General features: G+C 38.7%; 1 protein-coding gene and 1 pseudogene across 1 annotated transcript; both read left to right on the forward strand.

Annotated features, from left to right (window-relative positions):
* The first annotated feature begins 18,329 nt into the window (after positions 1-18,329).
* Positions 18,330-30,102, forward strand: LOC133853888 (uncharacterized). The gene is made up of 5 exons (XM_062289908.1): positions 18,330-18,503; positions 26,611-26,710; positions 27,913-28,414; positions 29,069-29,194; positions 29,937-30,102. The coding sequence occupies exons 1-5, from the start codon at positions 18,330-18,332 to the stop codon at positions 30,100-30,102; spliced, it is 1,068 nt and encodes a 355-aa protein (XP_062145892.1).
* Positions 30,103-46,481: 16,379 nt separating this feature from the next.
* Positions 46,482-50,157, forward strand: LOC133853889 (uncharacterized; annotated as a pseudogene).
* Positions 50,158-72,089: the final 21,932 nt, after the last annotated feature.

Raw genomic sequence — 72,089 nt, forward strand, 5'->3', positions numbered from 1 at the left:
AGCCTGATACCATGGAGTCTGATGCTGGGTCAGAGATCTAGTGCCATGATTAGCTTGTCTGGGCACTTCTTTCTTGACCTTTGCTTTCTGTGCTTTCAGAAGGGAGCACTGAGGTCGAACATGCCCACTTAGACCGCAGTGATGGCATATAGGAGATCTTCTTATGGAAGGGGGTTTCTGAGTTCCTGGAACACCTCCATTAATCTTGTCCTTCCCTTTATCTTCAACAGTGGGGGGAGGCTCTGGGATTGCAGGCTTAACAAAGACAGTCCTGGAAGTAGAGGGAGTGTCAGTGGGAGGAGCTACATACCCAAGACCAATCTTGTCTGTTGGACTCTTTTGAATTGATAGCATGTGAGTTAGCTTTTCATCAGAGACTCTTTCTAATTGGAGTTGTGTCTCTAGTAACTTCTCCTCTAGTTCTTGTATTTTCTGCAACAAGGAACTCTTCTAAGTCTGCAAACTGTTCAGATCATGAAGGTGCTTTTTACGTCCTTCCCTTAGTTTTTCATACTCTACATAGAGAGTTTTGTATGCCTCCTTGAGTTCATCCCCATTATTATTGTGCTCTAAGTAATAAGAATCCTCCTCTTCTACAGGTGGAGTCACAATTTTTCTGACTTAGGAGCTTCTTCTTCTTCTGACTCATCACTAAGAGTCACATTGTATGCCTTCCCTTTGCCTTTCTTGAGGTTCCCACAATCAGCTCGTATATGCCCAAATCCTGAGCACTCAAAACATTTAGGACCTCTAGGATCTTTCTTTTCTGCTTCCTCGGGTTTAGCTTCTCTGGGAGCATTCTTTATCTTTTCAGAAAACTTCTTCTTGAATCGGTCATCGCTCATTAGTTTTCTGAAATTTTTGGCCAACATAGCCACAGCTTTTTCTTTCTCCTCAGAGTCATCTTCAGATAGGCTTCTACCTTTTTCTTGGAAGCCTTCAAGGCAATGGTCTTCAGGTTTTTGACCGGGGGCAGGGACAGCTTATAAGTTTGAAGAGATCCCACCAACTCTTCAATCTTCATTTCTTCCAGATCTTTGCTCTCTTCAATTGTAGTCACCTTGATCCTGAAACGCTTAGGCAAAGATCTTAGAATTTTTCGGATGAGTTTTACATCCTAGACGGGCTTCCCAAGACTCACCATGGAGTTTCTTAGTTCACTCATTTTGGAGTAAAACTCTCCAAATGTCTCTTTTTCCAGCATCTTAATTTCTTCAAATCTGGAAATCAATATTTGAAGTTTGGTAGATTTTACAAGTTTGGTGCCTTCATATGTTGTTTCCAAGATTTGCCACGCTTCTTGAGCAGATTCACAGTTTGAAATTTTTGCAAATTCAGACGGTGAAAGTCCTTGACATAGAGCATGGAGGGCTTTATCATTAGAAAGTCGTGCATTTTTCTGAGGGACTAGTTCGAGTGCTGCATCCGCTGGTTTAGTCCAACCAGTTTCAACAATACTCCAACAGTCAATAGATTTTAAAAAGAACCGCATACAAGCCTTCCAATAGCCATAGTTCGTACCGTCAAAGGCAGGAACAATATTAAGAGTTTGAGACATTTTAATAGATAGAAGTCAAAAAAATAACACTCGAGAAATGAATCTCAATAGAGTGTACCAAGCTCTGATACCAAATGAAACATTGAAATGACTTCTAAAAACAAAGTAAGTGTGTGTGTGCACAAAGTGTTAACAAAAAAACAATGCGAAAATTAAAAGACACAAGATTTTTTGTTAACGAAGTGGAAACTCAATATGAGAAAAACCACTCCAGGGCAGCCAAACCCAGGATATCCACTATTCAGAAGACAAGACTAGTTACAAAGTAGTAGCACTCACATACCCCTGATGCAGTGGTCGTACCTTGAACTCTAACGTGTAACCCAACACGAACGCCTCCCAACCAGGTCTCCTACCTGAAGGGGTCTTCAATGGAATCCTTTACCTTAGGGCCAACCCCTAAGATAGACTTCAAGTAAGTGTAGCAACAACACACACAATAATGGCTTTAGAGAGACAACTCAGCTCAATAATCTCACAATATAACTCTCAAAGCACTAATGGAATTCAATTCCGAATTCTTGCAGTTCTCAAGCCTAGGGACCTCTATTTATAGGCTGAAGGTTCAAATGAGCGTCTGGCTTGATAAAACCTAGGCGTCGTCCAGACGGTAGTCAAGGGCCATTCGGACGGACAACTGTGCGATCAACTTCCCGAGAATTTCTCTGAAATTCTTTCCTGTTTTTGAGTCGCGTCCAAATGGTGGTGCCCTGTCGTCCGGACGGTCGCACTTCCGTTGCAAGCAATTTCCTTATAAATGCTTCGCGCATCCAGACCAGGGGAATGGTCGTCCGGACGGTTGATTTGATGCACGCAATTTCCATATCTGATGCACGCGCCTCCGGACCATGCTTACTGGCATCGGGACGTCTGGATTTTGAATGTGACACTTGCCTTATGGATAAGCGCGTCTGGACGGGAATCCACGTCATCTGGACGGTTGCAACAATACTCCTATAATTGTGTTTTGGAAAGAAATCCTAAAGCTTGTTGAACACTGAGAGTCATTCAGATGTGCTGCTAAAACGTCCGGACGGATGCAAGCTGGAGCAGTTCGAAACTTCTCGACACAGGGGAAGTTCCGGATGGGAAGTTCTTGTCATCCGGACAGATGGGCCTCCGTATGGTATGACACGTCGTTCGGATAGCTGGCAGGGAACCGAATTTTCTGCCTTGCAAACTGTGCAGAATCTTCTAGAAGCACTTATGAATAGTGGAATCCCTTTTAAAAAGCATCTTTACAAAGAAGTGATTTTGTCCAACAGAATGTGGTCAATTACAAACTAACATTTTTGTTTATCTAGAATGTAGCCAATATAAAATACTAACAATATATATATATCATTACAACTGAAATACATAGAATGATTTATGTGAAATTCCATACTAGACGTACCTATATGCCTATGAGTTTGAATGGAATAGAACATATGTATACCGTTACGGCTAGATTGCTTATGATGATTTATATGTGATGTTAAGCTTAGATGTACATATATGCATGTATTTCTCAAAGGTTTGGAAAGCTTGTATATGAGTATAGCTGAGTTATCATATCCTTTGTTTATTGCTTCGATGTATTCATATGCTTGTATTTCCTGAAGGTTTGGAAAGCTTGTATATGAGTATAGTTGAGCCACATGATATATATGTATACAAATGAATTTATTTGCTTATAAGGCACCAGAGTTTACCTTATCGGCTACGGAACGTTTTAAGAAGAGAAGTGTTTTACTAAAAGTTGCCGTTATTGTAAACATATGGTAGAAGAAATGTTGGCTCATTGCAAAACTTAGTGAGTTTTATACTACTAAGACCGTAGACTCATTAGTCCACCTATGCGAATGTGGTGACCACCATGATCGTGTAGATGTTGATGTTGTGGTTGCAAGTACCACAAAAGCCGATGAGGACCCTATGGCTTTATATTTGGGATTTGCAACTGAAGCTTATCGCAATGGTCATGTATGTTGGACTTGTGGATAGTCCATCTTTTTGTGTAGACATTTTGTATATGGTATGTGTCTTATGTGACACTTTTATATAGCCATTCTTTTGATATGTAAACAATATTTGATTAAACCTTAATTAGATAGACAGTTAAATGGCTATTATGTTATATTTATTTTGTTTATGTTAATGTTAGAAGTTTCCGCTACAATGAGTTTAGTCTCTAATATGTTATGCACATGTTATGAGATGTGTTGTGTTGTTGTTGGCTTATGACTAATTGTCATGCCACTATGACGATTTGTTTTGTATAACCAAAAAAAAAATGGTTGTCACATATCGGTATGCTTATGAGTTTGAATGGGACAGAGCATGTGTATACTGCTACGTCAAATTGGCATGAGGATTTATATGTTTTCTTGCTTAGATGTACATGTATGCTTGTATTCACCCGAAAGTCATGGAGTACTTATTTATGAGTATATAGATATGTATGATATAGATGAGTTTATATGTGTATTTCCAAGCGGGAGATTGGAACATATATATATATATATATTCACAGCTATGAATATATAGTATGTTATAGATGGGTTTATATGTGTGTGCTTCCAAGCGAGAGATTGAAAAATGTATATATATATTCAAAGCTACATAGTATGATTTCACATGTTTATTAAATGCCAGTGTTTACCTTATGAACTAGAAAATGCTTTCAAAGGAAGTGTTATACTAATTGGTAGCAGGCTAACCAGCTACGTGGATTTTAAAATTATAAGTTTACCACTCGCAATAGTACGTATCGATTGTACTATAGTAAGGGTGATCGAACCACAAAGATTATTGGTTGTTTTGCATAACGGGATATCTAAAGAGTGTATTTAACTTAACTTAAAAATAAAAACAAAGGCAAAGGTTGTAGAATTGAAGCTACAACGAGTAAAGTAAAGGAAAGCGGAAAATGAAAGCAAACTTAAAAGAAACTTAGGGTATTGATCTCATCTAATCCTTAACCAATGAAATGCTTAAAGTCTATATGGATCTTCCTAACATGCATGATATGAGCGCGTAATGGGTGTCAACCATTACGACGACCTCGACACGAAAACACTTTCGTTAAGACGTAATCATAGAGCACCTAGTTTCACATTAATCAACTCCACGTAAAGATTAAACTATAATTGAAAAAAATTTACTCTACCAATGGTGTGGAGTGACTAATGCTCCCTAGCTTACTACTTATAACACATCCTAATAAGCATACACAACACATGAATACCCTTTTTAGGCCACAATGATAAGGTATCTTAGTTTCAAACCGGTCTATTCCGCGTAAAGATTAAACTACAATGGAAAGACATTCTACACTACCAAAGGTATGAAATGACCGGTGCTCCCTAGCATACCCTATAAGGTAACTCTAATAAGTAAACATATATCATGTCAAATAGAACCATTGCAAAAGACATCGTTCTCTTTCAAGAACGTTGATTTTACTCATGAATCCAAGAAAACTCATAGACAAGCAAATCCCTTTTTCATGAATAAATGGATTGGAATCTTGAAGACAAAACCTTTTAGCATGGGTTTTGCAATCCTCTAGCCCTTAACAATCATCAAACACATCTAGAAAATCCTAAGAACATCAAGAACGCTTCATGGTTTTTGGAAAAGATTTTGATCAAACCCTAAGAACTAATTTAGTTAGACATGAAGTAAACTAATTTAACCATAAAAATAATAAAGAAACACGATCAAAATAAACTAAAAACAATATATTGAAAGTATGGAATTTGGATTACATAAAAGAAATGAAAAGCATTAAAGTTAACTAAGAAGATACACCTGAGAAAATCGAAGCTCCCAAAAAGGTGCATGATAAACTACTGATGCTCTGGAAAATAAAGTCAGGAAAGCATCCATCTCTCTCTCACCCATGCCTCATATATATAGAGGAAGAGATTTACAAATATCTAAGAAAGAGATAAGATAAGAGATATTTCTGAAATATCTAAGATATTTTGGAAATATCTGAAAATATCTAAAAGTATCTAAGAAAATTTCTAAAAATATCTAAGAAAATATCTAAAAATATCTAGGATATTTAAAATATCAAGAAAATATCTAAAAATATCTAAAAATATCTAAAAATATCTAGGAAGAGTGACATGTCATCATTGTTCCAGATTGTTCTGAAAATATCCAAATTCGATCGATCGATTATAAAGTCGATCAATCGCATTTCGCTCGATCGCATTCGTGGTTGCTTTGTCTCGATCGATCGCATCTCACACGATCAATTTTTCTTCGACTGATGATTCGATCAATCGATTATAAAGTCGATCGATCTATTTGCCTTAGCCGATTCTTCACTTGGCAGGAGCAACTTTAACTCTTGAAATGACCAAATCGCCCTTGATATATTTTCAGGTCTAATTCAAGTGTTTTGAACTAGATTTCAATTAAGACCTAAAAATAAGACAAAACACTAAAACACAACAAAATATTATATTTACAACACAAACTAAGTATAACAAATGTAAATTAAGGGGTCTTGAATCGAATAATTCAAGACTCATCACTAATGGTAGTTGTTATTGTAAACGTATGGTAGAAAGAAAAAATGTCAATTCATTGTGAAAACTTGGTGAGTTTTATACTGCTGAGACTATGGATTCATTATTCTGCCTATGTTATCGTGGGCTTTGACGACTGCATAGATGTTGCTTTGGTTGTAGGTTTGTGCGTCGTGGGTCATAGATTGATGTGAGCTTAGAGGTCATTAAAGGAATTCCTTCGAGTTGTTGTCTCGTGAGGCATTGACTAAATCTAAATCAGTCTCTCGTTATGTGGTAGTGACTTATTCGTTGTGATAGTAAGTTCAGATTTATTGATGTTGAGTAATTATATAGAAGCTATGGTTAGTTTATTTGATACGTTTATTATTTTAATTCTAAGACAAAATTATTATAGGTATTTCCGCTGCTATGTGTATTCTTGGATATGATATGCTTATGCTATGAGACGTCTTTAGTGTTGATATTTGGTTCATGGCATGTAGTGGTGACATTGCGATGATTTGTTTTAAAATATATATATATATATATTTCTTCAAAACTCCAAAGAATTTTTAAATCCAAACCTGTTAACCTTACTAAAAATTGGTATAATAAACCCACTCCTCCTGACTTACAGTTTGAAGAAAGGGTTTTCCAAAACCAATTTTTTGTTTCCAAAGCTAATAAATTATTTCAGTGGAATATTGATGGTTTGTCTGAACAAGAAATTCTTAATAAGATGAATCATATGTCTATGGTTGCTAATGCTTACATGACTAACCATGACATTTCTGATTATTATATTGTTGAATTATTAACCACTGGTTTTTCCGGTACCCTGAATGCTTGTGGGACAAGCATCTTACTCAAGATGCTAAAACCCGGATTAAAACCGCTGTTAAAACCAATGATGATGGGACTCCCGTCCTCACTGATGGCAAGTAATTGCCTGATGGTGTCAATACTTTGATATACACCATCGTTAAACATTTTCTTGGGACTCCGTCCAATATTACTTCTCGTATTTCTAATTATTTGAATAACCTTAGATGCCCTACTATGTCTGATTACAGATGGTATCAAGCTGTGTTTATTTCTTGTGTTATGCTTAGAACTGATAGTTTTAAGCCTATATATATATATATTGGGTCGTCACATAGTTTTCCAAGATAAAATGGAGTCCAGAAATCCTCTGTTATTTAGTTGCGTTTTATACAAAACAAATTATAACTGAATACTGTAAGATTTTCTATTCTAGCAAGAGACAGAGACACGAAATTTAAAATACATAAAGTGTACGTTTGAGAGAAATAGAAGACGAAAGAATTTTTTGTGTTTTTTTTTTTTAAAAAAATAAAAATTGATTGAGTAGATACTCTATAGTGTTAAAAATAGCAGTTATATATCTTTGTTTACTAATAGTCACTAACTGCTAATTTTATAATAATAAACTACTAATCTAACAGTAAGAAACTGTTATTTTAACAAACACTTTCAAAATTGAAATTGACTTCTAAAAATAAAGTGTGTGCACAAGTGTCAACAAAAATTTAAGCACAACGGAAAATAAAAGATACAGATTTTTGTTGACGAAGTGGAAACTCAATCAAGAGAAAAACCACTCCGGGGCAGCTAAACCCAGGAATTCCACTATTCAGAAGACAAAGCTAGATACAAGATAGTAACACTCACATTAACCCGATGCAGTGGTCGTACCTTGCTCTCTGACGTGTAACCCAACACGAACGCTTCCCAACCAGGTCTCCTACCTGAAGGAATCTTTAATGGAATCCTTTATCTTAGGGCCAACCCCTAAGATAGACTTCAGATGTAGCGCAACACACTTGTAACGGCTTCAGAGGGATCTTGAACTTCTCTGAGCTCTTGTGGAATTCAATACCAAATTCTTGCAGTTCTCAATGCCCAGGGGCCTTTATTTATAGGCTGAGGTGCAGAATGGGCGATTGCTGTAATATGTACTGACACCATCCGGACGGTGAACTTGAGTTGTCCGGACGGACAACTGTGTGACAGGATTTTCCAAAATTTTCGTCGAAAATCTTTCCTGTTTAAGAGCCGCGTCCGGAAGGTGAGACACTGACGTCCGGATGGTCGCACGTCCGCTGCAAGTAATTTCCATAAAAGGCTTCGCGCGTCCGGACCAAGGGGGATGAACGTCCGGACGGCAATTCTTCAACACACAATTTCCATACTACTATGCGTGCGTCTGGACCATGAGATGCAGACGTCAGGACGGTTGAAGTGGAATCGGCAATTTCCTTAACTGATGAGCGTGCGTCTGGACCAATGCTGAATGACGTCCGGATGGTGATATTTGAATTGAGATTCTTGCCTTCTGTATGAGTGCGTCCGGACGGGAAACCACATTGTCCGGACGGTGTATCAATCTTCCCATATTCTGAACTTGGAAAGAATCTGAAGCTGATCGATCACTAATGGCGTCTGGACGGGCTGCTGAGATGTCCGGACGGATGAAAGCTGGAATAGAAGCTTCTCGATACAGTGGAAGGTCCGGACGAAAAGATATGTCGTCCGGACGGATGATGCTGGTCTGTCTGGCGTCCGGACGGGATGACACGACATCTGGACGGATGGAATAGTGGACAGAGGAGCGTCCGGACGGGATAACTCGTCGTCCAGATGGCTGGCAGGGAATCTGAAATCTTCTATCTTTTTCGCAGTGCAGAGTCTTCTGAAAATACTCTGACAAGTGGAATCCCTGTTTACAACATCTTTACACATAGTGATTTTGTCCAAACACAGAATGAGGCCAAAATACTAACAAACTCCCCCTTTGGCCATTCTGGGACAAAAATCACTTGACCGGTTTGGAAATACATTCCCGATCCAAAAATAAAAATTACTCCCCCTTTTGTCACAAAGGGACAAAGGGTAAAACAAAGAAATAAAAAAACCAACTGTAATAGAAATTACTCCCCCTAACGGTCTCAGAAGGACCCGGGTAAACAGAGTAATATAAGTTTAAGTGTTTAACAAAATAACAAAAAATAACAAAAAGTCTCAAAATAACACAAAAAGAGACAATAAAACAGAGGGAAATAAGATCAAACATCCTCTGGCATGTGTATAGTCCGAGCTGCATCATCCTCATCATCACTGCTGCCAGGATGATGGACTCGAAGGCACTCCAGGAGGTCCAAATGGGTCTGCTCCACCCGCTTGTTGATAGACCGCACCTTTAGCTGCAAGGAGGAGATGGACTGCTACATGGTGGTCATTCCTCCCTAAATGGCGGCTAAGGCCTCCGTGATTTGAGAATAATTTACCTCTGGCTCAGATGGCTGGACGGTATGAGAAGATGAAGCCACTTCTGGAAAAGCAACATGCATAGCAGCAGGCATGTCATCATCAGAATCATCTCGCCGCAGCTGCGCATTTGACTTCATCAATGTCTGTTTGCTGAGGAGCTGTTGGATCTTCATCCTAGGCTCACCATTAACATTGATACCCGACTGAAGGATGATCTGAGTGATTAGGCAGCCAAAGGGGAGACCGGTATTGCTCTCATCACGAGCCTCGAGCATGACTCCCAGAATATGCTTGCAAAGACAGAAAGGCAAGCGAAGATGAATAGCATAAACAAACTGGGCCCTCTTCAGTATCAGATCACTGCACCTAGCAACTGGCCAAAGATTGTGCTGAACAATTTCGGCCAACATACGATGAGCCGGAGCAAGTGCACCAATCCTGATGTTAGTATGACGCCCCTCACCCTATGGAACGGCATGGAAGAACTCTCGGAGATCGTCCATAGAGGGAGGAAGCACCACCTCATTGTAAGGACAGGCAGGCAGATCAAGGACTGGTACCCCGATGAACTGACTGATGATCTGGGGATCTACAATGATGATGTGTCCGTCAACAGTGGACTGTAGTACCATCCCACGTTCATCATCCTGAGCCACCTCAAGGTTGGCATAGAAGAGCCTGACTAGCCTGGTGAGGACGATGTAGGTACACGTGTAGAGATACCCCCAATTGTAGGTCTGGATAGTCTCATAAATGCTATCCAATGGAGGCACCATGATGTTAGCACGGACCACGTTCAGCTCAGCGAGGACATTGCGGTCCATGATTTTGGCTTGGAATGCACTCTGCTCTTCCTCTGTCCTCTGGCAGACCCTGTGCTGGGAGCTGATAGCTGACATGATTCTAGAAAAGAACCAACAAGAATTTTTGCCAAAAAAAAAATAATCCACAAAAAAATATTCTTGTTAGGGTAACAAAAATTTGGCAGAATAACAGCAGTAAAAATGACTTTTGTAAAAATAAAGACAGAGAATATCACAATTAAGTCCAAAAAATTTCAGCATGGCAGATATATGCATCCTAAAAACATTCCAAAAAAAATTCTAACAGTTGCAAAATAAATTGAAAGAAATAAGACAAGAAAAAAAATACCTGGAATGTGAGGAATATGCAAAAAGACACCCAAAAGCTCACAAAAAAAACTTACTCACAATCAGCCAAAAGTAAGATATGTGTGGTATGGGGAGAGAACGGCAAGCAGGGGGGTTTTATAGCCTCTTTGGGGTCCCCGTCTGGATGGTGTTTTGATGACGTCCGGACGCGCGCTGCCTCGGAAAGGAGCAAAACGGTTACGCGCGTCCGGAGGAATTAAATTACCTGTCCGCTTGAAGGTGACAGCTCACGTCCGGACGTGTAACAGTTCCCGTATGGACTATAAAACGTCATCCGTTCAGACTCCAAAAAGGGAACCATCCGAACATCTGAACTCCACCCGTCCGGACACCAAGAGAGACTGTCCGAACGCTCCACACTGAAACACCAACGAAAAAAAAACTAAGGAAAATTTGACAGAGATCAAATTTTCTCAAGTCAGTGTCAGAACATGCATGTATAATCAACTGATAACACAATCAAAGAGCATCTCAAAACTAAACAGAGATATAAAAGAGAGTTGAGATTTCAATTAGCACAAATATTTTTCCTTGTCATATAAAATTCAAATAGACAACTCAACTCACTCAATGCATGTGTGTGTGTGAAGACTCTTTTCCCACGAGGTATGACTTTCGATGACATGACATAGAGCAACTAGATTTTCTAGACAGGAGAGAAAATCAATGACAAATTAGCCAAAAGTCAAACATTATAACTTGCTAGGGCCTAGACACCCTCATCTGATACACTCCCCCTGAGATGCAGCACCTAAGTGATTTACTTGTACCATGAAGGACAACGTAAATGTTTTACTTGCACGTAGAGGGCAAGGCATAAAGCAAATGTAGCACATAAGCAGTGAATATACTTTAAAGCATAGAATTCATATGATTAACTGCTTGTTTCTTATAATGCTGCAAACTGTAGGGAGTGCCAGATTTTTTAGGCTCTAGGTTCAACTAGCATGAGGTCAATTTGGTCATCTTATCAAGGACTTCTTCTCTTATCCAAAATTTCTAAAAGCAAAAGGTCAGAGAAGGAAAGATGTACCTTTAGGGGAGCCCGGGATAGTGCACTTTTTCATTGAGTGAGGAAAGAAGCTATCCTACTTTTGCAAAAACAGGAAAAAACACTTGGCCAATATAGTCATAAACTTTCAATTATATCTAAGCATAGTATATTAGTGCTTACAGAATTGAGATATCAGGTGAAAATACATACACTATCTGATAAGCCAAGAGAAAAAAATATCCTACAAATTCTCCCCAAATTTTTTTTTTTATTTAAAACAAAAACAACAAGCAATATTGAAATGATATCATATGCAAAGGCAAGATCAAACCTGTGGATGCTCGATGATGCCGATACAGAAAAATAGTCGCTCGACCTACTTTTTCTGTCTTCCCCAAAAAAAATACCTGCAAAGTTCTCTCAAGAAACATAGGGGGCAAACACAACTGGTTCCTAGATTGCATATAAAGATGTATCAAGTTAAGATAAGCAATCAAACATGATGCCATAGGATTAGGAACCAAATCCTAGGCATAAACACCTGAATATGCTAGGTGCGTCGGCTTGAATATGCTAGGTGCGTCGGTTCCCCCTCATGGGGTGACTGTCCTTCTCGACCTAAGCCTACCTTCCAGTGGGTGGTTGCTGGCAGGACTGTATCATCCACTCCATCATGTTCTGCATCCAGATAGGAGGCTCACTGGAGTATTGCTCTTCTTTCATCTTCTGAGGCCTTCTAAACTGCTTGGGTTTGCTCTTGTAGGTGCCACTGTGATTGGCTGGTACAAACCGCTGCTGAGGTCGCTGATGCTAAGGAGCATGAGACCAAGGGGCTTAATACTGATGCCTTAGTGCTTGTCCCCATGGTGCTTGGTAAGACACCTGATGCCATGGAGTCTAATGCTGGACTACAGGTCTAGTGCCATAATGAGCTTGTCTGGGCACTTCTTTCTTGGCTTTGGCCTTTTGTGCTTTTAGGAGGGAGCACTGAGGGCGAACATGCCCACTAAGACAGCAGTGATGGCAAATGGGAGGTCTTCTGATGGAATGAGGCTCCTGAATGCCTGGACCATCATCGTTGACCTTTTCCTTCTTTTTATCTTTAATAGTGGGAGGAGGCTCTGGGACTGTAGGTTTCACAAACACAGTCTTTGAGGAAGAAGGAACATCAGAAGAAGGAGCTACATACCCAGGCCAGTCTTGTCATTTGGGCTCTTCTAGATAGACAGCATATGAGTCAGCTTCTCATCAATGACTCTCTCTAGCTGGAGTTGCGTCTCTAGTAGCTTTTCCTCGAGTTCTTGTACTTTGAGCACCAATGAACTCTTCTCGGTCTGCAAACTATTCAGATCATTAAGGTGCTACTTTCGGCCTTCCCTCAGCTTCCTTGAGCTCTTCCTCATTATCGCTATGCTCTGAGCAATACGAGTCTTCTTCTTGAACATGTGGGGCAACAAAGGCCAGAAATTTTTCAGACTCCGGAGCTTCTTCTTCTGACTCATCACTGAGAGTCACATTGTATGCTTTCCCCTTGCTCTTTTTAAGATTCCCGCAATCGGCCCGAATATGCCCAAAGCCTGAGCTTTCAAAACATCGGGGTCCTCTGGGATCTTTCTTATCTTCTTCCTCAGGTTCAGCTTCTCTGGGAGGTTTCTTTATTCTTTCAGAAAACTTCTTCTTGAACCGATCATCTTTCATCAGTCTTCTGAAATTTTTGGCTAACATAGCCACAACCTTTTCTTCATCCTCAGAGTCATTTTTAGATGTTGCTTCTACCTTCTTCTTGGAAGCCTTTAGAGCAATGGTCTTCAACTTCTTGACCGGGGGCAGAGACAGCTCATATGTTTGAAGAGATCCCACCAGCTCTTCAATCTTCATCTCCTCAAGATCCTTGCTTTCTTCAATGGTGGTCACCTTGATTCTGAAACGCTCAGGCAAAGATCTTAGAATCTTTCGGATGAGTTTTACATCCGAGATAGGTTTCCCAAGACTCACCATGGAGTTCCTCAGGTCACTCATCTTGGAGTAAAACTCTCCAAAGGTCTCTTCTTCCAACATCTTAATTTCTTCAAATCTTGAAATCAACATTTGAAGTTTGGCAAATTTAACAAGTTTCATGCCTTCATATGTTGTTTCCAAGATTTTCCATGCTTCTTTGGCTGATTCGCAGTTTGAAATTTTGGCGAATTCAGAAGGAGAAAGTGCTTGGCATAGAGCATGGAGGGCTTTATCATTGGAAAGTCGGGCGTTTTTCAGAGGTACTGTCTCAAGGGTTGTATCCTCTGGTTTAGTCCAACCAGTTTCAACAATACTCCAACAGTCAATAGATTTTAAAATGAACCACATCCGAGCTTTCCAATAGCCATAGTTCGTATCATCGAAGGTAGGAACAGAATTAAGAGTTTGAGACATAGTAGCAAATAGAAGTCAAAAATAAATGACACTCAAGAATTTAATCTTCTAAGAGTGTACCAAGCTCTGATACCAATTGAAAATTGAAATTGACTTCTAAAAATAAAGTGTGTGCACAAGTGTCAACAAAAATTTAAGCACAGCGGAAAATAAAAGACACACAGATTTTTGTTGACGAAGTGGAAACTCAATCAATAGAAAAACCACTCCGGGGCAGCCAAACCCAGGAATTCCACTATTTAGAAGACAAAGCTAGATACAAGATAGTAACACTCACATTAACCCGATGCAGTGGTCGTACCTTGCTCTCTGACGTGTAACCCAACACGAACGCTTCCCAACCAGGTCTCCTACCTGAAGGGGTCTTCAATGGAATCCTTTATCTTAGGGCCAACCCCTAAGATAGACTTCAGATGTAGCAGCACACTTGTAACAGCTTCAGAGGGATCTTGAACTTCTCTGAGCTCTTGTGGAATTCAATACCGAATTCTTGCAGTTCTCAATGCCCAGGGGCCTTTATTTATAGGCTGAGGTGCAGAATGGGCGACTGCTGTAATATGTACGGACGCCGTCCGGACGGACAACTGTGCAACAGAATTTTTCAAAAATTTCGTTGAAAATCTTTCCTGTTTAAGAGCTGCATCTGGACGGTGAGACACTTGTCCGGACGGTCGCACGTCCGCTGCGACTAATTTCCATATAAGGCTTCGCGCATCCGGACCAAGGGGGATGAACGTCCGGACGGCAATTCTTCAGTACGCAATTTCCATATCTGCTATGCGTGCGTCTGGACCATGAGATGTAGACGTCCGGACGGTTGAAGTCGAATCGGCAATTTCCTTAACTGATGAGCACGCGTCCGGACCAATGCTGACTAACGTCCGGACGGTGATATTTGAATTGCGATTCTTGCCTTATGTATGAGTGCGTCCGGTCGGCATATCAATCTTCCCATATTTTGAACTTGGAAAGAATCTGAAGCTGATCGATCACTGATGGTCTTCCGGATGGGTTGCTGAGATGTCTGGACGGATGCAAGCTGGAACAGAAGCTTCTCGATACAGTGGAGGGTCTGAACGGAAAGATACGTAGTCCGGACGGATGATGCTGGTTTGTCTGGCATACGGACGGATGGAACAGTGGACAGATGGGCGTCCGGATGGGATAACACGTCGTCCGGATGGCTGACAGGGAATCTGAAATCTTCTATCTTTTTCGCAGTGCAGAGTCTTCTGAAAATGCTCTGACAAGTGGAATCCCTGTTTACGGCATCTTTACACATAAGTGATTTTGTCCAAACACAGAATGAGGCCAAAATACTAACACACTTAATTCTAACTGTTAGATTAAATTATTATTAATGATTATTTAATTATAACCGTTAGATCATAATGGTTAATAACGATCATTTAATCACAACTGTTAGATCAAAGTTAATTTGATTTTGCAATTAACTTTACTAACGGTCCAATAAATCCAACTGCTAGACCTAGTTGAGGAGTGTCCTATGGTCCATATCAAATTACCAAATCGAATGATCATGACTATCCAAAAATGAATGGTCATGATCTGATTGCTCTGATGCTTTGTGGTAAATGTACCATCAAGGCTCCACTAGCACCCTACAACCCATTGCCATGCACACGCGAATGTTTCCGGTACTTCACACCGTGTACTAGAGGATACACACAAGTGCATATACATTAAGCATTACTTTAAAGCAAGTATTTGAAGTTGGTTGGACCTTTTAAAGTCTAATTCTAAAAATATAAACCAGACTCAAAATAACACCTAGAAGGGGGGTTGAATTGGTGTATGACAATATAATGCGGAATTAAAAATTTAATCAACCACAAACAAACAATCACCAAAATATGAAAAGCAATAAAACAATTGACATAGATATTTGGTGATGAAGTGGAAACTCTTTGAACTCAAAGAGAAAAACCACTACGGGGTAGTCAACCTAGGAAATCAATCCAATAATGAAGAATCCGCGAATTATAAGATGTTAATATTCACAAAACCTTTACTATCGTTACACTCTTGAATTACAACAAGTAACCCACTTGTCTGATTCTCCCATAACTTCTGGAGAGTTTTTCTTCTTGATCTCCTTAACTGGATCTCCCATTGGCTTCAATTGTTCAAGGTTGATGGTTAAACAATAACCAAAACTCTAAGAGAGATTTAACATTAACAGTCCATGTATAACGCCCTCTCTTAGCACACTCAATTCTAGAGTAGAATCCTTAAAATGTTCGTGCGTGAAAGGCCCTTTAAATAGATCTCTAAAGAAAACCTAGTTCGAATTAGAATAGGATTTCAGAAAAATTCGCTCAAATATTTTGTCCAATATTGCAGGGCGATTGTGGCATAGTAAAAATTCGAATTAGAGAAAACTTATTTCAAAGAAATTTGTTGCCGTTTGTATTAGTTTTCTAACGCCACTGATTTCACTGCAATCCAATACTTGAACCGAAAGTTACAGTAAATATAGAGACGTGCTCAATCTGGAATTGACAAATCCGATTTTAACTCCATGTAATGAAATTCCAAAATGCTCATTTCTTTGATTGATTAGGCTTAACCACATCTTCTAGGTCTTTCAATTTGAGTTGGATTTAGTCTTGGATAAAATTCTTCACCGACTTAACCAGTAGACTTTAACTTACAACCAAATAAGTTTTGACACCGAATTTCCCAACACTAAAAACCTAACAAATTCTTCATTCAGTGTTCTTTAATACCTTCCATTTAAAACATTCTCAAACCACAAATTAAATATATACAAATTAATTTTGAAAATTCTTTTAACACTTTATTATATGATTTCTTTAGCATGATAATTATAGGATAATAAACAAAGCAATAATGAGAGGTGTAGAGGCGAAGCCACTACAAGCCACCCTTTGGGAACAAGCATGCTTCAATTATGAATCCAAAAAGGATAAATGCCACTGGTCCTGGGCCTTGAGTGAATGACGCTGATTACAATGCTGGTTGGTTAGGTGGTCAGTGGATTAGATTCATGGGCAAAGTGGAATAATGCTACATACAACCAAAATTCCTCACGTACATCTTTGAATCTTTTTATGTCTTCTTCTGTACTTAAACATGCCCCACAACAACTTATATTATTATTGGATAGAGGCCATGATTAGGTTCTTCTTTTTTCTTTTTTTCTTCTAATAGCATTTGTTTTTCTCCACCTTTCATTTCTATTTTTATTAATTGTCTGGAAATAAATAAATAAACTACTTCTATATTGTGCCTTCACACGTCTTATAATGTTAGCAAAATCCTTTAAATTTATTTTTTCACGATTACGTACCATCACTTTGGTGATTTTATTGACCCCCTTCACAAAGTAATGAAAAGAGTACTGCAATACATATGGACATGCTGAGAAGTTATGGTGTCATTCTACCTAAACTAACGGTTTTCAGAATAACCACAAACAGGTGTCTGCATGTGCATGGTTATGAATATTGTGGTTTTCATTTAGGGTGCCTTAATGAATATTATGGGTGACAAGTATATTTCTAAAAATTTTTTTTAAGATAAACAAGAGAACTGAACTCTGTATTTCCGTGGGTCACAACTGAATATATATACAAGAAATGCCTATTTATAGTTGAATAAGACTAGTTAGAATAAGGAATACATGCAATAAGAGAATTAATAGAGACTATTATAGAAAATTTGAGATATCAAGTGAATAAGGAAAAGATATAATATATTTTCTTCCATATTTCATGTTATCATTGCGTTTTAAGAAAGCCATGTTTCAAGAAATTTGAAGATATGGCTGCAACATCTTCATGCGCTGACAGTGATCAGCTTTGTTTCTACTCCATTTTCTACTCTTTCTCTCTCGCTCTCCCTCTCCCTCTCTCTCTCACAGACACACCCACAAGCATGCACGACCATAGATCTTCTTTATTACCTGTTTAGGATCAGAAGTACAATTGGTTGGTAAGTTAGTAACTTAAGCTACCGTTTGACTATCTTCCCCGCAAGTTAGATTTAGTACTTGTGAAAATAAAAAAACTAACGAAATTTTCATGAAGTGGGTTTTGAACACTTTGCGCACTGAACCATTGTATCATTATTGCTTTGATTCATTGGCCGTTTTTAGTATATGGTTATATCAGAGAACATATGTAATTTATCTCTAGAAATCCATAGTTCATCAGATCAAGCATTCCAAGTGTCAAAACATGATCATTCATAGTTATTTGGCTCCTATTATAAAGCCAGTCTGCTTTAGCCCTTCTTCATGATTTATCAGATAGATTCAAACTTTCAACTACTAAACAATCTCTTTCCTGAATTATCATTACAGAGAACAGCAAATAATTCGTGGAAGAAGCTTCAGGTGTGTGGTTTCAATGACCCCAAAATGGGATTTAAAAGTTCATGAGGTTGCTCAGAATAGTTTTAGACATGCCTATCACCTTTTGAGTTGTATTTCTAGTCAAAATCACAAGACAAGCATTGAGGAAGTAAGCCTGATTGCTCAAGATGCAGAAAATGAGTTCAGAAAACTGGTCACACTCCTTGATGTCTATTGATGCAATTTTTGGCCGGTGACGTGGCATCATCAGAAGCGTCTCTTTGTCCGTGTCTTGACCTGTAAAATAGCAAAGACTCGCCGGGGGTTGGCCGGCGATGCCTTCTCCGACGATCGAGTCAGTCAAGTGTTTATATGAAAAGGAGAGAAAGAGAGAGAGAGAGAGAGCTTGATAAGATAATAGATTCCCCCCCTCAAACAATTTAGATACTCCCTTTTATATCCCCGTATACTATATGTCCATTTTGCCCCTGTCAAGCACAAGGTTCAATGTAGACGTCTGATATCTTTTCTGACTTGATTTGACTAGCCTAATAAATACTGAAGGCTGCTAGTGACCAAGGCTCAAGGTCTGGGGACTAATCCGGAGTCCGGGATCTAACTTGAGGGGCTAATCTGGCCCCACTCTATATAGGGGATAAATATCTCCCTAACAATTACCCCCAAATTCTCCTATCTTTACTATAAAGGTAGGGAGAATTTACCTATTGGAACCTCTAGAATTTGATTGATTCTACCGATTATTCTTCATCCAATCTGCGTAATGCTCTCCTCGGACTCCGTGGAAACTTAAGCATTTCTTCGACCGCCGCTCCACGCGGCTCCAAGCCATTTATGGCAAGCGATCAGGAATTTATTTCCGCCATAAATTCACCATTAGTTAGGCGCACCTAACACCCCATAAATCGTGCATACGCTGATCATTATTATCTCTATATATTCACACTTTCCTTAGCTGGAATGTCATTGGTCTTCGGATTGCTCATTCGAGTAGATCTTTCTTTCTTCTTATCCCTTTCTCAAAGATCGGACCCTTGCCTTTCATCATTTTTTGAACTCTTCAAACCTTCCCACAATGTTCTTCATTCCTGGTGTGGTCTTCACGACCGAGCATATTCACAAATTCATTAAGGGTGGTCTTGGTTTAGAAGTTCCTTGCCCTGGGGTATTCGCTCCTCATGGCAGTTTTACCGAATGTGTGATCTTCGGCTTTAGACACACAAGGGTGTGTGATTTCCGGCTTTATGCCAACCTGTTCCTGTCCAACCTACGGGAATCGTGCAACACCCCCATTCTACCCTGACTGCTCACAAGAGTTAAACCATTCAAGCCGCGCTTGGACTTTGCGCGGGTGAACCCTTCAAAATTTTCAGACAGTTCATCTTTACAATGCTAGGATTACTTGTAATCGGATGACTACCCTGCACAGTATTCTTTCGGGGTTGTCTGTTCTCTTTGTCTTCATGTATGTGTGTACTCTGAGTAAATCTAATAAAATCTTCTTCTTTGGTGAAAGTCATATCTTTGCAACATGAACTTCAAGTCAATCTCCAATAACTTCACTAGTCTACCATTGACATGGATGCCTCATAAATTATAAAATTGTACCCGCATAACATCATTTCAAGCACTCGCATTGTGTTTCCCCGGACAATGGCTCTGATGGCACTTTAACATATTCCTTGCTTTCAATAGTAAGGAACTTATCATCGGACCGTCAATTTCCTATGGTTGATAGATGCCTGTTAACCAATATGCCTGAAGTCCGAGGACTACTGGGGGCACAGTGGCCCTTTTCGTTCCTTCAAAGAAGAGGTCATTGTTCTGATTTTTCTACTCGACCTCTAGGTCGTTAGATCGGGAATTTCCTATCCTTGACATAACCCCAAGCGCAAATAGCTTTTAGAAAATTGATTTAAGCCCGATGCCAGACAAACCGAGTGATTAAGCGGGACTGTACCCGACCACAATGGTTAAAGCTAAGTGTAGCCTGCCACTAGAGAATTCGAATGCTATAGTAGATCTTGAGCACTGTACAGGAATTCCTTACCTAAGACTGTTGTTCCGGGGTCGCAACTCCCCCTTGCTTTCAAGCATTTTCCTGGCGCTGCGACAAGAGACGACAGAACAATAAAGGTCGAGATTCCGGGGACAACTTCCTGTAGTGAGTGCCTTCTACATTCGGAAAGTCAATTGGAACCATAGCCGCTCCTCACAAATACCTCTACTTATGAAAGATTTTCCCAATTGACTAGGCGTTCAAATCCACTCTCACCGCATGAAGACACTTTCCCAGTTTAAACCTTATAAAAGAACTGGTGCCCCTTGATACTTGTACTAACCATTCCATTATGCCAGTTAGAAGACTTCTCCATTGCCTTGAATGACAGTGTTTAAACCTTGAGGGAGATCGGCGCTTCCCTATTCACATACACCAGCCATGGCTTGATCCCTCAATCCCTGTTGTCGGACTTATGTTCTAATAATCATTCCTCAATCATTATTCCAACACTCCTCAGCCTTATAAATGATACAAACTTTTTTATCATTCTCGGCTTGGCTTCTCCATTTTTCCCGAATTTATGCCACAAGCCTGCAAGCATATCAACACTGCCAGGCCCCAACTTTATCCTTGTCGGATTTTTCTATCATTGGACAATCCTTTCGGTGGGCCTGATCAATTGTGCAGGCTCTGATCAGTTGTCCTTTTAAGTTATGATATTTATGTCGGGGTGCTCGAGGAATCCATTTTGATTAGGCAGGATAGCTTGAACCCGAAATGGGTGCATTGATTCACAATTTGGAGCCCAACCGCTCTAATTAACAAAGTTTATGTCGATTTTCATCCTACCCCCATATCGGGAGAGGAGTGGTGTCCGAAGTTGTCCCAGAGCTACCCCCCTCTCTATCCAAGAAAAAATAGTTACTGGGGTTACTTCTTCATCCGAGAGAGGGTAATCATCTAAATCCGAAGACATGGTCTTTCGCCTAAAGGAGGTCAGCCATCATAATTATCCTTATTTCATCACGTGTTTTCCGGGGACTACATCGGTCTCCTCATCCGAGGTAAGTCTCCACTCCATCCCAAGATGAGCTTTACTCGCTACTTCCTTTCCAACTTAGTGGATCTGGTCTGCAATGAGCTGACGTTTATGGATAAGGGGACGTTTTATCCGAGGGTAATTTTTTGTTTCTTTATCCGAGGAAGACATCCTTGTCAAAGGAGGAACTTTCCATGAAACGCCCCATTTCTTTTTTGTGTTATCCCACAATAGAAAAAGAAAATTTCTATCTATCACGATTTCGTTTTCAGTTCTGTCGTGATTTGCCCCGGAAGTGTACCCAGCTAATATTCAATAATCAATCCCCCAATCTCCTACCCCCCCATATCACTTCGGTCCGAGTAGAACTGACCCAAGTGATTTGTTCTGGGAATGCAGATCTGACCAGGTCGCATAGCGACATGAGCCCCTGAAAATGAATCAATGGCTTGGATAGGGGAGAATCGTTAAGCATCTGAAAAGCCAAATGCCGATGTTGTTAAGGCCTCATGTCCTTCATTACCCCCCCGTCCTCAACCAAGAGGGGTGTCCCTGTCCGAGATATCAGACGTTCCTCATCACCCCCTGTCCTTGTCCCGTTCATGTTTTTTGCGAGGTCTTATCCTCGTCATTCCTTGGTTTTTACGAGGTCTTATCCTCGGCCATTGTTTTTTATGAGGTCCTATCCTCGGTCCTTGTTTTTTACGAGGTCCTATCCTCGGCCCCTTTTTTTTTTTTTTTTTTTTTTTTTTTTTTTTTTTTTAACGAGGTGTTATCCTCGTCCTCGACCTTCCTCTTTTTTTTTTTTTTTTTTTTCGAGGTTATCTCCTCGTGATTTTTTAACGAGGTTATGCTCCTCTCCCTATTTTTTAACGAGGTCATCTCCTCGCCCTGTTTTTTAACGAGGTCCTGCTCCTCGTGATTTTTTAACGAGGTTATGCTCCTCTCCCTATTTTTTAACGAGGTTATCTCCTCGCCCTGTTTTTTAACGAGGTCTTGCTCCTCGTGATTTTTTAACGAGGTTATGCTCCTCTCCCTGTTTTTTAACGAGGTTATGCTCCTCGTGATTTTTTAATGAGGTTATGCTCCTCGTGATTTTTTAACGAGGTTATGCTCCTCTCCCTAATTTTTAACTAGGTTATCTCCTCGCCCTGTTTTTTAACGAGGTTATGCTCCTCGTGATTTTTTAACGAGGTTATGCTCCTCTCCCTATTTTTTAACGAGGTTATCTCCTTGCCCTGTTTTTTAACGACGTTCTGCTCCTCGTGATTTTTTAACCAGGTTATGCTCCTCGTGATTTTTTAACGAGGTTATGCTCCTCTCCCTATTTTTTAACGAGGTTATCTCCTCGCCCTGTTTTTTAACGAGGTTCCGCTCCTCGTGAATTTTTAACTAGGTTATGCTCCTTGTGATTTTTTAACGAGGTTATGCTCCTCTCCCTATTTTTTAACGAGGTTATCTCCTCGCCTTGTTTTTTAACGAGGTTCTGCTCCTCGTGATTTTTTAACGAGGTTATGCTCCTCTCCCTATTTTTTAACGAGGTTATCTCCTTGCCCTGTTTTTTAACGAGGTTCTGCTCCTCGTGAATTTTTAATGAGGTTATGCTCCTCGTGATTTTTTAACGAGGTTATCTCCTCGCCCTGTTTTTTAACGAGGTTCTGCTCCTCGTGATTTTTTAACGAGGTTATGCTCCTCGTGATTTTTTAACGAGGTTATGCTCCTCTGCCTATACTTGGTTCCAGGAAAATAGCCTATGTTGCTAAAAGATCAGAGCTACCATAACTCCCCTTTTTTTCTGCAAATAAATTCAGCCGAACATTTTCTAGTACTTTCTTTCACGAGCTCAAATTTTTGCCTTGTAAAAATATCAAAAGCTAACAAGCATCAGAAAGGAAGTTCTAGGCTCCTTGTATAGGAGCACACCTAACCATTATTATTGGAATTGCAAGATTATTAAAAGTCTCCGTAGTTATGCTCCGAAGCATATAGGGGCATAATAATTCACTAACCTTTGTTAACTATCAGAGAGACCATTTCAGGTTTGATACTCTGAAATTTCTTTTTCATGGATTTTATCATAAGATAGTTACCCATAGCACAAACTTTAACACCCAAACTTTAACCGAATAGAATAAAGATAGAGAGGTAGAAACTTATCTCGTTCTTGCCAAGGGAGCGAGAATTGATTCGGGGTGGCTCGAACTGGGACCTGTCCCAATTGTCTACAATTCTGCTAGCCATGAGTGTAAGCCTTTGCAATGGTGTTCCAGAAGTCACTTCACATGATCCAATTTTCCAGCAGCACCATCAGCATACCTTGATCCCTTTGCCTACCCATTTCCGAAATTCCGAGTGCACTGGACCGCCCAGTCTTCACTCTATTCGACCAGCTCTTGTACGGCAGCTTTGCTGCGGTTGGAACTAAGAGCCCGATCAGGCTTGATAAGTCGTGACATCGGCCCCAACAGTCCCGAGCGGGTCGTCTGCCTATAAAAACCTCTGCCGCACGAGCCCATGTGGGACGGATCCTCCTTAGATTCCAGAAACCACTTACACGGCTTATTTCTTCAGAAGGATGGCCCAGTCTTTCTAAATATAAGTTCTCGACCTCCTTCTTTGTTCTGGTACTCGCTATGTCCGTTAGTTGTGTAATTGTGTTGGGGAGGCTCTCATTTCCGTAAGCCCAGGTCTTTACCGGACACTTACTTGCTTCCCCAACAGCACACCAGACTTGTTCGGGTTTAATCTGGGGTCGCCTCTTCAGCGGGGAGGGATGCAAGAGTCCTTGACCAAGGCTGCCGGCCATGTCTTTAACCATGAACCTTGATATACTCTTCACCATACTTCAATCTCAGCTCTTCCAGTTTTTTTTTTTTTTTTTTTTTAAAGAAACAAAACTCCCATTATGCACTAGACGTCGAACCCCAAAGAACCCCGGCAGGCACCAGTTCGGTGCTGGGTTTCTTGAGGAGCTTTGGCGATCTGTCGTAGAACTGTGTCAGATCCGACATAATCCTGGCGCCAACCTGATACAAGTCCTAAGAATGTTGTAATAACTGTGGTCCCCGAACTCCAGACATAATCTCGGAAATGTTCTCGGAGGCGACAAGACGCACACTACTCTGATGATGCTCAAATGAGCCCAATCTGTTGCCAAGGTTTTAACAGGCAAACCACCTATCAGGTTGTCATCTTCCAACCAATGCCAAATTTTTCTTTTCTGAATACCCCATACCTATCGAGGGTCCGGGCTCTCGTCAACTAGTCGAAGCTATGAAACTTGTCTCGGACATATTTTCAGAAATGACCCCGGAACTGTCTTCGGACAGTCTAGAACTCTCTTTCTACTTTGTTTTTCTTTCGTGTCTTTTTCGTAGAGATGATTCCCAACACAGTGATGGTGAATCTAGAACCAAAAACTTGCAGCTGCACCTTTGTGCGCTAAGCGAAGGCCAGTTTCTTGAAAGCCACATCCAGATGGACTCATACAAAATCACCAATCTGATACAGGGCTGGAGAGTGTTACGATAATTGTGGCCCCCGGACCCCGGAAACAACCTCGGACACAATCTCAGAAGTGACCCCAGAGACGCCTTCCCTCTCTCCTAGGACCCTAGGCCTCTTCGTATCTGGACTTGCTGATCGTGAAGGCGTTCTTGCCAAGTTGGGTTCCCTTCCCCTGTGAGTTAAGTTGTACATCCGGTCATCCTCTGTTGATGCTTCCTTTGCATATTTAAACCTGCACCTTTGCCGGTCACCCATTTATGCTTCTTTTTATGTACGAGACCTTTTCGGAATGAGGAGTAGTTTCATAACTACTGTTCCTTTTGAGCCATGATGCACCATACCTCTTCTTTCAAACTAGCTTCCCTCATCAAAACTGATACACATTACCTTGAGAATCTTTCTGTAAAATAAGATCTGATCTCTCCAATGTTCCTTGACTGGAATGTCCTCGCCCAGCTCTCAGGTGATGCCCATTTCGATCGTCGGGGACAAAAAGGATGACTTATCTGCCCGGGGTCCGACCTCTGACCAAAAGCCAATGACTTCTGGCTTGATACTGGCTAGCCTCTTGTGTCGATGTCTGTTGTCGGGGATACCGTCAATATCAAGAAAGCTTACCTAGACTCTTAGTATCAACAGAGCATGTTGTGGTGCTCCTCGGTCAGTTCTCCTCTAGTTATGTCGCAGGAGCACCTTTGAGGCAGGATCACTATCGCGTGAATGAGGTTACGTACAGGAATGAAAGTTGAAGAAGGGGCTTCCGATATTTCTCAGGGGATGAGCTGTGTCCAGAATTATAACCAAAGAAGTGCCACAGAGTCTGCCATTCCAAATTCTGCTATTTCGACGGTGGGGCCATGTCCATTTCCCTGCTTAGCCAGCACATCCGGGTGACCTCCTATCTTCTCCTATGGGATGATCTGCCTATCAAAAGTGTGAGTCTCTACATGGGTGTCTTATGATCTCGGAAATGATCTTGGAAACGACCTCGGACACAACCTTGGACATATACTTGTTTATTCGTGAGCTTCCCTTGTTGTTTGAAATGTGGGTCTGCATGTGTCCCACGACTGGCTCCAGATTATTTCACTCATAAAGTAAGGCTTACCCATTATGACTCTTTAGCAAGAACCATGCAAGTCTTCAACGACCAACCAATCTTCCTGAATACTGAATACCGAATATCAAGTACTGGAGATGATGTCTCCCCCTGAGGATCCCAGGCTTGAGGATAGAACTTCACTCTTCAGGTGCGACTCACATGGAATGCGTCAAATTGAGTTAATCTCTCCGAACTCGAAAACCTTCCTGGATAACGCCGAGGAAATGGGCCTCGGTTCTCCAACTCTTGTTCTTTATTCTTGTCAAAGCCATCGAGGTCCCACCTTTCCGACCATCCTCTTTCCTCTAGTAGCCCGTGATATTACAAGACCCATACGTTCTCAAGCTAAATTCAAGACTACGCAGACATATCCCTTTAGACTTTCTCCATACTTCTTTAACCACTCTTCGTCATAATTTAAGAATTTATCCTTATAAAAACTTGCAGTTCTGGAGGGAAGCCGGGGGTACTGAGTCCTACTCCTCCTATTTACAAGTGTACCTCGAGCAGTTCTAACGGCTTTCTAATCAATAGCAGAGCTCGCTGTCTCCGAGGTCCGGGGTCCAACTCGAAGTCTGGGGTCCAGGCGACTGATAGTTGAATACCTGTACAAACCGTTGGTTAGACCTTTTTTTCTTTAAGAAAATTTATTGCCACAAGCCCTGCAGTCACCCACGCCATTTCCGACCGGATTCACAACTACGGCATTCGATAATTTGGCACTTGCTTCTGTACTCCGTATGATTCCCGGCTGCTACAGGGGCAACGGTATCAAGCTACTTCCTCAGGAGAAGACCTCCCTTCAGTCATGCAAGAAACCGTTGATCTCTCATGGGCTGCCCTTCCAGTAACGAAACTGTCTCCTCGGCTTGGAAGGGATACGAGACCCCTCAGACCTTCGAGACAGTGTCAGATGACATTCTAAGAGAATAATCCCCGTAAGACACTAAGGGCAAGGGCAATATAGGAATTTTACCCATCACTTTTCAGCCATGGTAAATATCACTGTTAGAAGAATATTAATTTCTGTAGCAGCTCTCATCAATAAATTAGTGAGACCCACATTCCATGACTATTTCGCAGCTCGAAACGTGGCTATTTCTCATTCTTTCATTTTCTGATAAAGCTGCTTCTAACGTAATGTTCATGACAAATAAGCCAAATAATAATAATTTTTTATTGCTCCTCACACGTGCAAAACTGATCATCAACTGCGCTTGGTACAAAACTCAAGCAAATCTAGTCTTTTATCTCCTTTGTAAGGAGCTTCCTTCTTTCATCAGAACTATGAATTCGTGCTTGTAGATCTGGTGAAGGTAAGCTTTACTCTTTAATACAGCAGCGCTCAGAAAGCCAGAACAGAATTGATCCTCATGACGTCTGAATATTTGTGTACAGATGCCCTGCTCGTAAATTTAGATCTATCATATGAAGGCCCAGATTTGCTCCACTCTCTTTCCCATGATGAAGGAGGCCTCTGACCACCAGTCACCATTCTGAGTTTTTGTTTTGGTAGGAGCGACGATGTCGTTCCCACAGACGGCGCCAATTGTTGATGCATTTTTTGTTCGGTGACTTGGCATTATCAGAAGCGTCTCTTTGTCCGTGTCTTGACCTGCAAAATAGCAAAGACTCGCCGGGGGTTGGCTGGCAAAGCCTTCTCCGACGATCGAGTCAGTCAAGTGTTTGTATGAAGAGGAGAGAAAGAGAGAGAGAGAGAGAGCTTGAGAAGATAATAGATTCCCCCCATCAAACAATTTAGATACTCCCTTTTATATCCCCGTATACTATATGTCCATTTTGCCTCTGTCAAGCACAAGGCTCAATGTAGACGTCTGATATCTTTTCTGACTTGATTTGACTGGCCTAATAAATACTGAAGGCTGCTAGTGACCAAGGCTCAAGATCTGGGGACTAATCCGGAGTCCGGGCTCTAACTTGAGGGGCTAATCTGGCCCCACTCTATATAGGGGATAAATATCTCCCTAACAATGTCGATGGAATAATATCATCAGATTATAGGAGGATCAGGAAGGGTCCCTTTCCAGATTCCCATGATATAAACCTGGTTGAACTCATGGATAGTCCGAATTCTTTTCCCCAAGGATTCTCATGCAATCCGACTGGACCCTGCATAGTAAGAGAGTTATTTCCCCTTCTGCAAGTTAATAAGTCAGCTACTGCTTTGATCCGGAGCGACAATTTCAGCTTGTGTAGGGATAAACAGAATCGGGCATTACAGCAATATTACTTTGTACCCAATATTGTTGCTAATAAGTCTAGCACGAGTTTGATCAGTATGGACGGAAGTGGCATCGACAAGCAGAAAATTTGCTACTCATCATCATCAAAAGTTTTGGGTTCTAGGAATGAATCCTCCATGTTATCTTCCAAGAGAAGTTGTGGGGTGAAAAGTGAAGCCAGTACAAGATGCGAAGCCTCAACTAGTGGATGTCATTGCTCAAAGCGAAGGTGAGTCCTTTTCTCAATTTCATGTATATGCATTAATTCAAGTGCATCTCAATTTTTTCTTTAGGTAACTCAGTCAATTAGTAAGGTTGTAGATGTTAAATCACCACTTATCCTAAAAACTTAATTAAGATGATGGGAAATGATTGATTTAATCATTTAATTAATATTCTAATACTTTCTCTTATGTGTGGGCTCAAATTATTGCTTAAGAAGTAAGGCCCTACACGTTGAATGTTTAATTAAAATGGAAGGTGCATAACAAAGACATGATTCAAATTCAGAACCTTTGTTCTGATACCATGTTAAACAATCACTTATTTCAAAAGCTTAAACTAATACAAAAATAATTAATTTAATAATTTAATTAATATTCTAATAGAAGAAAACGAATAACGAATTTTGTTGTTAGGAACTAGATTTTGTATTTAAACCTTATTCTCAAAGTTGAGCTTTTCATGTTTTGTGGATAACAGTTATGGTTGGGAGAAGGCAGCATTTTGATGCTTTACATTAGTAGTGACAATTTGACAGCTTATTTAAAATCTGTCATTGGCAAAACTTCTAAAATATGACAGACTTGATGTTTTGTTGTTTGCCGATAATGGTCAGTTATCATGTTCCTTATCCTCCTCCTTTCTGTGATTTGTGTTACAGGAAACTGAGAATAAAGAGAACAATCACAGTTCCAGCTATGAGTAATGAACTAGCAGATATACCTCCTGATGACTACTCATGGAGGAAATACGGGCAGAAGCCCATAAAGGGATCTCCACATCCTAGGTATGTTTATATTTCTTATAACTTTATCTTTGATTCAAATGTTCTTCTGCTAGATCATTTTGCTCGGTGGTTTAACCTGTGTGAATAACTGTTCCATCTTATATATCTTATTTTCTCTTCTGGGTCATTTATAGACTAAATTACGTATTTCTAGCAGAGGCCAGTCATAGTATTTTTATTCAAGGATTTTGTGCCTAAATATATAATACAACTAGTTCTCTCCGGTGACTAGAAAGACACAGGAATTGCCAAAAATAATTTCAACTATAATAAAAGAATAGAATTGGTTGTTATAGGATTCCAAATTCACTTATTATCATCCCACATGCAGAAAGTTGAAGTTTCTCAAGATTGTGTGTTGATCTATTTGGAGCCAGGACTGAATTGTTTTTTTTTTCCTTTCTTCCTAAAAGATCCTCTAGCCATAACAGGAGTGATGTGTTTATTTTAACATAGATAAAGAGCATATTTGTGTCCTCAAACCAATTAAGCATCAGACTCAGTTATGTTCTGGTGTCACTAAAAAATTGGGCAAACTTGACATTCGAAGTAGAAACTTTAGCAAGCATGCATTCAGGGAAATAAACTAAAGATGCTTCAACCAAGTGTTATTGGCAGAGACTAGTGGATGGTGTAATTGGTGGTTGGTGATTGAAAGTCAGGTTTCTTGGAGTTTAAGTTACTCTGGAGTCTGTGGCAAATAATATTGCTGACTTGTGCTTATTATGCTTCGTCTGCGAAGGAGCTACTACAAATGCAGCAGCGTGAGGGGCTGCCCTGCAAGAAAGCACGTGGAACGGTGTTCAGAGGATCCTACCATGTTATTCGTCACATATGAAGGGGACCACAACCACTCCATAATTGCATATCAAACACCCAACCTAATGATTCAGCTCCATCATCTGTAGATTAAAACTAAGAATGCAAACATTTGCCACCTGGAACTGCTTTTGCATCACTATAGTTGTTTATCATGATTCAGGAACATGATTTTCTCTTTCACAAAACCGAAATTTACTGGACAAGTTACTTCAATCTCAGTTACTACAACTTACCAAATGCAATCGCATTCAAGCTGTATATATATAACATGATTCAGTGGCTAGGTCACTCAGGTGCATTCCTGGCTTTCTTTGACTGTATGTCTGACACATAATTGCGAGAAAATTGATTGCCTGCCTCCCTCATACTATTTTGTTTTAGCTTGAAGCTAAACATTATTCACCACCAACTTAAAACTTAAGTGAAGGAGGGGGAAAAACAAAAAGATCAGTCCAAGGGTTTGTCCCTGTTTCCTTGGATCAATTGATGGTCCAATGCTTCATCAGTCCCTAGCTTGAGGAAGATCCACACCTTTTTTCTTCTTAGTATTACATAATTAAAATTCTTAAGGGGAACAGTAAGTTTAATCGAGAAGGCATAGAGAGTTTACAAGAAAGCCTCTTTCCTATTGAGAATATTCCTTCTTTCAAAATTTACAAGGTAATGTTTCTCCCATTGTTGGTCGAAATTCAAATCTTTTAATTAACTTAATGATTGGATGTGGTGTTATTCAACTGTTCAAAATTCATCCATGCATTTATACATATTATTGTTAGAACTGTTTCTGGTATGGTGTGGACAACATGTTCTTTGATGTTCCTTACCTTCTCACGATCACCGCAAAACAAACAAAGTCAAGAGAACTCGCCGGGGTGCCTACGGATCTCAGTCCGATGCCTAAATCAAATTTTGAGGAAATAATATCCTAAATCCAATCTCGGTTTCTTACCTAATATAAAGGTTTATTTATAGGCTAGGAGGTGTAGACAAACCAGAATTAGAGTTTCGTCCCCAGCCTGTCCCACCCTCGCTGCTAGAGCTTGATTTGGACTTGGAATATTTATCGGACCAGAATCAGGATTCTTTCCTTAGTCATCTTTGAGTAAGATCATGACCAGATTTCTCGTGATCGTATACGATATGGGATTATCCGGGATTGCAACCTAGCCGCCTCCTTCCTTAGCTGCAAGGTTGACACGTCCGGTTTTCAGGGCATGTTCTTCCAAAGACTCAGTATAGGAAGTGAGAATCCGAGCTCGAGATATGTTCATTCCCAAGGTTAGATCTGGGTATGCTGCCAATCATGTATCCCTAGAGATAGCCATTTCCAGAGGTAGCTTATCACACATTTTCCAAAGGGGCTCTTTTTTAGGAGACACACCTCATGAGTCCGGGGCCCATACTTCTTTCTAGGCTGATGCCAGTTCAGAGGTCCATGACCTTTTTGAGTGGGGCCGGGCTGAGTGGGATTATTCCCAACAGTTACCCCCCAATTTTCGTATTCGAGTCGGATAGTGGAAATTTTGATGTCTCAGGAGTCCGAGGCCGGTCTTCCTCTGGAACTTGGACATCTCTCAAACTTCTACTAGTGGACACCTCGGTTTCAAGAGTTGGAATTTTTGAAACTGTTGTCAAGAGACGTTTTGATTGTGGCAACCCTAATTAATGCCGTGAATGAAAAGATACCGGAACCTGGCAACTATTGCCACACACCAGTCTTCTCTTGCTATGCTCCCTGCGATTTTGGGGTCATCTTACACCAGAGCATGCCCGGACATGTTTCCCTCTCTAGTTAGGTGATCCAGCATGCCTTTTGATGGTCCATTTAAGAATATTGTCCATTACCCACTGTCATGCTATCCGGTGCCTACGAATCACTCCTTCGGCATTCCGTCCGTTGTACATCCTGGGAACTTCTCGCTCGTGCCTACAGTTGGGTCACGTATCTATAATCTAATGGTTCCTGTGTTGACCCAATTTTTTTTTTTTTTTTTTTTTTTTACAAAATAAAAAAATAGATGAGTCATCACAATGGCACGACTATTTGTCACTCAGCCAACTTATGACACATATCACATGACATGTACCTGATAATCAGAGTTACATCTAAGTAGCAAAAAAACGCATAGTTAATAATCGCATTAACAGCGGATAAGCACTTCCACAAAATCATCAGTTAACTACACAAAACAGCCATTATGAGTCTACATGTTTAAGGCTTAACATTAATTACATCATATAACAAAAGAATGGCTTACACAAAAAAATAGGTGACACATGTCCCAAGCCATAGACAAAATACTCAAAAGAGCAGACACCCATGGTCCAACCCATCACAACTGTCGATCAGGCTTTAGTCGTAATGCCCCAAGTACAATGCTACTAGATAATTTTCCATCTCAGATGTACCTACAGCCAAAGCATCAATGTATGCACGGTTGTGGGGTTAACCACTTCTCTATAGGTGAAATTGTGAGTTCACCGTCTCAGTATAAAATATACTGAGACCTTAGTAGTATACTAATCACTGAGTTTTTGCCAAGAACCGATTTCCTTTTGTCTTACGTTTGCAATAACAGTTACTCATTTTTATAAACATTTGTTTCTTGAAGACACGTGTAACTGATATAATAAACACCGACATTTAAGAAAATGTTAAAGCATACTATGTTGCTATAAACATATATAGAAGTTCCAGACATTCTACCTTGGAAACATCTACATATTACTTTTGATCGGTGGCTCAAACTTACGCGCACACGATTGCTCCATTACAAGCTCACGCATACACATAGGCCTTAAGCGAGAAAACAAAGACATCTTGCCTCAGCTATACATAAATATCAACATTCCCAAATATGGGTAACTCCGTGTCTAAGTGCTTTACAACTCAATGCTTTTGATATGCCGGCTTAGTCATACATGCACTTGAGCATAAATCAAGTATGCAAGTACTCCTAAACTGGAAATCAAATGATAGTCAGCCTACTACTCGAAGACACTTGCATTCCCCAATCTTGAAGCATAAATATCTAAGTACATTGAAACTCGATGCTTTTAAATAATGCAACCAGTCGATAGAAATATACATATCCTCTTGTCCATTAAAACTCATATGCATACTAATACGTCTAGTATTATACTACTGTACATCATATCATGAAAACATCACACTCATAGAGACAATGTGATGCGAACCTCAATCAACATGCTTTGAGACCCAACAAACAATATTGGAATATTTGCCCAAGAAAGCTAAAACCCAAATTTTTTATAGAAAACCCCGACCCAACTTTTAAAAATGAAACACGAACTGAAGGTATAATGTAACAAACCCTGACCCAATGATTATAATTGAATCACGAACTGAAGGTTTAAAATAACAAATCCCGACCCAATGATTGTAATTGAATCACGAACCGAAGGTATAAAATAACAAATCCCGACCCAATGATTGTAATTGAATCACGAACCGAAGGTATAAAATAACAAATCCTGACCCAATGATTGTAATTGAATCACGAACCGAAGGTATAAAATTTGAACGCCACAAGGAAGAATCCTTGATAAGTTCACAGGTTCTCTGAAGAACCAATAGAAGAAAACAAACCTTACATTTTCGATTCAATGATACTACATTACAATGAGTGTAGGCTATTTATAACATTTTCAACCCTACACGCCCACTATAAGGAAAATGAAACTAACATACTTCGAAAATAAGAAAATAGATAAAAAAAAAAAAAAAAAGGGACTAAAAACATAGGAGCCTAAAATTTATCACTAATAATAGGCAAGTCAATCAGCCAATTAATTGGCATATAAATGGCAAGTCAATCAGGCAATTAATTGGTATGAAATAGGCAAGTCAATCAGTAAATTAATTGGTATGAAATTAGAAAGTAAACAGCTACCTTCTCCTTCTAATTCCACGCCCAATCAAGCCATAATTAGCAATTAATCCATGCTATTTCTAAGGAAATTACAGCCATTAATCCATGCCCAATTAAGCAAGATTAGCCCCATCAATAGCTTAGATTAAATTTATTTTGCCTTCATCTTCCTTTGGGCCAAGTTTAGAATGCCCGTTTTAGAATCACCCAAAATCTCTTGAATTAGCCCATTAAGTGCTTCTTTGATCTTGTTGAATCTTGCTTTAGTAATAGGCTCAACTGGAACATGCAATGAATCCTTTAATGATGCATGATGATTCTCATCATTCTCTCTTTCTTCAAAACGATTCGACCTCGAACCATCACCTTTTTCTCCTCGAAGTAGTAGTGGCACTCGAATATCAACTCCACCCTTTTTTTTTTCTTTTTTTCTTTTTTAACTTGGTTCACCAAACAAAACAAGAAAAAAGGAATACTTAACTCAAACGAAACAAGATAGGATGATAACAAGAACAGGGAATAATGAACACAAACAGAACAAGATAAGATGATAACAAGAAACAAAAGATAAAAAGATAGTAAACCTGATTTTAGAACCTAGCTCTGATACCAAATGATGCGAACATCAACTGACACGTTTTGAGACCGAACAAACAATATTAGAATATTTGCCAAAGAAAACTAAACTTCAGATTCTTTATAGAAAACCCCGACCCAACGTTTATAAATGAAACGCGAACCGATGGTATAGAGTAACAAACCCTGACCTAAATAATTGAATCACGAATCGAAGGTATAAAATTTGAATGCCGTAAGGAAGAATCTTTGATAAGTTCACAGGTTCACTGAAGAACCAATAGAAGAAAACAAACCTTACATTTTCGATTCTATGATACTTCATTACAATGAGTGCAAGCTATTTATAACATTTTTAGCCCTACACGCCCACTATAAGGAAGAGGAAACTAACATATTTCGAAAATAATAAAATAGATAAAAAAAGGACTAAAAACACAGGAGCCTAAAATTTAGCACTAATAATAGGCAAGTCAATCAACAAATGAATTGGTTTGAAATTAGAAAGTAATCAGCCACATTCTCCTTCTAGTTCCACGCCCAATCAAGCAATAATCCGCAATTAATCCACGCCATTTCTAAGGAAATTACAGCCATTAATCCATGCCCAATTAAGCAAGATCAGCCCCATCAATAGGTTGGATTAAATTTATTACGCCTTCATCTTCCTTCGGGCCAAGCTTGGAATGCCTCGTTTTAGAATCACCCCAAATCTCTTGAATCAGCCCATTAAGTGCTTCTTTGATCTTCTTGAATCTTGCTTTAGTAATAGGCTCAACTGGAACATGCAATGGATCCTTTAATGGTGCATGTTGATTCTCATCACAATGCCAAACATGCTTATTCAAATTTCCGTTCTTTGTGGCTGATTACCCTGGGACGTGATTTCCCGTTGCTCCTTGCCATATAGCATGGGACGTGATCCTCCAATACTACATGACAAGTACCGTGGAACGTGAACCCCCACTTAATTAGTCCAATTACTCCCTGTCAAATACCATGGGACGTGATCCTCCAATAATATTTGCCAGGTACCGTGGGACGTGAACCCCCACTTAATTAATCTAATTACTCCCTGTCAAAAATACCATGGGACGTGATCCCCCAATAATCTTTGCCAAGAATCGTGGGACGTGATCCCCCACTTACTTAAAGTTGTTTGTTCATGTTGTTCTTGTTTCATGCTCCATGCTCATACTCATTTACTATATTTTTACTTTCATGCCCATGCCTTAAACACATGCTTTCAATATAAACCATAAATAGATTAACACATCAATTAATCAAACAATATTTGTATAATTTAAATCTCAACCGCAGTAAGCAGTCAAATATTTAAATCACAATTCATATCACACTTCACATACACATTTCAATTTGCAATAATATCATTGGTATAATTTTCAATATACTCGAAACTACTCAAATCATCAAAAACATATAGTTTTAATATATCATCGGTTCGGGAAGAAAAGCACATATTATTTGCATTTCTATAAATTACATAAAAATAGTTTTTTTCTCAGTTAGTAGAATACTCACAGTGACGGCTTGGACAATTTGCTCTCAATGAACCCCTAAGCTCAACCCGCAATGTATCACTAAAAATATAACACATTGCACCTCATTTAGCATTTTAAACTAAAAACACTCTAATTAGCACTTGAATCGCTCAAGAACTACACCGTTGGAATACCCATAAAATTTTAATGGTTCCAAACACCTACCCATTAACAATTATCACTAACCCAACTACAATAACATTAACCCATAAGAAAATCTTAGGGTTAATTTCACAAAATACCATTTAAACTAAATACCCATAATCTAGGGTTTGAAGAAACTTACCCAAAGCTCACCCAAACACTACCTGGAGTTTGGGGAATTTTTGTAATCTCCAAATAGCACAAAACCTAGAGAACAATCACGATTAAACTCACATTTTACAAGATTTAACCAAAATCTCTAAAATACGAGTTTAACGATTTACCTCAAAACGATCGGTCAAAACGTAGATCCTCATATACGATCACGTTTATGAAGTTAGATTTGAGGTATGGGGCTTAGGCTTTCGTAGATCTAGGGTTTTACATGAAAAACCCTAAGAGAAAATGAGAAAACCTTGAGAATTTTTTGGAACTCCTTGAAAAGGAGACTACTGCCTCTTTTATGAAAGAACCACGTGCATCATTTTTTTTTTTTTTTTTTTTTGAGAATTGAAGCACACAGACATGCGCCTCTCTTCTTAATTTTTATTTTATTTTTTTCTTTGCTTTTTCTTATTTCATTTCTATTTTCTGTTCTTTTCTATTTTATTTTCTTTGGACTTTAAAAATATTCTCTTGCATTTTTAATAACAATAAATTAACTTAACCAATTATTTACTTTAATTATTAAATAATGTCCCGGACATTACATCCCTCCCCTCTTATAAGAAATTCATCCTCGAAATTTGGACATTAAACCTCTTTATGCACATGCAAACATGCATTTTCATCATAAATTTAATACACAATCGGTATCAATCAAAGGATCATACCTGGGTTCACTCGAACAAGTGGGGATACTTCTCCTGCATCTATTGTTCAAGCTCCTAAGAGGTTTCCTCAACATTACGATTCTGTCATAAAACTTTCACAAGAGGGATGGACTTGTTTCTCAACTATTGTTTCTTGCGGTCTAGCACTTGCAAGGGCAACTCTTCATATGTTAGATTCGGCTGAAAATCAAGAGGCTCATGACTAATCACATGTGATGGATCGTGAACACATTTTTGTAGCTGAGAGACGTGAAAAACGTCGTGATTGCTTGCCAAATTAGGAGGCATCTCGATCTTACGCTAAAGGGCTCACTTGCTTCACTACCTGGAATGGTCCAACATACCTTGGACTAAGTTTTCCTTTGTTACCAAAACGACATACGTTCCGCATTGGCGACAACTTGAGGTACACAAGGTCACCAACTGCAAATTCCAATTGGCGGCGATGCTTATCCGCATAGCTTTTCTGTCGACTTTGAGCTATGAGCATTCGCTTCTGGATAAGTGAAATCTTTTCATTCGTTTCATGTACCAATGATAGCCCTAACAGCTATCTCTCACCAACTTCATCCCAATACAACGATGATCGGCACTTGCACCCATATAGTGCTTCGTACGGTGCCATGCCATTAGTTTCCTGAAAACTATTATTATAGGAAAATTCAAATAGAGGCAAGTATCATATCCAGCTTCCCTTGAAATCCAACACACTCAACCTAAGCATATCCTCAAGTGTCTGAATGGTTCTGTTGGATTGGCCATCGTTTTGCAGATGTTAATCGGTACTAAAATTCAACTTTGTGCCCATAGCGCACTATAACCTTCACCAAAATCTCAAAGTGAACCGTGGATCATGGTCCGACACAATGGAGATAGGCACTCCATGTAATCTAACAATTTCCTGCATGTACAACTCTGCTAACTTGTCCATTGAATCAGAGATCTTGATGGGGAGGAAATGAGCACACTTTGTCAACCTGTCAACCACAACCCATATGGCATCTTGTCCCCTTTTTTCTTTTGGAAGACCAAAGACAAAATCCAGAGCAATTTGTTCCCATTTCCACATAGGCACTTCAAGCAGCTTAAGTAGCCCAGCAGGCTTCTGATGTTCAGCTTTCACAAGCTGGCAAGAAGGACACTATGCAACATACTTAGCAATATCCCTCTTCATGCCACACCACCAAAATCTCTTCCTCAAATCTTGATACATCTTGTTGTGGCCTAGGTTAACAGTATACCGTGTTTGATGAGTTTCATCAAGAATGCCTCTTCTCAACTCAGCATCATTAGAAATGATTGTTCTCCCATTGCTAGTCTTCAATGCTCCACCTTAATTGAGATAGAATCCAGATGCTTCTCCATGTCTAGCCCTATCCTTAAGATCATCTTCTTTTGCACATTTGATTCTGTCTAAGCTTTGTGGCTCTACTACAATTGCTGCCATAATTGGAGGACCACCAGTCATCACTTTATTAATCTGGACAATGCAAAAATTGTGTGACAACTGGTCCATAAGCTCATCAAGATCTGTCTCATCATCACAAATTTTTTGACTCAATGCATCAGCTACTATATTGGCTTTTGCAAGATGATAAAACACCATGCCATCATAGTCTTTCGAACGCATCCCAATCCCTTCTTCGAGGAATTAGTATAAACAACATACCCAACAGATTCCATGGGTAGTGTTAACATAGGTGCAGTGACTAATCTATGCTTCAATTCTTGGAAATTGGCTTCACACTTGTCACTCCATATGAATGGAGCATTCTTCCTTGTGAGTGGCCCTGACAATGCAGAGAACCCCTCAATAAATCTCCTATAGTAACCTACCAAACCCAAGAAGCTAAAGATCCCCCGTACACTTGTTGGCCTTTCCCATTTAACCACAGCTTGCACCTTTGTAGGATCCACTGTAAGTCCATTCTTGTTCACTACATGACCTAAGAATGACACTTCTTCAAGCCAAAATTCACATTTCTTGAACTTAGCAAATAACTTCTTCTCTCCCAGCTTCTCCATTACTATCTTCAAATGCTCTTCGTGCTTAGCATAGTTAGTTGAGTAGACTAATATGTCATCAATGAAGACCACCACAAAAGAATCCAAGTATTCATGGAATACTCAGTCCATCAAATCCATGAACACTGACAGTGCATTTGTCAATCTGAAAGGCATAAAAAAAAATTCATAATGGCCATACCAAGTTCGGATTGTTGTCTCAGGAATGTTTTCATCCCGTACTTTTAATTCATGGTATCCCGAAAGAACGTCTATCTTTGAGAATACCGAAGCTCCCTTGAGCTAAACAAACAAATCGTCGATCCTTGGTAAGGGATACTTATTCTTGATAGTCACCATGTTCAACTTACGGTAATCTATGCACATCCGCATAGACCCATCCTTGTTCTTTACAAACAATACCGGCGCTCCCCATGGCGATACACTTGGGTGAATGAAGCCCTGGTCAAGCAATTCTTGAAGTTGTTCCTTCAACTCTCTCAACTTTGTTGAAGCCATACGATAGGGTGCCTTGTTGATAGGCTGAGTCCCCGGTACTAAGTCAATGGAGAACTCAACTTCTCGATTAGGAGGCAATCCCGTGATTTCAGAGAAAACATCCGGATAGTGGCATACTACCAGAATGTTTTCCAACTTTTACTTCTGGCTTTGCTTGAATATAAACCAAATAAGCATGTGCTCCCTCTCTGGCACTCTTGACTGCTTGAACGGCAAAGAGAAGTGGTGGAGTAGCCCGAACATTAGTCTCGCAAAACTTAAACTCTTCTATACCCTGAGGGCGGAATGTTACTTCCTTTGCATCACAATCTATATTGGCCTTATGAGAATGACATTGAAGCCCAACATGCTAAATATAGCTGGCTTTGTTGGTAAGGTTCTCCCTTCTATCACAATAGGACAATTGTCCACACTTGTCTTACAAACAACAACGTCACCAACTGGAGTGGCCACACGTATTTTCTAATTTAAGGGCTCAGTGTTCAACTTACACAGCTTCACATACATCGATGAGATAAAGGAGTGCGTAGCACCTGAATCAAACAACACGCAAGCAACCCTATCAAACAATGGAACAATACCTATGACGACGTCGGTAGCATTGTCCTCTGCTAGAACATTCTCTGGAGTGAGTGCATACACCCTTGCTGGTGCAGTCTGTCTAGGCTGATTAATGCTTGCCTATGACCCCTGTCCTCTACTTGCACTTGTTTGAAGACATTCTCTAGCAAAGTGGCTAGTTCTGCCACACTTGAAACATACACCTGTTCCAATTCTGCATTCTCCAACATGTGGCTTCCCACACTTGTTGTATCGTCGGGGATTGATACTACCCTGACTAGCTGAAGTACTCCTTCCTCCATAAGGCTCAGCACTACTACTCTTAGCATGCCTCTTGGATGGTGGTGATGGAGGAAATGTTCCTGAAGACATCGACCACTTCGTATTCATATAATCAACAGTCGTAGTTTTGATCCCCTTCTCAATCATGGTAGCAACATGCACCATCTCAGCATAGTCTAACACCTTGAGAAAAATGATCCTCTCAAGAATCTGCGGCAACAAGCCATCACGGAATCTCTCAGGCTTTGTCTTTTCATTGGGGTTAAGGTGTGGAGCATACCTCGACAATTTTTGGAATTCAGCTGAGTATTGCTCAATTGACATTGTCCCCTGTTTTAAATCCTGGAAGTCTCGCACACACTGTTACCTCTGTGCCTAAGGGAAGAAACGATCATTAAACTCCATCTTGAATCACTCCCATGTGATTGGAGCTTCAAATCTCAATTCTTCAGTGAGGAGTGCCTTCTTGGATGTCCACTAGTGTCGGGCTTCGCCATTCAATTCCAACCTAACATAGTTGACCCTTTGGTCATTAGTGCAACTAAGTGCATTGGCAAGGTCCTAAAAAGGAGTAATCTAGTCATCAATTGCCATTGGCCCCTCACTTCAATCAAACACGGGTGAATTGTGCTTGAAGAAAGTGACCGATGAGCAACCAACGGTCTCAGTGCACTCCACTTGTCTAGGAATGGCGGCCATTAAGGCTGCCCAGAATTGCTCCAAATCAGGTACGTGTGGAGGAGGAGGTGGAGCTGGTGGTGGTGGAAGTGGAGGCGTATCACCAACACTTCCATTCACAGATTACTCTTCCTCAGTGTAGTGTGCAGTTCTCAATCATTTAGGCAGCACAACTTTGTCTGCACAGAGAGATACCATATAAACAACGCTACACAAAACAAATGCATCATCATATACATGCAATACACACAAAATTTTCCATTAAAATTTTCTCTCATCTGTGTTGAAGCTTTTAAGTTCCTACGTCTCCTTTGTTATCCATAGGCTTTGACACAACCCTAAATTTTTACTTATTCGCTTTCTTAACCAACCCTAGAGCTAATTGCTCTGATACCATTTGTTGTGACAACCCTTTTTTTATTATTTTTTATTAATTTTTTTTACAATATACAAAAATAGATGAGTCATCACAGTGGCACGCTATTTGTCGCTCAGCCAACATATGACACATATCCCATGAAATGTACCTGAAAATCAGAGTTACATCTAAGCAGCACAAAAATGCATAGTTAATAATCGCATTAACAGCGAAAAAGCACTTCCATAATATCATCAGTTAACTACACAAAAGAGCCATCATGAGTCTATCTGTTTAAGGCTTAACATTAATTACATCATATAACAAAAGAATGACATATAGAAAAGAATAGGTGACACACTTCACAAGCCATAAACAAAATACTCAAAAGTGCGAACACCCATAGTCTAACCCATCACAATTGTCGCATCAGGCTTAATTAGTACTAGTTTATTTTTAAACACATTCAAGTAAGTGTTTCTATTTTGTAGTTTATTTTAAAATAGCATTGTTTTTCTCCTATTCTTCATAAAGTTCATTCCTAGAATTGGTAATTTTATTTTTCATTGAGCAATATTGTTTTTGTAATCTAATTCCCAACAAGTGGTATCAGAGCCAGGTTTAAAGAAAACATGGTGAAGAAAGTAGTGCATAGAAATCTGTTTGGCTGTTTTTCTTTTTTGAAAATAGTATTTTTTTTTTCTATGGATCCCCAAACACCGTAAAATTGTTCCAAGACCTGTAAGATGTGCTTTAACATGTTAGGATCTATATTGAAAAATTTCAAATCGTTTGGAGGTTGTTTACTATTTTAATTATTATTTGCATTTGAAACATCTGTTGCTGTATTTTACAACAAGCGTGTTGACGATTACGATTTTTATGGATGTTTTTAAACAAGTCCTAAAATTTTTTTGGGATTTTTTGTTTTTTGCATGGAAAAGTTGTTATTGACGCAATGGTTTGAACGGATTCAAGTTTTGATGAGAATCAAAAGAGATATGATCCATTCTTCATTCGTCGAGAGATCTGGAACTTTCTGAATTCCAGCAGTAGGTGCTGTAATTTTAATTTTTGAGGATGTTTTTGAAAAAGTCCTAAAATTTTTTTGGGACTTTTTTCTGCATGGAAAACTTGTGATTGACGCAATGATTCAAACAGATTCAAGTTTCGATGAGAATCGAAAGAGATATGATCCGTTCTTCGTTTGTCAATGAATCTGGAACTTTCTGAATTCCAGCAGTAGCTGCTATAATTTTGATTTTTGAAGATGTTTTTAAACAAGTCCTAAAATTTTTTTGGGATTGTTTTCTACATGGAAAAATCGTAATTGACGCAATGGTTCAAACGGGTTGAAGTTTTGATGAGAATCGAAAGAGATATGATCTGTTCGTCATTTGTCAATGAATCTGGATTTTTCTGAATTCCAACAGCAACAATTTTATTTCAAATTTTTAAGCATGAATGGTGATTGCTTAAAAACAAAATTGAAGAGAGACAATTGATTTCATATGTAAAAAGGTTGGTTAACACATTGGAAAAGCCGAAACGGTGTTTGAAATTTTTCTCGATACGTTTCATGATGTTTTCTAATACAAACCACGTCTAGAATTTTGAATTTCGTGTACATGTTAAGAACTTGTATATTTTCTTGTCGATGCATAATCACTTAAATAAATTTCTTTAATTATGGAATATGTTATATAAGGTATAGAACTTATTATTGATCAAAAGAAAATAAGGCTACAAGTTGCTTGGATATGTTTTTTTAGAAGTTCTTGGAATTAGATTTCAAGTTCTTGAGATAAAACTCACTAAGTTTTGCAATGAGTCGATATTTCATTTTTCTACCATACAATTACAACAACAGCTAATCTCATCAAAACATTTCTCTTTCTAAAATGTTTTGTAGCTGATAAGGTAAACACTTGCATCATATAAGCACATAAAATCATTTATATACACATATATCATGTGACTCAGCTATACTCGTATACAAGCTTTTCAATCCTTTTGTAACGTCCAAGATGTTAATTAAGTGTTAAAAACTTGAATTAGAGTAATTAAGTGATTAATTAGGTAAAATAAGGAATAAAAACACTTAGGAAACATTTGGAATTGAGTTTCAGAATTGTGCGTCCGGACGGACCAATTCTGTGTTCGAACGAGTCATGTAGTAGAATCGTGTCCTCTAATGTGTCCAGACGGCTTGCAGATGGGTTAGGCAATAGGTTCACTTTTCGGCACGTGTTCGGACGAGCAAATCTTGTATCTAGATGAGCTTGGCCGAAAGTTTCATTTTTAGTGCGTGCTGAACAGCCTACTAACATGTATGGACAGGCCTCGGCAGAAATTGCTAGAAGTTAATTTTCAACTCATTTCTTTTCCATTTCTCTTCGTCGTATCTTGAGGCTCATGCAGATATCTTCACCAAAGCTCATGAGAGTGCTTCTTTCCATCATCTTTTGTCCAAGATGTATGTTATTGATATTCACCATCCATCTTGAAGGGGAGTATTAGAGACTAGATGTACAAAGAAGTTGTAACCTGAGCTGTACATAACAACAGTTTTTGTACAACTGTATTATTGAGAGTTATAGTTAGTTAGAAAATAGTTAGAAGGTAGTTAAGCACGTGTGCTTATTATTCAGTATACAGCTTTTCTCTTATGTAATTTTCACTTAATCAATAAAAGAATCAATTCTTTTCTTCATTTCCTTTCTCTTCAATTCTCTTGATCACTTTGCTTTACATTTTAGTAAAGTTGTTATTTTACGTCGAAACAAACAGAGCATTAATCTGGTGTTACGCGACGCATACACGAACATTTACTGATCCATAATTAATTTAATTTTAATCAGTGCTCTTGTTCTCGCATTTGTGCACAAGCTAACTGGAGCTTCTCTCACTTTACTTGTTGTTGGGAAATAATCCTGATTCTGCCCAATGGGCCAGAATCTCGGCCCATTAGGACCAACGGCAAGTTGCCGAAACTATCATGCCCAAAGTCGGTATTTTGCCGATGCTACATATAAGTCAAGGATGGTTAAAAACCGATCCTATTGCGACCATGAAGGATATCCCACGATCTGCACAATAGCTATTATTACAGAAGGTGCCCCCACAATCTAGAGCCGGTTGAGAACCGACTCCACAATAATCGTGGAGCATGAACCCCGACTCCACGATTTCAAGCTAGTTCAAGACCGACTAGGTAACGATTGTGGAGCACATACCCCAATCCCACGATCCGAGCAGTCGACAAGAGCGCCGAACTGACACGTGGTCCAATGGAAAAACCGGACCGCTCTCAACCTTCCATATATAAATACTTCACAACTAGACATGTATTTTTTAGATTGCTCATGGTGAAACAAGAGTGATATACACTTGAGATAATACTAACAAAAGCATCGGAGTGGGATTGTCAGGCTCCCCCGACGCAGCTTTTTCTTTTGCAGGATAGTGTCAGGGGCGGATGCAAGGGAGGGCGAGCAGGGGCGCCGGCCCCTGCATCTTATTTTTTTTAAAAAAAAATTGTATGTCTAATTTAGGTCCATTAGCACTCTCACCCCTACAAATTTAAGCCCAATCAACTGGCCTAACCCTTAAAAAAATTAAGTATTTGGGCTGATCTCTCACAAATCAAACACAAGTTACCCAAGTATCCAACCAAACTTTTTTACCTAGCTACAACCGTATAATATTCTAATTTTTACACCAATCTGAAGAGTGAAGACCGAAGTAAATAATGAAAGTTATGAAACAAACCTAATTCTTTTCATAATCTTCTTTCTGTAAGCCTTTGCTGCTACCGTTGGGCTGAAAATTGAAGAAAATCGCTCAAGAAATTGGTTGTTCCGCAGCTCCGCTCTTCTTCTTTGCCTATTGGTATCGCCAAGCCTGGGCAAACTGTGGTGACTACGGTGAGTAAAGTCTTTGAGTTTATGGAGATGGAGATGGAAATACAGAAAAAAATAATGGAGTCATAATGATACTGTCATAGAGAGTCGTGTTGTTTGCTTCTTCTTTTTTCTTTTTTCTTTTTTCTTTTTTTCTGTTGAAAAGGTGCTGTATTAGCGTATTGTTGTGCTGCCGCTGCCTGTGCAAACTCTTGGTTAATGTTAAAAAATTATATTTTTCATTTATCATGTGTATCGGCAGTCAGACTCATCATAGAGTCTATGAGTCTGGAGATAAGAGTGGTAGAATACTGAATATATAAGTCATCTTTTGTCTTGTTCACTTGTCAATTTGTAAGATGTGTCATTGACTCATTGTGTCAAATATATAAAATATTAAAACTTATCTTTTTGTTTAACATGATTACCCATACGGCCATACCCCACTCATCATACATCAATTAATTTTTTTTTTCTTTTCTTTTTGTGAGATTACAATTTACAAATATATAAATGTGTGTGATTTTGTTTAATGGGTAATTATTTATGTTTAATTACATATGTGATTTTTTTATTTTTTATTTTGTAGCCTTGTCTGTGTGTTGTAGATGTAGAGATTTAGTGATTATTATTTGAATAATCTTAATGCTGTCCACTTGTGGTGTGTCATAAATTTAGAAATTTTTTTATGCTAACAATTTTTTGGATTATTTATTTTACATTTATGTGATTAGAAATAAATTTATTAACTATTATTTTTTATTATGATTGTTTTCTTATTCAGACCAGAACAACATTGGCATCTTTGGAGAAGGTTTTCTTCATACTTTGGGATTTAGCTAGTGTCAATAAATTTCAGTAGATTTTTGCCACTTTCAGGTACGTTATTTGTTATTTGTTATTGTTTGGTCCTTTTATTAAGCTATTTTTTAAAAATTGGTTAGATTAATATTGATCATTATATTGTAATAATTTAATTATAATATCATTGGAATATGTGTCATAAGTCATGAGTTTTTTTTAGTGTAAAAACACTTAAAACTAATAGATAAATAAATTTTTAGGTTTCCGAAAAATCTTAGATTACATCATGAGCAAGCTAAAAAGAATTGATGCATTTTTTAAGAAAAAAGATGCAGATTCCAATTCTAAAATGTCTTTTTCCACATCTAATTCTCAAGCTTCAGCTCCTGAGCAACGCCCTTCTAAGATGCTAAGAATTGAATCTCAAATTGAGTCAGTTGACATTTCTGCTATACAACATGATCCAGGGTTACGTCCTCAAATATCGGAATATCCAGTTAATCAACAGGATGAAATTAGATGTGCTTATCTTAAAGACAGTCCATATAGATTCATTCCTTCTAACAGTTATGGATATCCATTTTCGGGAATTGGAAAAAATCGTCGGAGATTTCAATCATCTTGGTACAAGATGTTTAATTAGTTAGAATACTCTCCTACAAAAGATGTTGCTTATTGTTTGCCCTGCTATCTTTTCGGTAAGAAGCCAACGGGACGACCCAGAGCTAATGCATTTACTATTGAAGGATTTCGTAATTGGAAAAAGGTTAATGATGGTATAAAGTGTACTTTTTTGGTCCATATGGGAAAGGATCCATGTTCACCTCTTAATAATGTTGTTAAGTGTTGTGATACTTTGAAGAATCAATCTCAACATATTGAAAATATGATTGATAAGCAAACTTCGGAACAAAAATTGAACAATCGATTGTGATTGAAGACTTCAATCGATTGTATTCGTTATTTAACATCCCAAGGATGTGCTCTTAGAGGTCATGATGAGGGTCCAGATTCAAAAAATCGTGGCAATTTCCTTGAGTTGATAGAACTTGTATCCATGTACAATGAGAAAGTTGCTAAGGTTGTCTTAGAAAATGCTCCACAAAATGCTAAATATACTTCACATCATATCCAAAAAGATATTTTACATGTCTTGGCAAAGAGGGTACGAAATGCAATTCGTGAAGAAACTGGTGATTCAAAATTTTGTATTATTGTTGATGAAGCACAAGATGAGTCCAAGAAAGAACAAATGGCTATTGTTTTAAGATTTGTTGACAAAGATGGTTTTATACAAGAACTTTTCTTTGATGTTGTCCATGTTAAAGATACATTGGCATCGACTTTAAAGAATGAAATATCTATTGTTCTTTCTCAACACTGTTGAAAAATTAAATGGACTTCTAAATTTAGCAGTGTGTGTGAACAGTGTGCAACAAAATATTAAATGCGGAATTTAAAAGAGACAAATATTTTGTTGACGAAGTGGAAACTCAGTTAAGAGAAAAACCACTCCGGGGCAGTCAAACCCAGGAATTCCACTATTCAGAAGACATAGCTAGATGCAAGACAGTAACACTCACATGTACCGATGCAGTGGTCGTACCTTGATCTCTGACGTGTAACCCAACACGAACGCTTCCCAACTAGGTTCTCCTACCTGAAGGGGTCTTCAATGGAACTCCTTTACCTTAGGGCCAACCCCTAAGATAGACTTCACAGCTGATCAAATCACACACTTAGCAAGGCTTTAGAGGAAATATCACGTCTCTAAGCTGTAGAGAATTCACCACCGAATTTTATATTGAAAGCATGCTTCAAGCCTCTTATTTATAGGCTTTGGAAATCCAAAATTGATTCAAAAACGGATTCTGGGGCACGCGTGTCCGAACGAGAGCCAGGGCCATCTAGACGGGTCAAGTTTTTCTTGTCCAGAAAGTAATTCTGGAATTTTCTGAAGGGCCGTCCGGACGGGCAAATCTTTTCGTCCGAACGGAGGGACGCTTCTAGGGTCCGTCCAAACGCTCAAATTATAGCATTTTTTTCTAAGCTTTCCAATGAAGCCGATTTCGTCTCAATCCGATATTTGAGTAAAAAGTTATGATCAAAATACCCGAGGGTGTCCGGACGGCTTGACTGAGCGTCCGGACGGTTGAACTTGGTATGCACGTTCTTGCCTTATAGGGGACATCGTCCGGACGGGATCACACATCGTCCGGACGGTAACAACCGTCTTCCCATAACTGTGTCTTGAGGCAGAAACCCTAATGCTTGTCAAGCCCTGAATGGCGTCCGGACGGTATAACCACGTCGTCCGGACGGATGCACTGAAACATTGGGATTTTCTCGAACTCTGAAGAGCGTCCGGACGATTTGTCATTACGTCCGGACGGATGTAATCTTGAACTGTTCGAAGCTTCTAGACACTGATGGGCGTCCAGACGGAAAGATCTCGTCGTCCAGACGGATGTTGCTGACTGATGAGCGTCCGGACGAAATACCACGTCGTCCGAACGGCTGACAGGGAACCGAAATAAATCCTTGAAAACTTCTCAGAATCTTCTCGAAGAACATAGCTAAAGAGTAGACTCTGGATAAAGCAGTATCCCTGTGAAAGCAGCAACATTACATAGAAGTGATTTTGTCCAACAGAATGTAGCCAACACAAAAACTAACAACTGTCTTGATATTCAAAATATTCATGGACAAGGGTATGATGGTGCTAGTAATATGCATGGTGAATGGAAAGGATTACAAGCATTATTTCTTAATGATTGTCCTTGTGCATACTATGTTCATTGTTTCGCTCATCGATTACAATTAGCATTAGTTGCTGCATCTAGAGAGGTAGTTTCTGTTCATGAGTTCTTCTCAAATTTGAATTTCACTATCAATGTTGTTGGTGCTTCATGTAAACGTCATGATAAACTACAAGCTACTCAAGCAGCATAAATTGCACATTTGTTAGCTTTTGATGAACTTGAAACTGGAAAATGAGCTAACCAAATTGGCACTTTGAAACGAGCTGGTGATACTCGTTGGATTTCTCATTTTCAATCTATTTGTAGCCTAGTAAGGCTGTTTAATGCTACTTGTTCAGTGCTTGAAAATATTATAAATGAAGGATCCACTTACTCTCAACATGGCGATGCTAATGCTGCTTATAAAATGATTACTTCATTTCAATTCATATTCATTTTACATTTGATGAAGGATATCATGGGTATCACTGATGGCCTTTGTCAACATTTCCAACAAAAATCTCAAGATATCTTGATGTTATGCAATTGGTTGATAATACAAAAAAACTTATCCAAAAGTTGAGAGATGAAGATTGGGATAGATTGCTTGAGGAAGTAGTATCTTTCTGCAAGAAATTTGAAATCGACATTCCAGATTTGGGTGCTCGTTATGTTCAACGAGGAGGTCATCACCAATGAGATCACATCACAATGGAGCATCATTATCATTTTGATATATTCAATGCTACCATAGACTTTCAGTTGCAAGAGCTCGATAATAGGTTTAGTGAAGAGGCAATGGAACTCTTGACACTTAGTTCAGCTTTGGATCCAAATGATTCCTATAAGTCCTTTAACATTGATGATATATGTAGGGTTGTAGAGAAATATTATCCTCTTGATTTTTCAGAGCAAGAGAAAATTAATCTAAGATTTCAATTGAAACATTTTCAACTTGATATGCTTAATGATCTGAAATTAAAAAATTTGTCTTCCATTGCAGAATTATGTCGAGGATTGATAGAGACAGAAAAATCAGATAGATATCATCTAATTGACAAATTGATTCGTCTTGTTTTGACTCTTCCAGTGTCTACAACAACTACCGAACGAGCATTTTCAGCTATGAAAGTTATTAAAACAAGACTTCGTAACAAAATGGACGATGAGTTTCTTGCAAATAGTTTAGTTGTCTATATTGAGAGGGAAATTTCTAAGAGCTTTTATTCAGATTTGATACTTGATGATTTTGTTTCTTTGAGATCGCGTAGGATGCAATTTTAGACACTTTGTATTTTTGTTTAATTCTGTACTATTGCCTACATCACAACTTATTAATATATTAATTATGACATATTTATGAAGTCTGATAGATATACTTTTGTGATTCACATACTGTATTATTATTCTTATTTTGAATTGTGTTCACCATAATTTTATATATAATATAAATGAAGTATATAATGAGAATAAAAATTTATTTTATTATTCGAATTTTGCCCCCACTAGGATAAATTCCTGGCTCCGCCTCTGGATAGTGTAGACGCTTTCTGAGGGTTCAGCAACTACCATACCAGAATATGTTCTAACACTTGTATTTGTTCTTTCGAATTTAAAGGTATATTATTAGTGCCGGACATGCAAAGGGCTTTGATCAAAAAAACAAAAAGGGCTTTCCCGAAGAAAAGATAAAAGATGTATAAGACGACCCAAGTCCCAAGTGCGTTCCTCCTTTATCCACAATTTAAGATCTCAATATAATTTAATTTAAAGGATAAAATGAGTAACATGGCCGACCATTACCAACTCTAAAGAAGACAAATTGAGGTCTGCTCCACTTGGGTGTCTAGATTAATACGTTATTCGATTCAATTAGTTTACTGATATCGGCTGGGCTTAGGCCTGTATATATAGAAGCACTATATACCAAAGCCCAGATTTAGCTATCTTTAAATTGATTTGAGCCTCAAGAAGTGAACCACTTTCAATATTTATTCATGCAATTCACAAGTTTCATCACAGTAAACCCATATATATAATTAAACTGTTGTAAAATAATATAGAAATTACACCGAAAATATGAAGGCAAAATAAAATTGGGACTTTGAGGTTTGATCACAATGACAATATCTTTATAACGTATTTTGATTTATTTTTAAGTGGTAAGGGAATTGACAAAATAGTTCTCATGATAAAATAAAACCCAAATGTTAAAAAAAAATATAGGAGACAAGAACAAAGCTATTTTGTAGTGTGTCTGCATGCATACGTTTATTTATATTCACATTTATAAAAAGCTATTCATCTATATCTATATCTATATCTATATATATATATATATATATATATATATATATATATATATATTTATATTGGGATCGAGTAGAATAAGTTGTGCCAGAGAAAATTAAGTAATGATTTTCTTTCATTTGGTACAAAAGTTGCTATTTGATTACATGCACTAGTCTTGCGAGACATAGGATTCTTGATATGCTCAAAGAATCTGGGGAATGGGGATTATGTTCCTAGATTGAATGATTTTAAGATCCTCTTATGATTAGAAATATCCTATATTGAATCTTTGAGGTCCTTTTGAGGGGTTTAATTAAGAAGCATGATTTTGGAGGTGTGATGGTTGTGGAATGATGGGTGTAGATTGATGCATGAATGGGTGCAGAGCACCTGCAGCAGAAGGTGTCATGTAAAGTTATTTCTTCTCAGCCACTACTTATGCTTGATTAGGTGGTAGGCCCACTATATATGATTGTCTCTCATCTTTTTGCATAAGCAGCGGGTAATGGAATTTCATTTTGGCCGGCCGGGGCCACATCGATCGAACGATCCATCAATTATGGTAGATGAAGAAAAATGTCTTGGAAACCCATATATATTAATTAAGATCATCATTATCCCTTGAAATTACCTTCGTTTCTTGGTGAATATTATCACACGGACATCATTCACAAAGGGGGCAGACCATGATTAATTAGTCTGCATTTAATTATGGTTATGGTAGACACGGTGATTCATCGAGTTGGGTGCACCAATATCCCACGTACACACGTGACTTTGTGTGCGTGCGGTTTGCACATGCACTGTTTCATCGTCAGAACAAGGTTAAGCCATGCATGACTATATATATATATATATATATATATATATATATACATATCGACGTGTAAATGTTGAACAAACAATGTACATAAATCCCATCGATCTATCATTTGTTCTTAATTAGGAAAATAATATATACCACAAGATAGATAACTGTAGCATGCATGCTATAAAAGAATGAGTTCATATAGTATGTATATATGTCATGTGCACACATGATATACAGAGCATGTTGCCGACAAACCCACAAGATAGATATATAACTGTAGACATAGCATCGATCTCATGCATGTGATGCATCACTTCATGAAGTATGAAAAATCTGAAGAAAGAAATCTTGCTCTTTGGTACCATGAACAAACGGATTGACATAATAATTCTCTTAGTCTGATGCAATAAATCCCTTGAAGTAGACATATATATATATGCATCTAATTATCCAAAGGTCAGTTTGAAGCCAAAGAATAAATGTGCAAACCAGATACCATTTTATGAGACTCCACCTATATATTCCTACTTACAATCATGTCTCCGTGGACACGCGAAGAGAACTCTTTTGGGCTATAATCTGCTGTAGAGATCAATATTCTTCCATCATTTTCGTACAAAAACTTTACATTTTAAAAGCTCAACAGTATATATATATATGTTCAATTCCCCAACTGTTTTTGCTCGAGAAAGAGAGCATGTAGATGAGTACATCTCCACCCTAGCCTAATCATATCTTGTGTTTATATAGTCCAATCCCATTGCTTTTTCTTCATCGTACTCATGGGAGAAATAACTTGGGGTATATATTGTCGCACTGGGTCCACATAATTCAGCCGAAGAAAGTTGAAGGGATCGATTCAAAAGTAGAAATTGAGAGTAAGGCATTCTTATTCTTGCCGATAGTACGTATATTGGAAGAGTCCTTTTAACATGTCAACTTTCATGATTACGGTTGCCAATAGAATTTCTAGAGGCAAAAGAAAATGCATTGTGTCATTCTCTTCTTAATTCTTTCATTGCCTTCTCATATTCCGCTACAAATTAAAGAACGTAATTATGTGCCATCCAATGTACTTGATGCATTAATTGTGTGCGTATTTCTTTTACTGCATGCCCTAACAAAAAATTATATATATAAGAAGTTGATCGATGCAAAATTAGGTCACACATAAGATGTTGCATGCCTTGAGTCACAAACAAAACCGTTGGATTCCGAAAAGCAAAAAGCCAGTTAAGCTCCAAAGGTAAAAGATGATGAGACGTGGGTATTTGGGTAGCTGTGGTTGCAAGGACATGCATATGTAGGATCAACTTTTTCCATTACTGTCATAGAGTAGGGAAATTGCTGTGTTCAAAGTTTTTTCTCTTTTTCATCATTAACCTCATAAGTAGTGTGGCCTTGAGATTTTCCTGACTGATTTTTTTCTTCCTTTTCTTTTTTTCCATGATTTTCACTCCCTTAATTACCACGTACATATGAAATAAATACTGCTTTTACTTAAGATGGTCACTTCTATAACAGAAGTTTATATACTGTCCTTGAACTTTCTCGCACAAAATTTAAAAATGCAAGAACGGTTGCTATCACCCCGTGACTTTAGGGAGGTGAAAGAAAGATTAGACTGGCCGATGAGAGAAGGGTTCCTAGTGTAACTTAAAAAGAGCCAGGGCCTAGGTACCTACAATACTAATATGATTCTTGCAAGTTTCAAGTTAACCTAATTCTCTTGCTATATCTGTTGTCCAAATACCACAACAATATTATATTTGCCAATAAAGCACACGCTAATCACCCTGAGGAATCTTCTCTTAGTAAGCACAGCATTACTACAAACTGTTATGGATTGGTCCGACACGGAAGTCTAGCCAATCTGAATATGTTCCATTTACTCGGTTACTGTTCCATAGGCTAATGCTCCGTTTGTTTCAATCTAAAATGTTTTTCGTTGTAAAATATTTTCAATGAAATCATTTTTTTAAGAAAAAAAAAATGATTTCTTTAAAAATATATTCCAGCGTTTCACTCGTACGAAAAAATCATCAACGAAGAAAAATTACGGTGACGAGATTCCATCACTGGCCGGTAGGATTCCGACCACTTTTACTAGATTTCGACGGTGAAGGCCAGAATCTGGTGGCAATGGCCAAATTCCATCTAGTTTTGCCGGAATCTGGCCTAGTACAGGCAGATTCCTGCGAAGATAGCCGAAATCAGGCCATTTGTGTCGGATTCTAGACAAACTGGCCGGAATCTAGCATAGTACTGCAAGATTCTGGCAAACTAGCCGAATTCCTGCTGTACTTGCCAAATTCTGGCTAGTTTCGCCAGAATCTAGCCATTTGTACCGGATTCTGGCTAAACTAGCAAGAATATGGCATAGTACACTTGGATTTCGATTGTACTGGCTAGATTCCGGTCAGTTTTGCCGAAATTTGGGTTGGTCGGATTCTGGCCAAAAACATGCAAGAATCTGGCACAGTACGTCAGATTCCGGCAAACTGGTTGGATTTTGACCATACTGGCCAGATTCCTGCCAATTTAGGCGAAATCTGGTCGCTGGAATCAGGCGATGGTGTCGGACATCACTGAATTCTAGCGGACGAGTGCCAGATTTCGGCACTAGCTGGATTCCTGCCTGTTTTGCAGGAATCCAGTGGCAGTCGTCGGCGTCATAATCTGGCGATCGGATACAAAATTTCGGGGACCTTCGGCGGTAGATTTGGGCTACCAACAAACTTCAATCCCAGGCAGTGGCAGATTCCCACAAAAGTGCGTGCAAGAATGAAGAATTTAAATGCAAAAACGATTTACGGTTTTTAAAACCACAAATCGTTTTTCAAAAATTAAAGAGGTTTTCATGGTCAAACTGAAAATGATTTCCGTTGACCGTCATTTTCGGTTGCACCAAAGACTAAAAATTACAGAAAATATTTTACGCCCAAACAATCGAAGCATAAATAAATCCCACCATTAGGCCCAACAACTCAAGTCAAAAATATTGTGCAAAACAAGTGTTAGTATTTTAATTGGCTACATTCTGGTTAAAACAAAAACACTTTATGTAATGGTTGTCTTTTAACAGGACAGACGGTTTTCAAATCAAAATCTTTATATATTCAGACATTTACTGTTCACAAGCTTCTAGCGTCCAGACGGTGTTGCTCTGACGTCCGTACGTCTTCAATGTTGAATACATGAAGAGTCCATTGCAAAAACCAATTCAAATCAGCCTGTTCCCCTGTTCCTGTGCAACCGTCCGGACGCCCCGCTGTGTCTTACAGATAAACATTGAAGACGTACGGACGTTAGAGCAACACCATCCGGACGCTAGGTCAATCAGTATTCAACAAGGAGTGTATTTCAGAAGTCGACACTGTTTGGGAAGTCTTTGCAAGCCGTTCGGACGACTTGGCAACACGTCCGGACGATATCCATTAATTCAGATAACTCTAGATTTCCATTCGAACGTGGAAAGGATTTCGCGAAGGCCGTCCGGAGGCTCGATCAAACCGTCCGGACGCAAACTTGATAAGGATAAAATTGCGCTGTTCCTGAAGGTCATCGCAAAATCCGTCCGGACGTGGCTAACTTCTGTCCGGACGCTGGACAGACAGAGTCCAAATCTAAGCAGCTTTTGAGGTCTCTTTAAGCCTATAAATAGGGGGAACTAGGTCTCTGTTTTGTACAGAATTCGGTGGTAAATTCCATAGTACTTTGAGAGGGTGTTTAGGAAGAAACGAAGATCCGCTAGCTCTCAAGCCATTGCCAGTGTGTGCTCAAGTGTTCGTGTGAAGTCTATCTTAGAGGTCGGCCCTAAGGTAAAGGAATCCATCAAAAACCCCTTCAGGTGGAAGATCTAGTTGTGAAGCGTTCATGTTGGGCTACACGTCAGAGTTAAAGGTATGACTACTGCATAGGGTTATGTGAGTATGAGTTTCTTGTCACTAGCTTTGTTTTTGGATAGTGGATTTCCTGGGTTTGGCTGCCCCGGAGTGGTTTTTTCTCTTCATAGAGTTTCCACTTCGTAACAAATATCTTGTCTTATTTAAATTCTGCATTTAAGATATTTGTTTGTACACACTTGGTTTAAATTAGAAGTCAATAAATTATTTTCAATTGGTATCAAAGCTTGGTACACTCTGTTTTTAAGATTTAATTCTTGAGTGTATCCTTTTGACTTATGTTTTTGATTAGTATGTCTCAAAATCTTAATTCTGTTTCGTCCTTTGATAGGACGAACTATGGCTATTGGAAAGCCTGAATGCGCTTATTTTTAAAATCTATTGACGTCTGGAAAATTGTTGAAACTGGTTCGATTAAACCAGAAGAAACAGACGAAATTACTGTTGTTCAAACAAGCGCAAGGCTTTCCAATGATAAAGCCCTCCATGCATTATGTCAAGCACTTTCACCATCTGAATTCGCAAGAATTTCAAATTGTGAAATTGCTAAAGATGCATGGCAAATTCTAGAAACAACATATGAAGGCACAAAACTAGTAAAATCTATCAAACTTCAAATGTTGATTTCTAAATTTGAAGAAATTAAAATGCTAGAAGATGAGACATTCAGAGAGTTCTACACTAAGATTAGCAACCTAAGAAACTCGATGGTGAGTCTTGGGAAGCGAATCTCGGATGAAAAACTCATCCGAAAGATACTAAGATCTATGCCTGAACGTTTCAGGATTAAGGTGACAATAATAGAAGAAAGCAAAGATCTGGAGGAGATGAAGATTGAAGAGCTGGTAGGATCTCTTCAGACATACGAATACTCCTTACCTCCGATCAGAAAGGCAAAGACAATTGCCCTCAAAGCATCTAAGGCATCCAAGAAGAAATTCATAGTCTCATCTGACGAAGACTCAGATGTTGATGAAGATACAGTGGCAATGTTAGCCAAGAACTTCGAGCGCTTTATGAAGAACAATAAATTCAATAAGTAGTTCTCTGACAGATTAAGAAAGGCTCCTCATACAACTGATACAGAAGAAGCAGAAAAGAAAGATCCGAGGGGTCCCCAGTGCTTCGAATGTTCAGGTTTTGGGCACATCAGGACTGAATGTGCAATTTGAAGAAACAAAGAGGGAAAGCCTTTAATGCAACTCTCAGTGATGAGTTTGAGAAAGAAGAAGAAGCTCCTGAGGAAGAAAAATTCCTGGCATTTGTTTCCCCATATGAAGATAAGGAGGATTCTCAGTCCACTTATTTTGAGAATAGTGAAGAAGAAGATATGCAGTCAGCCTATCAACTTCAATATGTAGAATTCCTAAAGCTGAGGGAGAAATACAAGCAGCAGGTACTAGAGCTGAACAACCTTAGGACTGAGAAGACCTCTATGCTTATAAATGTTGGTTTGTAATTGGCTACATTCTGTTGGACAAAATCACTTCATTGTAATGATGCTGTTTAACAGGGATTCAACTATTTAGAAGAGCTTCTAGAAGATTCTACACAATTTGCAAGTCAGAAAATTCAATTCCCTGCCAGCCATCCGGACGACGAGAACTTTCTGTCCGGACGCCCATCAGTGTCTAAAAGCTTCCAACAGTTCAAGTTTGCATCCGTCCGAACGCTCTTCAGAGTTCGAGAAGATCCCAGTGTTCCAGTGCATCCATCCAGACGACGTGGCTATACCGTCCGGATGCCATTCAGTGTTTGACAAGCATTTAGGTTTCTAACTCAAGACACAGTTATGGGAAGACGGCTGCAACCGTCCGGACAATGTGTCATCCCGTCCGAACGATGTCCTCCATAAGGAAAGTCGTGCATCCAACGTTCAACCGTCCGGTCGTGAGCCTTCATGGTCCGTGTTGTGCAAATTATAATACACGCAAGTGCACGAATCGTTTGCAATATAGCGTTATGCAAGTGCGAGGTCGATCCCACAGGGAATTGTGTTGCGAAAATTAATTTCTATTTAAACTAATCCTATTTTAACCTAGTTCCAAATTTAGGGATTTTTAACAAAAGAAAACATAAACAAAATAAATGAAAATAAAGGGGTCGAAGGTTTCGGAATCCACACTTACCAAATCACAACAACCTAATCTCATGCTCATCACACACATTTCGAATTCTTTCAAACCAATCTTAGGTATGTTCTACCTTGCTTCAAAAATTAGTTTAAATCATTCAATAAATCCATTCTTCCACAAATCACAAAAGATATCTAGTTTCAACTAAATCATCAAATGTATCAATAGAATGAAACACAAATGAATATCCAACATACATGAAAACCCAAGCCATCAATTTAATGAAACTATATCAAATCATCACTTGTATCCGGAAATCACAAGAGATATCCAATAATAATGTCAAAAATCGGAGTAGAACAATGAGAAATCAAGCCCATAAACTCAAATAGCATAAACAAGCATGAAACTCAGTTTCTATTCACTGGTGAGGTTTCATCCTCAACCCTAGATGAAAGTATTAGCTAGACATGAACAAAGAAAGCATAAATAAACTACAAGAATGCATTAAAAACGAATAAACTTACAAAAGATTGAAGTTCTAGGTCAAAATCGACCCAAAAACCCTAAGATACAGTGAAATCGGCCCTAGGGCACTCCTAAGCGGCCTCCTCTGCGGCTCTCCGTCTGAAAATGAGAAAAGAATGGTATTTATAGAGTTATCTAGGGTTTCTGAAATTCCAGCTCCGCATAAATTCGATCGATCGATTTTATAATCGATCGATCGACATCGGGAAAATTTCGATCGATCAAACTTGAGATTCGATCGATCGACTTCACAGCAATTCCAAATCTCCAGCTTTTATGCATTTTCACTTGAAAATAACTATTTTTCTCTTTATGTCCTACAAAAACGTAAAATCACCAAAACTAAACAAAACATCAGAAAGTAATAAAGCTAAAGGTTTAACTAATGTAAATTAAGGGGTCCAAATATACACTTTTTGGTACTAATCAGTCTGAACACTTGAGTTTTATATATTGAAATTGCGTGCATCAATTCAACCGTCTGGATGACAATATTCATGGTCCGAACGCTCCAATGCCTTATTATGGAAATTGCGTGCAGCTGAAGTGCAACCGTCCGGATGCTAGGGCAACACCGTCCGGACGTCCTCTGGTATTTTGATCATAAAGTTTTACTCAAATATCGGATTGGGACAAAATTGGCTTTGTTGGAAAGCTAACGAAAAATACTGTAAATTAAGCATCCGGATGGACACTAGAAGCGTCCGGAAGGCCACTAGAAGCGTCCAGATGGCATCCGTCCGAACGGAAATATCTTGCGTCCGGACGGGCCTGTGGAAAATTCCATAATTACTTTTCAGACCAGGAAAATGTTGCCCGTCCGGACGGCCAAGGCTCCAGTCTGGACGCGCGTGCCATAGACTATGTTTTTTACTTGATTTTGGGTTTCCAAAGCCTATAAATAAGAGGCTTGAGGCATGCTTTCAATACAGAATGCGGTGGTGAATTCTCTACAGCTTAGAGAGGGTGTTTAGGGAGATATTGAAGATATGCTAGCTCTCTAGCTTTGCCAGTGTGTGATTTGATCAGCTGTGAAGTCTATCTTAGGGGTTGGCCCTAAAGTAAAGGATTCCATTGAAGACCCCTTCAGGTAGGAGACCTGGTTGGGAGGCGTTCAGTTGGGTTACACGTTAGAGAGCAAGGTACGACCACTGCATCAGGGGTATGTGAGTGTTACTGTTTTGTATCTAGCTTTGTCTTCTGAATAGTGGATATCCTGGGTTGGTTACCCCGGAGTGGTTTTTCTCTTAATTGAGTTTCCACTTCGACAACAAAATATTTGTCTCCTTTAATTCCGCATTTAATATTTTGTTGCACACTGTTCACACACACTTGTTAGAAGTCCAGTAACTTTCAATAAAGATCAATGATTTAGAAGAGAGGCTACTGGAGACACAGTTACAACTAGAGAGAGTCTCAGACGAGAAGCTCACTAGCATGCTCTCCATTCAGAAGTGTCCAACTAACAAGACCAGACTCGGGTATGTTCCTACTTCTTATACTCCTTCTACCTCCAAGACCGTTTTTGTGAAGCCAGTTATTCCCGAATCTCCACCCCTAAGAGTGGATAAGGGAAAAGTTGTTATGGAAGGAGAAGTTCCTGTCAACACTCAACCTCTGTTCAAGCTGCCTATCAAGAAAAAGCCTCCCACATGCCATCACTATGGCAAGCTAGGGCACATCAGACCTAAGTGCCCACATTGGCAAGTTCAGCAGAAGAAAAAGTGGCAGGCTCCAAAAACTCCCATGTGTCACCAATGTGGAATTAGCAGTCATGTCAGACCTAAGTATCCTCCACCTAAGTCACCCAGGCAACATAGATCTCCCCTTAGAAATCATGCTCCAAGGCATCAACAGCTGCAGAAGCCTACTCAGGCGAAAAAGACTAGGGTCCCCAAGAAAACTACAGCAAGGGAAATCTCCAATGAAGGAACAACTTCCGCCAATACTTTCATGCAAGATCTGGTCAGATTTCTGGCTCTACAGCTTCAGAAGGAAGGACAGGACAAGGAAGAGGACACTCGCTCCCCGAGGGGGAGCAAACCTACCTAGTAGGTAAGGTCACACATGCCTAGGATTTTGGTTCTTAAATCCTAGAGCATGACAGGTACACTTGCATAGTTTACTTCATTTTATCATCTTATAAATACTTTTCATGTTGTTATGGAACCATCTTTTATATCCCTATATTCCCTTTTGGGTTGTCTTGAGGAAATTCTATAGGTATTAAATAGGGATGATAGTAAAAGCACGTTGAGCGGTTGGTGTTTTTCTATCTTGTTACTCTCAAACCTCTCTCCCTGAGGCCAGGTTTGTTTTTACCATACATGCTTGGTCAACCCTACTCTCTTTATTTTGAAAGTATGTTTGTTTTTTTTTTTTTTTTAAAAAAGGGGGGGGGGGTGCGCTTAGAAGGATGCAGAGATTTATTGTTTTATAACTTCCAGATATCTTATGTATGTTTAACTGATGTCTCAGTTTATGATGCATTTGTTCATTTGCCTTTATATAACTGAGAGTTTTCTTATATATCTGCGAAGTTCCCCAGTAGCATCCATACTATATAGTTGCTTTTCTCTTGCGATGACAAATAGTTTATTTTTTTTAAAATGGGAGAGATTTTGCTTTGCCAAGATGGTCAAATTGACCAACTCGCTAGTTGAACCTAGAACCCATAAATTCTGGCATTCTTTCTAGGTTGCAGCACTAAGAGATAAAAGGCATTCAAAACTGAATAAACATGGATAAATGAAAAGATCCACTGCTTATGCTAAATCTATTCTTGATCTTGTCCCTAAAGAAAGAGTCAGTGACCGCATCATTGTGGAAATAGACGGTCACTAAAGGACATAGTAAAAGAAAAGTGCTGCATCTTAGGGGGAGTGTATCAGATGAGGGTAACTAGGCCCTAGCATAATAAGGTTTGACTTTTGACTGATCTAACATTGATTTTCTCTCATCTTTGAAAAATCCAGGTGTTTTAAGTCATATCAACATACTTCTTACCTTTTTGAGAAAGCCTTCACACACAAACGCATTGCTTAAGTTAAGTTTTCTATTGAAAAAATGTCTTTCTGCAGGGAAATTCTTGTGGTGATTAAAACATAACTCTCAATTATATCTTGGACTTTTTAAAATGCTAATTGAACTAAGATATCAGTGTTTTATACATGCATGCTCTGGAAATTATTTGGGAAATATTTTTCTGCTCTTTTTCCTCTCTTTTTCAGATTTTTTGTGTGAAGCGTCCGGATGATGTGTTGGGATGTCCGGACGGTGATCCTGTATGTCTGGATGGTATTTATGGTTGTCCGGACAACCATGTTTTTGCGACCTCTACGTAGCACTACGTCCGGACGTCACTTAACTTCTGTCCGGACGGTGAACCCTGTAAGGTTAAATCGCATTATCCCCGCGCCGAAGCTCACTTTTTTGCCTCCTTTTGTGTTTTTTTGTCGTCTTATGCGTTTTTCTTAAGCTTTTTATGTTTAGTCCTCACGTGCATGTGTCGTCTTTGAATTTTATCTTCTCCCCAAGTATGTATTTATACTCTTCTACTAATTTTTTTAAGTTTCCATGCTTAAAATAAGTTTGTTTTTGAGTTTTTTTTTTTTTTTTTTGAGTTTAATATATATTATTACTCAAAATGTCATTATTTGAGTTGAGATTTTGCATATTTGTTTTCTATGTGTTGTTTGGGTTGTATTTCTTGATGTTGTAAATTATGGGATAGTCCATTTTACAGTCGTTATAATGCCCAATTTGTTTTTGGACTAACAGGAATTAATGCTTTCATGAATTTGTGTTTTTTTTTAGTCCAGATATTATGTCTTCCGGCGATTCTCCTCCCCGAGTCAGACAAAAAATTGAGGAATCAGTTGCTGACAAATTGCATCGTATGCAATCACGACAGGTCCTATCTGAGCGGAATCTTCTCCGCGCAGATCTGTGAGACCCCGTTCTTCTTCCTATTGCTCAGATGCTCCTGGAGAACAACTAGGAGTACCTTTACAATTGTGCCTGCCAGGCCTTTCCCAGACTGGTGCGGGAATTTTATGGACATATGATTGTCATTCAGGATGATGATCGTGGACTGATCATGCAGACTATGGTCAGAGGCCAGACTCTTCTGATCGACCCCCAGCTTATCAGTTCTGTGATCGAGGTCCCTGTTCTGGCAGTCTCCAGAGCTCCGTTTTCTGATGAGGCTCCCAACATTGATTTTCTTCATGACTTCTTTGGGACAAGACCACAGCGTGAGGACAAGTCCCACTCCCAAATCAACATCGGTGTCTTTGCTCCTATGCACTGATTTCTAGCAAAAATTGTGGTAACAAACATCTGGCCTCAAGCTCGTCGGAGTGAGCTGACTCTCAAGAAGGCCACCCTTCTGTATGCCATAGTGTTGTGGACTCAATTTTGCCTGTGCAAGCACATCTTCCACACAATGCTTAAGGTTTGAGATGAGAAGAACAAGAGTCTCTCTTTTGGGTGTTCGATTACTCAAATCTGTCTGCAGGTTGTGACAGATTTTTCAGACTCTAAGCCCCGCTCACGGATCCCATATCCTCTTGGCATCCAGACTCTCATGAAGTCCAATGCCTAATTGCGGCACGAGGCTTAAGGCACTGTTCCTCAGCCTCCACCAAATCTCCCCACAGCAGCTGCATCATCATCATTACAGGCTGTGCCTCCCACCTTTGACATTGAGGCTGCTTTTGTACAGCTTATGACTTCCACGTCAGCTCTTCAGCGGGAAGTAAATCTTATTGGGGAGCGTGTTGAGCAAAGCCAGATTGACATCAAAGAGTGTCTTAGCTATCATCATCCCAAGCAGAATGATGATGATGATTGAGTTTTATGTTTGTTATGTTTAGCTTTATTTTTGGTTATGGAACAAATTATTTTTATGCTAACATTTTAAAACACGTCTGGTTTTATTCAACACTCTGTTTACCCTTTGTCATTGTGTGACAAAAAGGGGTAGTATTTTTGGTTGTATTTGGTATTTCGACCGGAAATGTATTTCCAAACCAGTCAAGTGTTTTTGTCCCAGAATGGCCAAAGGGGGAGTTTGTTAGTATCTTAATTGGCTACATTCTGATTAAAACAAAAACACTTTATGTAATGGTTGTGTTTTAACAGGACAGTCGGTTTTCAAATAAAATCTTCATATATTCAGACATTTACTGTTCACAAGCTTCTAGAAGATATACATGAAGGTCCATTGCAAAAAACAAGTCAAATTAGCATGTTCCCCTGTTCCTGTGCAACCGTTCGGACGGGCCTTTGAAGACGTCCGGACGCCCCACAGTGTCTTACAGATAAACATTGAAGACGTCCGGTCGTCAGAGCAACACTGTCCGGACGCTAAGTCAATCAATATTCAACAAGGAGTGTATTTCAAAAGTCGATACTGTTTGGGAAGTCTCTACAAGCCATTCGGATGACTCGACAACATGTCCGGACAGTATCCAATAATTTAGATAACTCCAGATTTCCATTCGAACACGGAAAGGATTTAGCGAAGGCCGTCTAGACACTCGGTTAAGCCATTCGGACGCAAACCTAATAAGGATAGAATTGCGCTGTTACTGAAGGATATCGCAGAAATCTGTCCAGACGCTCGACAGACAGAGTTTGAATCTCAGCAGCTTTTGAGGTCTCTTTAAGCCTAGAAATAGAGGGAACTAGGTTTCTATTTTGTACAGAATTCGGTGGTGAATTCCATAGTGCTTTGAGAGGGTGTTTAGGGAGAAACAAAGATCCGCTAGCTCTCAAGCCATTGCCAGTGTGTGCTCAAGTGTTCGTGTGAAGTCTATCTTAGGGGTCGGCCCTAAGATGAAGGAATCCATCAAAAACCCCTTCAGGTGGAAGATCTTGTTGGGAAGCGTTCGTGTTGGGCTACACGCCAGAGTTAAAGGTATGACTACTGCATAGGGTTATGTGAGTACGAGTGTCTTGTAACTAGCTTTGTTTTTGGATAGTGGATTTCCTGGGTTTGGCTGCCCTAGAGTGGTTTTTTCTGTTCATAGAGTTTCCACTTGGTAACAAATATCTTGTCTCATTTAAATTCCGCATTTAAGATATTTGTTTGCACACAAACACACGGTTTAAATTAGAAGTCAATAAATTATTTTCAACAAGAGATAAGACTACACAACGAATCCAGGATCCACCCCTATGATCCAGAGTATCTAGGGATTCACTCCCAAGATCGCATACATTCTGAGATCCACTCCCTGTAACGCCCCGCCCTTTGCAAAAAGGCGTAAGTGAAAATTTTGATTTCCACGTGACATTACGACATTATCAGTTATAAATTGGCAGCGGAATATTTTTTTTCTAATGATAACACATCAAAGCTTCTAACAAAAATACTTCAAAATATATAGAAAGAGTGTAATTGGATGATTACACATTAAAAATATTATTTGTGCCATGTATGGCACAAATAATTTACAATCAAATCACTCAGAGTATCATTATTACATATCAATAAACATATAAATATCGTTTTCGAAATAAAATAATAATAATGGATTATACATGGTAGTCCACAAAAGTGAGAGGCATCCTAGCCTTAAACATTGCTATCAAGATCACCTAAAGGTTTGGACAATCCTGATACTCCCCTTCTTCGTAACTTGTATTAAAATATAATACAGAAGGAAACAATAATACAAAAATACCTAGTGAGTCCACTGTTTTCAATAATGATATCATTACTGATTTAATTAAAAATAAAGAACACAATGCAATGACATAATAAAATGACAGTTTTATATGCACAGTCTTATTTATTTAAATAACCATTTTCTTCTTGCATTCATCAAATGGAGACGTAACTCCAGTATATAAAATCTAGGAGACAAAACTCTTGTCTAATGAGTATTAGGAGACAAAACTCCTGTCTAACGTGTTATAGAAGACGTCACTCTCGTTTAGCGAATAATAGGAAACGTCATTCCCGTTTAGCGAGTTCTAAGGAGACGTCACTCCCTACTCTGTTCTTTATTAATAATTTGGGCACAGGCAGACGTCACTCCTTGTTCCGTTGGGAGACGTCACTCCCAACTCTTTTATAAATAAATTCATTAATTAAAATAACAAAATATGCAAACTTAACATTCGCAAATGTTTAAATAAAGCAGAAACCACAACATCATGGAAATTTAGCATCACCCTTAGTAAGTAATAAATACTTAGACTCCTTATTGTAGTTTCTTAATCTTCTTTTCTGCACCTAAATCCATCCATATATATATCAATTATCTAACAAACAAATCATTGTTTATAGACCTCTTCTCTTTATATTTATTATCATCCATCACTTCATTATGTTTGAGACGATCACTTATGACAATCTTAAAACCTTGGTTTATGATTTGGTGACGAGGCTATATGACCAATACCACCAAATATGAACTTGAAGGATTAAAATATATCATAAGGACAATAAGAGTAAATACGATTAACTCATCAAAGTCATGAGGACAATGAAATATAAAAGGAAATATAAATACGATCAACTCATGAACATTCATGAGGGCAATGAAATGTAAAAAAAGAAATATAAATATGATCAACTCATGAAAATCATGAGGACAATGAAATGTAAAAGGGAATATAAATATGATCAACTCATGAAAATCATGAGGATAGTAAAATATTAAAGCAGTTATATTACTTTTTATTTTAATTCTTTTATCTCTTAAGCTTATTGTGTCTTTAAACAACTCATAAAACAAGTAATGAAATCAAAACCTATACCATAAAGTTAATGAAACTAATGATTGGAAGCTTACTAAAACACTTCCTAGCACACACTTCAAGCCTTGAACCACACAAAACTACACAAATCTCATAATTTTCTCTCTTGGCCGTAGGTGTGTGTGTGAGTGAAGCTTAATGGGTATTGCATCTTGGTTCTATTTATAAGAGAATGAATGGTTAGGATCAAGTAGACACATTTTGATCCAATGGATGGGAGTTGATGCATCTTAGCCTTATCTCCAAGGTACATGGGTTTCATCATTACTAAGGTAGTGCATTTTGCATTATGATTAAAGAAATGGAATTCAAGCCAACTCTCTCTCTCACACACACATGATGGCTGGCCACTAAGAGGGTTTAATACGAAAATGCAGATCTGGAGGGAGTTAGGGCCAACTAATGTTGAGTTTTTAACTCATTTCTGCTAAAAACTCTACAGTTGGATTAATTAGGCACCGGTTTTGGCCAAAAACTCAACTGTTACCAAATTGAATTTTGACTTCACAAAATTCAAGTATAAACTTTATATATACTATATTGAGTAATTATAAGTCATAAAAACATATTTATCAAGCCTAAATTTAGAGGTCAAAGTTCAACCAAAAGTGCCACTTGGCACCTAAATAGTCAACTATAAATCCAAAAAGTCAACCGGTTGACTTTTAATCAAATTTTAGTATATGGTAGATATTTCTATTGTGAGCATAACGGTTTTTGAATTGACCAAAACAGAGTTCGTTTGGCCCTGTTTCTGTCATTCCAAAGTTTAAGGTCCGTTTGAACTTATATTGAATTTAAGCTGTAAACATTTTTTTTAATCAATGAATATTTATTCTTTTGCCTTATTCTTAGATCTTAAATCTAATTTAAGACATTATATTTTATGTCTTAAAATCTGGGGCGCTACACTCCCACTATCTCCCATATTTTAAGGGAACAAATTCTCATATTTCAAGTCTCAATCCCACAATCCAAGGGGACCACAAATCAAGGCTCAACGATTATAATCAACCACTATAAAAAGCTAACTCCAACTAGGTATAGGGACTTTTTGCTCCCTAGCTAAAAACTCTCGCATACTTGGGTCACTATTTTCTTAAAACAATTGAATGACTTAGGCATCAGAGCTAACCCTCGCCGACACACCCAGGCAAGCTCTTGTGCTCATTGGTTTTCTCTTTTGCAGGTGCTGATTAACCTGGTGTTCATCCAACTGAAAAACTGTTCTAATTGTTTTGTGCCATCTATGGGAAACGACTATTTGTTTCTAGACAAAATCCATAATGGTGAACACTAGATCAAGAAGCACATGGAATCAGACAATACAACAAGGAGGAAGAGCCTAAAATACAAGAGCCCAAGATTGAGGCCTGACCGTTAGAGCACTTCCTAGAGGCCGAGTTTGTAGAAGAGATGGAATGCCCATGACTTCTAATCACCCAAATGCAAATGTCTCTGAATGTCGAGAACCTTATGTCGCAAAACGAAAAAGCTCTTACTCTGAGTTTTGAGTAACACAAGGCGTCAAGTGCTTATTAAAAATTAGAAGGAAAACCAAGAAGAAGAAGAAGAAGAAGAAAGTGAGAGGAAATGGTACAGTAGTGTGCTGCATCATGAAGATCGGGATCCAAGGCGCGATTTGCATCAAGTTAATAGTCATGAGGAGCGAAATGACTTCAATGCGATTGTTAAGGATGTAAAGGTCAAATATGAGAAGATGGTCCAGGAAATGGCTCAAAAGATTAAAGGGAAGCAATCAGTGGTGGAGGATTTGGTAGACCACGCCCATAAGAATCTCGAGCACACACACACACACACTGCCCACGTAGGAGGTAGCAGCATGAAAGCATTGTCTAACAAGCCAGATTATTGCCTGATAAGCGCCGAATGTTGCACATTCAAGCCCCTTAACTTCCGCATATGTTAGGCCCTTAGTTTATTTATGATATGATGTTTTGCATTGTTTTTATGTTAACAACATTCTTAGGACCTTAAGGAAAAATCCTGAAAATCTGCAAGGACATGCTAAGCTTGAGCTTAGGGTGTCAACGCACACAATCAGGCCACCAGCATGAACCCACAGCAAGGTGAGCTTGAGCACACGACAAGGTTAGCATGATGAGGCTTGGAAGGTTTAGATCTAGACTTACCTGTCTTTTGCTCTGTTTTCCTGATCCAAGGCTATTGATGTCGGATCTGAGGACATTGTGGCCGGATGTGTCCAAAGACACCACAATGATAGCAGGTAGGCTGACTTCGTTTGCTAAAATGCTTCTTGAAAGACTCTGCAAATTTAAGATTAGTAATTTTACAAATAACAAAGTCCTGATCTCTTTGATATATATGCCTCTTATGGGGAGGGACATATTTATCTGAAGAGGTTTTCTCAATAAAGCCCTTTTTGGAATCCTCCTGCTTCTTCCAAGGTCTATGAAATTTTAACAGATAACACTTTGGTCTAATATGACCAACCTTCCCACAATGATGACAAATCGAAACAAACTTACCTTGTGTTCCCGAATCCTTGGAGTTAGGCTTCACACAGTTATTTAAGCAAGAATTTTCAGAACAAGCTGCATCTGTTATCACAGGCTTAATATCAACAGAATCTAATTCAGAATCAGACGCATGTGAAGTAGAAGTACTTAAATCATTAGCAATTAAATCAAGCTTGTTAGAAATATCTGAATGAATACAAAGCATACTTTTCAAAATATCACTAGAGAATTTTTCCAATTTATTCTCAAGTGAATCAATAAAGTCAAATAGTATGGTATTCTCAGACTTCAAAGAGTCAACCAAAACATGTGATTAAGATAATTGAACAATCAAAGACTCTTTTTCTTGCTTCACCTTTTTAAGCTCTTTATGTGAAACTTTAGAATTTTTAGCATTCTTCAATTTATCAAAAACCTTAAAGAGCCTAATATCAGAATTCTCATTCGATAATTGAGAAGAATTCATGATAAAAGGTGTAATAAAAAAATAAAAGTCACAAAAGATGAGGATCACACTCAGGAAATAAATCCTTTAAACGGAGTGTACCCGTTCTGATACCAATTGAAAAATATAGGACTTCTAATTTATCAAGTGTGTGCAATAGTGTGCAACAAAATATCACAATGCGGAAAATAAAGAGATAGATATTTTGTTGACGGAGTGAAAACTCAATTAAGAGAAAAACCACTCTGGGGCAGAAAAACTTAGGATATCCACTATTTAGAAGACAAAGCTAGTACATAGACAGTAACACTCACATACCCGATGCAGCGATCGTATTTAACACTCTGACGTGTAACCCAAAATGAACGCTTCCCAACCAAGTCACCTACTTGAAGGGGTCTTCAATGAAATCCTTTACCTTAGGGCCAACCCCTAAGATAGACTTCAGTTTAGCATAGCAACAACACTTGGCAACGACTTAAGAGTGAGCAGATCAGCACAATAACTCTTACAATGTTCTCTTTAAGCTCTACGGAATTCACTACCGAATTCTTACAATCAACGTGCCTAGGGGCCTCTATTTATAGGCTACAGAAGACCTAAATCGCTTTTAATTAGGTTTTCCTAGGTGCTGTCAAGAAGGTAAACATATGGCGTCCGGACAAACAACTGTGCGATCGGCTTTCCAAATTCTCTTAAATTTTTTCCTAAATTGAGCTGCGTCTGGACGGTTGCACTTTAGCTGCACGTAATTTTCATATCAAGGCTTGGAGCTTCCGGACCATGAAGGCTGACGTCCTGACGGTTAAACTGATGCACACAATTTCCATATATAAAGCTTGAGCGTCCAAACTATGAGGACTGGCGTCCAGATGGTTGAACGTTGAATGCACGACTTGCCTTATGAAGGAGAGTGTTCGGACCGGAACACACATCATCTGAAGGGTTGCAGCTGTCTTCCCATATCTGTGTTTTGGAAAGAAATCTCATTGCTGGTCAAACACTAAACGGTGTTCGAACGTGTTTTTGAGATGTTTGGACGGATGCAGCTTAGAATAGTTCGAAGCTTCTTGACACATAGGAAGATCCGGACGGAAAGTTCTCGTCGGCCGGAGGAATGATGCTTGGGCAGTTCAGCATCCGGACAGAATATCATGTCATCCGGACGGATTGAAGGGATCCGATTTTTCTAACTTGGAATATGTACAGAATCTTCTAGAAGAATATTGTTGTGCAAATATCTACCTAAATAAATAGGCAAATACTTGTACGTTTTACTCGCAAGTGCACAAGATCAAAACAATAGTATAGCAGGCAAATACGAGATCATTCCCACGAGGATTGGTATAAATTGTCTTTAAAGAGAAATTCCTAAAAGCGATATGTTGAATAAGACAGGATAAAAGATTGAATTAAAAATACTATGAAGAAAAGGTAGGGCTTCGATATCCACCACTAATCATACTCAAATAAGATTTGCAATATGCACAATACTACAATCATAACATGATGCTTAATGCTTACCAGCCACAAGGAAATGGTATCTTCTCCTAAAGCTATTGATTTCCCTAAACAACGAGTTAGGCATGGTATCTACTCTAACTCTTTTCTTCCTTGAAGGATTTAGCATGGTATCTACTAAGTTGTTCTTCAAGAAAGCATAAATCTATGGAAATCGGTAAACACACTCAGATTGAAATATGGTATCTATTCCAGTTGTCTTTATATTGATTAATCCAAGAACCTGTGTCGGGGTTCTTCCGTTACTCTATTATGCCCAGGACTCGGTCATCCAAATTGACATAAATAACAAATCCATACCACAAGAATATGCTAGCTAAACATAAACATGCGAGGAATTCAAGAAACTAGAATTAATCAAGTTAAGCATCAATATATAAATTGTAGCAAGGCAAATTGAAAAACTTAAAAAGACATGATTAGGGCTTCAATCGAGCCCTAACTAAAGTATTAGTTACAACTAATATAAACTAAAATTATATACATACAGAAAATAAATAAAGGAAGAAAATAAAAACTAGAAAGAACCTCCTTAATGTAGTCTTTGATTCTTCCTCAAAGCTTCTGTGTCTTTCTTCAAAGGCTAGAGTCCTATTTATAGGGATTAGAGAAGCTTTAGAAGCTCTAGAATTCCTATTACAATTCTAAGTAGGTTTTCTAGTCCAAAAAGAATAGTTACAAGTTTTCTCATTTTCTGAAATTTCTATCCAAGTAGGAAAAGGATTCCGAAATTCGTACAGATTTGCGGTCTTTTATTGCGGGGAGATTTTGGCATGGAAAACGTCCGAATTAGGAAAAACTTATTTCTGACATATTTATTGCCTTTCTTATTAGCTTTCTAACGCCACCAATTTTGTTGCAATATGATACTTGAGCCGAAAGATATGATTAAATTACTGAGACATGCTCATTCTAGATTCTTTCCAAAGATAACGAATTTTTGCCAACTTCTCTTTCCTGAAATTCAAAATTGATTTGGAGTTTGAATCTATCCAAAAGTGAGTTTGCTGACTTCATTATAATCTTGGAATTTGATCGGTTTTTCTTCTAAAACCTATAAAATACAAGAAAACACAAAAACAACACAAAACATCAAATTATAACAAAACTAAGAGCTTAACATATGTAAATTAAGGGGCTTGAATGTATAACATTCAACACTTATCAAATATCTTTAAAAATGAAAACTCTGAAAATACTGAACCCCTGTCAAAAGCATCATCAGTACATGAAAGTGATTTTGTCCACATTCATACAGGTGAAAGTATGAGTTCATCACCTCAGCAATACAAACTGAGGTCTCAGTAGTATAAAACTCACTATGTTTTCACATAGAACCGACCTTTCCTTTTATCATTCAATTAC

This window comes from Alnus glutinosa, chromosome 13 (assembly GCF_958979055.1).
Source record: "Alnus glutinosa chromosome 13, dhAlnGlut1.1, whole genome shotgun sequence".
Taxonomy (NCBI): Eukaryota; Viridiplantae; Streptophyta; class Magnoliopsida; order Fagales; family Betulaceae; genus Alnus; species Alnus glutinosa.

What these genes read in the sequence shown, in the direction of transcription:
- LOC133853888 (XM_062289908.1), top strand. Translation starts at nt 18,330, where the DNA reads ATGACCCCAAAATGGGATTTAAAAGTTCATGAGGTTGCTCAGAATAGT. An exon ending in AACTGGTCACACTCCTTGAT is followed by an intron (nt 18,504 to 26,610) that starts GTCTATTGATGC and finishes CAAGCCCTGCAG; the next exon opens with TCACCCACGCCATTTCCGAC. An exon ending in AAGGGATCTCCACATCCTAG is followed by an intron (nt 29,195 to 29,936) that starts GTATGTTTATAT and finishes TCGTCTGCGAAG; the next exon opens with GAGCTACTACAAATGCAGCA.